Raw genomic sequence first — 60,948 nt, 5'->3', positions numbered from 1 at the left:
TTGGGCTGGACAATAGAATGAACTGGGCCGCTTCTTTGATAGATATAAATTTAAATGGTAGCTATTTAAGATGATAAGTTGATTAGTCAAATAAATTAAGATGACAAGTGGAGGTTTTCTAGACAAACCTTTTCCGAATAAAAAAGTAAATTTGAAATTAATTCGTCAATTATAGTAAGAATAAGAGGAGGGATCGGATGACACCCTTTTTTGGTGACATCGGATGACACCGTTTTTTGGTGACATCGGATGACACCGTGCATTTTTAAAGTCCAAATAGTCGATCCAAACCGTTCAACTTGATGGATATGTTAAAATGTGCTTGCAGATCAAATTTTATATTTTTCTGAATTTTTTTACTATTTATTAAGATGGGTACAAAAATTCAACGGTCTGAATATAGCGATTTTGTTAAATACTTAATAAATAGTAAAAAAATTCAGAAAAATGTAAAATTTGATATGCATCAAGTTGAGCGGTTTGGATCGACTGTTTGAACTTTGAAAACTTTAAAAATGCACAATGTCATTCGATATCACCAAAAAAGAGTGTCATCCGATCCCTCCTCTAAGAATAATTCATTATAAGCAAAAATATAGAAGATGATTTTTGTCATGTAACATGAGCCGGATGAGAAAAAGTAATTAATTGCATTAGTCCTTTGTCCCTTGTCTCAACCAGAAGACATTAAATTCTATTTGATGTGTGTCTGTAATTAATGAAATGAAATTTCCCTTTCTGATGATAGGTTAATAATGTTGCATTACTTTCTGCACTCCACTTGCAATAACTAACTGTACATTCTTCTCCTCGTCTTCCGGATACCAGCCCTGACAAAATTGTCACATGCTCCTGGAGTTCCATCTCAGAAGAAAGGACCCCGTTTCATTGAACTGCTGGTCCCACAATTTCTCAATTTTGGTTCCGGTTTACTTGGAAGTTGGAACAGGATCGGTCTAGTAGTTATGACTTGTGAACCAGAAAAGGATACAGGGTGTCAAGAGCAATTAATTAAAAAAAAAATATTGTATCCTGTATCTGTTTGCGGTTTGCCTACTTCCGCTCCACAACCTTTTAAATTACTCCGGTAACCAACCTTTAAATTAACCCCCCTCGGACACGAAAAATTACAATCGTATCCTGCGGGTCACAGCCGAGGGCCGAGGCAGCTGCCGAATTTATGTTTGTGGCTTTTAAACAAAATTAAAAAAATTTAAAAATACAAAAAATAATCTGCATTTCTGAAGGAAATAAATCTGCTGTTATTCTGATCCCAATCGTTGATTTTTATTGAGATTCATGTGTGAAAAAATTCAGACGAGTGTTCCATTACTAAACAATTCGGTGCCACAGTGTTTTCTTTTTCTTATTTTTATTTTCACAAACTTAAACATAATATACTACTTGAGCATAAAAAAAAATTACGCGAAAAAGTTTTTTTTTTTACTCGAAAAATTAGATGCCATTTAAGGGAGGCGAAGAATCTAAAGGCACATGGACATGGTGCCTTAGATATTATAATAAATATAAGGGAGGGGCATAGTGGACATTAATTTCATCCCTCTCTCCTCGTTTTAGTTTTCTCCCCTGACACATCTCGATTATCCCTCTTCGATCTAAACCCAAATAAAGAAAGAAAGAGAAAATAACGAGATTCGACAAATGGAGTTGCAAATGGAGGCCATGGCCGCATCGATTGGAGTGTCCGTACCGGTGCTCCGCTTCCTTCTCTGTTTCGTCGCCACGATTCCGGTGAGCTTTCTCTGGCGCTTCGTGCCCAGTGCACTGGGGAGGCACCTTTACGCTGTGCTCACAGGAGCGGTGCTCTCCTACCTTTCCTTTGGATTCTCGTCAAATCTCCATTTTATTATCCCCATGACCATTGGATACCTTTTCATGCTTTTCTTTCGCAAACACTGTGGCATACTAACTTTCTTCGCCGGATTTGGTTATCTCATTAGCTGGTAATTTCACTTAAATTAAAAATTTTGTTCGTGCCTTTTATTTGGTGTGAAACCGCTCGCCAAAAAATTTAACCAATTCTGGTAATAGCTGGAAAGATATCAGTTGGGGAAATAAAATAAATGCTTCTAAATCCATCATTTTATTTTCTATCATTTTCCAAATTAGAGTTAGTTGTTTTCTGGCTAAGAAGATTGGCATAAATATCATGCTCTATGGAGAAGATGCAAATTATCATGCAAGCTTCTGCCTTTTCAGATAATTTCTACCTGTGTAAGTAGTAAAGATACTTCACATGGACTTTATTGTTGGGTATACTGGGGAGAAACTGGACCAGGCTTTGTAATTGAAATATTTACTATTGGTTACTGCACATGCAGATACACTTGTTCTCTTGCCTTGCCAAAAACCTTAAAAAGACTGAAGGAGTTTCATTTATGAACACTCTGTTTTTACCTGTGTCTGACAAATTTCTACTTCTTGTTAGTCATGTATACTACATGAGTGGAGATGCATGGAAAGAAGGCGGCATTGATGGAACTGGTAAAAATTCTACCTCTTTTTTCTTTTCTTTTCGTTTTTATTTTTATTTTTTTTGAGCTGTAGCTTTTGCGTCCTAAATTTCATTGAATCAACTAATTTACCTCGTTTTCTTATCTTAGGCACTTAATTTCATTTTAATCATGCATGTTGACTTATGCATGTCCAATCCAAGATGGTGAACATTTTATAACAATCAAAATGAAAGGACTGTACTTTTATATAGTGAACCTAAACAATACAGTACCAAAATTGGCTCACTTTAGTTTATATGCTTTACTCTGCTTTTTCTAGAGTTAAATGATTTTATTAAGTTTCAAACCAAACCTCAATTAAATGGGGTTAAGAAATTATTCTTACAAATGTGGGCTCATTGTTGTTTTGATTTTGCCCCGAGCAGGAGCCCTTATGGTTCTGACACTAAAGGTCATTTCATGCGCCATAAACTACGGTGATGGATTAATCAAAGATGAAGAAGGCTTGAGTGAAGCTCAGAAGAAGTACCGGTTGATCAAATGCCCCTCTATTATTGAATATTGTGGGTATTGCCTGTGCTGTGGAACCCACTTTGCTGGGCCCGTCTATGAGATGAAGGATTATCTGGACTGGACTGAAAGAAAAGGGGTATGTGTTTGTCTACTGCTGTTATTGTAGTTTGCTTCTTTTAAACTGAAAGGATAAATAGGTAAAAAAGTAGGCTAGATAACATAGCAACCCCACAATTGTAAACATGTATGGTATATTAAAAAAAAGGTATCTTCTTTTTTGAGAGAAGTCCTGTGGGGAAAGAAAAAAATGTACACAATCTAAAATCATGAAAATAGTGACAAATTGGAACTAAAAAGGCACAATTGGTTAAACAACAGTATACCAGGGGCACTTTGGCGAGGCAAATCCATCTTTGTTTTTTATCCACTCTTTTTAAGTTTCTCTGTAAAAATAAATAAAAGTGAAAACAAGTAATTGCTTTTTTTTGTGTCTGCAATGGCGGCAGATATGGGCTTGTACAAAGGACAAACCGGCACCTTCGCCTCTCTTGCCAACTTTACGTGCAATAGTCCAAGCTGGTGTATGCATGGGGCTGTATCTCTACCTGGTGCCTCACTTCCCACTTTCACGTTTCAGTGATCCCGAGTACCAAAACTGGAGTTTCTGGCACAAGTTGTTCTACCAGTACATGTCTGGCTTTACGGCCCGCTGGAAGTACTATTTCATCTGGTCCATTTCTGAAGCATCGGTCATTATATCTGGTTTTGGGTTCACAGGCTGGTCTGACTCTTCACCCCCAAAACCCAAGTGGGAGCGTGCCAAGAATGTGGATGTATTAGGTGTTGAGCTTGCCCAGAGTTCTGTACAGCTGCCACTTGTTTGGAATATCCAAGTCAGTACTTGGCTGCGCCATTGTAAGTTCTTCTTTATGTAGTACAGATCATTATTTTTCTCAATTTACTTTTATTGGATAATGTGATGGGAAATTTGTGCTACTGCAGATGTGTATGAAAGACTGGTTAAGAAGGGTAAGAAAGGAGGCTTCCTTCAGTTACTGGCTACTCAAACAGTCAGTGCTATCTGGCATGTAAGTTTTGCTAACATGTCATAAATGCTATACCTAACTTTCCAATAAGGGAGGGTATATAATTAAGTGCTATGCTCACTTACTTTTTTTACTGAACTGCAGGGATTATACCCAGGATACATTATATTCTTTGTCCAATCAGCATTGATGATTGCTGGCTCAAAAGGTACTTGGTACTTGGCCTTTTTGTACTCATAAGTGAGTATACTTGCAAATTGTAGCATCAGACTGAGTTAAGTATATTTGTCTATGTTGTTGCTTTTGATAGTCATATACAGGTGGCAGCAGGCAGTTGCTTCCAAGAATGCTGTACTTGCAAATCTGTTGGCCCTTGTCAATTTCTTGTACACAATTCTTGTGCTCAATTACTCTTGCATTGGTTTTATGGTTAGTTCACGTTCCTTCTCTTGAGTAAATTATCCTACCCAATTATGCTATCAGCACACATACGTGCCTTCTCTTGAGTAAATTATCCTACCCAATTATGCTATCAGCACACTGACATACACTTGGATAATTAATTTGCATTCAAGTTCTTGATACCTTGAAACAAACTTGTTTACTATGCAAGGTACTGAGCTTGGAAGAGACCCTGGCCTCGTACCGAAGCGTCCACTTTGTTGGTACCATAGTACCCATTGTATTCCTTCTCCTGGGCAACATCATCAAACCTGCTCGACCTGTTAAGCCTAAGGCACGGAAAGCTGAGTAAATTTCAACAGTTGTCTCAGGTGAACATTCATCAATAATTGATTTAGATTAGGTGGAAGGAACCTCTTTTGTAATGAATTGATAATTTTTGATGCTAGAGGACCACTTCATCATAGTCTTTTTACTAGAAGGTAAGCCTTTGTATTACTTCGACTCTATGAAGTATTTGATTTTGTTTTTAGCATTTTTAAATAATTGAGTCGAATAATTTTTTAAGTAATTTTTTATTTGTGAAAAGAATGGTAGTTTTTCTATCTGTAATTTTTGTGTGTTTGTTGATACTTTTAAAGAATTATGATCGTATTTATGATTCAAATATCACTAAAATCAGCAAATAACATCCAATATATGTCATCTACAAATATGTGTTCTGTTGATGTTTATAATTAATTATGATTGACATTTATGATTCAAATATCACCAAAAATAAGCAAATAACATCAAATATAGGTCATGCTTGTAAATTTATTTGTTCAAAAATCGAAAAGACATATTAGAGATGATGCATATGATTCTTCTAAAAATACTTTGACAACGTATTGTGTGCGTTTATTGAATAATTTTAAATAATTATGGTGACATTTTATGTTTCAAATCATCAAAATTGGAAAACAACATCCAATATGTATTTCTTTACATGGTCATAAATTTATTGGTTCAAAAAATGTAGATACGTCAGAAATTACTAATATAATTCTTGTAAAATGCCATTTAAATTGTATTGTGTGTTAGTGATGTTTTAAATTAATTATGGTCACATTTATGGTTTAAATATCATAAAAATTGACAAATATGTATTTGTCCCAAAATTGAAGAGATATATTATAAATTACGAATATAGTTCTAAAAACATTTACAACATATATACATTCTTTTTATTGTTTTTAGTGAATTAACATTACATTTATTATTCAAATATCACTAAATTGACAAAAAACATTCAATACATGTCTTCCACATATTCATATATTCATTTATTAAAAATCAAAGCGATACAATAGAATTACACATAATTTTTTTTTTTTTTTTTGGTTCTTACATGGCCCGTAGGCCTGTTACAAATCCTCAATACAGAATACCGGTTCCTCAGTACCGGTCCTATCCCACTGATATAACCTACCCTGATTTGCTAGCCTATGCGCTATCTGGATCCTATCCAAAGTTCCATCACTGTTTGTCAAGATAATCCTATGCTGTTTATTCATAAGAAGAGACCAAGCTTGCCAAATTTCAGAAAAAGACCTCCAGTCATGAATTTGAGGCTGTTTTGATGACAAAGCATGCACCGTTTCCTGAGAGTCAGAATGGATAGTGCCTTCCCCATTCGCACGAGCCATGACAACTTTGATTCCTTCGAGGACCGCCTGCGCCTCTGACTGTGCCACCGTTGAGGCCTTTGTGCATTTAGATAACCAGAAAATAATGCGTCCCTCTTGCATCAGACACACACCAATACCCGCCTTCCCTTTTTCATCCCAGGAACCATTCACATAACATTGAAACCTTAGAATTGGGATAGGATTGGGTGATATACCTGTAGGCTGCTGGAATCTCCCAGAGCTACTGTTGTAATGATGGGTTGGCAAGGTGGAGATCGTTATTCTATTCTGGCAAGACCCCATGGTTGCTTTGTAGAAGTTTTTCCAAGCCCCCAATGTTTGGCGCTTCCCATTGAAGATAGCCTCATTTCTTGACCTCTAGATTGACCAGGCCGTGCTTACAAAGGAGCAAATGTCTTGGTCAGAGAGGACCAGAGACATGGTTTTTATGATATCGCCAAAGGTACCCATTAGCCTGTCAGATCTAATACCCAAATCGGAGGCTATCCAAGCTGCTCTAGCGAAATGACAGTGAAACAATGCATGAGTAACTGTTTCTGGGTGAGAATTGCACAGTGGACACAAAGGGGATAAGTGTCTAATTCTTATTGAAATGACAGCTCTGACCGGTAAAACCGCATGGATTGCTCTCCAAATGAATAGCCTTAATTTGGGTATTAAGGGTACTGTCCCCCAGAGCCACTTCTAGAACTGCTTTTCAGTTGAGTTCCCCAGATTACCCTTGACTAGTTGGTAAGCCTTTTGAACCGTGAACTTTCCTGATTTCGCAAAACAAAAAAAGAGAATGTCAGGGGCACCTTCCGATGATGGTTCAAAAGATTCGTTAGTTGCCAGATTCAGGGCTAGAGAGAAACCCATAAATCTTTGAAGTGCTTCAAAGTCCCAGGTATTTGAAGATCGGTCGATCAGAGATGACACCTTTTCATTTCTCTGCCTAGCCGATGATGCTATGAACTTTTGCTATTCATTTTCATTTCTCTGCCTAGCTGATGATGCTATGAACTTTTGCTATTCAGGGAACCAAGGCTGAGAAAAGAGAAAGATCGACTCACCACTCCCTACCTTTCAGCATACCTGGTTAATGAGCACAAGTCTGAGCTCTACCATCTGTCTCCACAACTTAGAGCATGCTGATCTTCTTTGAGTTGACCAGAACGCCCCTCTCGGGTAATATTTAGCCTCCATCACCATTACCCATTGTGCCCGACATCCAGCTGCTAGCTTCCAGACATTTTTCAACACCAAAGCCTTGTTCATCTCCTCCAAACTCCGCAGTCCCAAACCCCCCATCCCTTTTGGGGTGGTAATCGTACTCCAAGCAATATAAGCTAAACTCTGCTTATCATGTTTGCCTCCCCAGAAAAAATTACTTGCGATGGCCGTGAGCTTTTTTATTACCTTAGTTGGGATGATTATAGTACCCATCGCATAGATAGGCATGCTGTTGATTACCGATTGGATCATTACTAACCTACCCGCGTGCGACAGGCAGTTTGACTTCCAAAGGTTTAACTTCTTTTCCACCCTGTCAACTAGATAATCAAAAGCATTAAAGCCTTCCACTACTATTGGAGCCCCCAGGTACCTCTCTTCTGGTCCCGCTTCTTTTACCCCCAGAGCCACCATAAACCCTTGTTTGTTTTCAGCTGTGGAGTTTGCACAGAACCAAACTTTCGATTTGCCATTGTTGATGGACAAGCCCGATGCAGCAAGGAACAGGTTAATGTTGGTGATGTATGCTGAAACTTCACGCGGATTCATCTCTCCCATTAAAAGCAAGTCATCTGCAAAAAGAGAACAAGTTAGCGGGGTTGCGGATCTCGCGACCCGTAACCCATTAATAATTCCTCCTTTTCTATTTGCTTCCAATAGCCGTGCCAGGGGATCCATCGCCAAAATAAACAAATAAGGCGACATGGAACAGCCTTGTCTGAGACCCCTCGATGGTAAGAAAAACCCATCACCTCTTCCGTTGAACTGAATTGTGTACCTTGCTGATTGGACACATGCCTTTATCCATAGACAGAATCTGTTTGGGTAGCCGTATTCCGGGAGCAGAGCGAACAAATACTCCCAACATACGGTATCGAAGGCTTTGGCTAAGTCGGCTTTGAGTACAAACTGCTGGGATAGTTGGGTTGGTTTTTGGAAGCTTTGGATTATCTCCCTCAGCAAAATGACATTATCTGAGATCTCTCTTCCCAGGACAAAAGCCGTTTGAGCATTTGCTATGATTCCCGACATCAGCGGCTGCATTCTCTTTGATAGAAGTTTGGATATAACTTTATAGATGAGGTTGCACACACTAATAGGTCGGAAGTCACTGACTTTTAGTGGAGAGTCAGTTTTAGGGATCAAAACCAAGTTAGAGTGTGCATTATGAGGCTTCATAATTCCTGTCAAGAAGAACTGTTTGACCTCATTACAGATAATAGGGCCGAACACTTGCCACTGTTGTTGAACTAGTGCTGCAGTTATTCCATCCGGGCCCGGCGCCTTTGTGGGGCCCAGTGCATTAACCGCCTATTCTATCTCTTGTTGCGAAGGAATCATCTCCAATTCACTAGCCTTGTCAGATGGTATTAAGGCCCTCTCCTCTCTTGTTTCATGAAGAAGCTTGGATAGATTGTTTCTATTCCAGTTGGCATCCTCTTTATAAATGGTTTTGAAGTGCCTTACAAACTCCCCCCTAATCTCTTTTTCGGTAACTAGCCATACCCCAGCCTCATTTTGAATAGCCTCAATTCTATTTCTGCGTCGCCTAATCATAACTGTTGTATGGAAGAAGCGAGTGTTCGTGTCTCCCATCAAATCCCAGTTGAGACGAGAGCGCTGCAACCAAAAGGCTTCTTGTGCCACAACATAGGTTTGATGCAGCTGCTACAAAACTCTTAATCGAGTCCTTACAATGTTATTTGTCATTTTGATATATTTGAATCATAAATATCAAGCTTCTAAATAGCTAGCTATAGCGGTTTTAGACCCAGAAATCTAAGCTACGGGCTAAAACTGCGCTAATCAAGCTACGACCGCTATAGCGGTAATAGCGGTCCGCTATAGCGCGTAGCGCGTAGCGGCAATAGCGGCAATAGCGGTCCGCTATGCTACATGGGTTATGATTTTGTAATTTTTTTTTTCTGAAAACATGATTTTGCAATTTTAATGGGCCTTAATATCTAGATTGGTTTTTTTTTTTACTTTATTAAGCTATATCAATACAATGGAACATGTGCGGGCTATACCACTATATCAATTAAATTTTGTATCATGCATTAATATATGGTAGTGGTATATTTTGAATATAAAATATATCGATAGTTTTTGAATTAGGGATATTTTGAATGACAATTTGAACTTTGTATTGGTTTAATATGAATAATATTAGAACTTCTTAATTAATTTGATATTTTTTTCTTGATGAGACATTTTTACTAGGCAAAGCCTTCTATGGACATAAGGACCTATTTGTAAAATGAACATATTTTTATTTTTAAAGTTCAAACAGTCGATCCGAACCATTCATCTTGTTCTCCATATTAATATGTACTTGGAGACCAAATTTTACATTTTTCTGATTTTTTTTACTATTTATTAAGATGGGTACAAAATTCAATGGTCTGAATTTGATATTTTTTATACCCATCTTAATAAATAGTAAATAAATTCAGAAAAATGTAAAATTTGGTCTCCAAAGATATATTAATATGGAGAACAAGATGAACGGTTCGGATCGGCTGTTTGAACTTTGAAAATAAAAATATATTCATTTTACAAATAGGCCCTTATGTCCATAGAAGCATCACTCTTTTTACTATTAGTAGAAATATAAAATATAATTTTTGAAATAAAAAAACGCTATTTATAATAGCTTTCGCTATAGCTCCGCTATTCGCTAAAGCTTTTTTTTTTGTCTCCCCGCTACACCGCTATAAACGCTATTTAGAAGCTTGATAAATATAATCATAATTCTAAAAATATCAACAAACACTCTATAGAAATGCATTATAGAAGAATTATGTCCTTCAGAATCCAAATTGGGAACTGGAGGACATAATTCTTCTATAATGCATTTCTATATAGTGTTTGTTGATATTTTTAGAATTATGATTATATTTATGATTCAAATATATCAAAATGACAAATAACATTCAATATATGTCCTTTACATTCAATATATGTCCTTTACATTCATTTTGATATATTTGATTCTCCATGTAATTTGACTAGTCCTCGTGTGTATTTATGGTACGGATACATTTGGGAGATTTGATTGGAGAAATAATTATTTACGTAAAAATTGGTCACTCGTAGGTATAAATATTTCATTATATATGTAATAATACTTAAGAAGAAAATTAGTACTGAAATTTTTATGGTCCCCATATAATTATGGTAGTTGTGATAATTATGATGCGGGTACCGTGCCACGGATACTGTTATCAAATTCCTAAATTTTAGCCTATACAAATATGTTTGATGACCCATGCAAGTGAGGAAAAGTACATCTCATCAACCAATCCAGTTATGACACCGTAATTATTACAAATTAAGCTATCTAAATTTCATGGGCTGTCTAAATTTTAACTCGTGTAAAAAAGGTTTGCACGCCCCTCCCATGCAATGATCAACTCAACAGTCAATTGGAGTCATCTAAATTGCATGTGAATAGTAAGTTCATATTTTCAACTCTTTCTGTATACATATATAAAAAAAATGCTCTCGATCAAGCTCTCCTCTTCATTTTACACCAAAGTCCATTTTCAGTGTGAATTGTCGCACCTGTGACCAATTTCACATCATCTGCTGAGCCTCTCAATTCTACATCAAACTTCTTCAACAACATTGCAAGTGCAATTGTCGACTCCAAAAGTGCAAATTGGTCCCCCACACATTTGCGAGGCCCACCTCCGAAAGGCAAGAATGCAAAATCGGCAATTATCTGCAACAATGAATAATCAAATCAGCTTTCATAAATATATATAATGGTAAATGCAAATTACATGGCATCATGGCATGGGGTGTGATTCTGATGGTCATTTTTGCAACTTCTCAACCGGTATATTCAACATATATACACTTTTGTTCCTCTTGAGTGTTGAAATCCTTCAAATGTTACTTACCATCTGGAATGCTATAAGCTATCATCCTAACCGTACCATAGCCAACAGCAGCACACTTACTGATGGGATTGTGGTGGTTAATAGACAGAAGCACTGGGCACACAGCTAGCCAAACAAACATGACTATCTAGTTGTAGAACCTTCAACAGCCTTACCAGGGAAATTGGATATTTATCAGGCAAAATTACTAGCTTAGTAGGGTTATGGGTGAAATATTGACTTGTGTTCCTTGAGCCGTTGTGTTTCTTTTTTTTCTTTTACAGTATTTATTTCCTCCTATTTTCTTGCTCTACGTATTTTTTGCAACTCTTCACAAAATTTGGTCTATTTAATTTCATAGCAGGCTGTTTAGCTAGTGCTTTAAAAGGGGAAAAAAAAGGATGGAAGAAAAGGTGACTATGTTAGCACTACTAGAAATCAATTTCTAAAACCTCAAATATCATAGCAGTTCACCAGGTTTAATAATTCTAGGACTACAATTGTCGAAACACCTCTTGGATCCAGAACCATCCAATCTTTAAATTACACTATTTGGTAAGCATAGCGTCGATACCTCTATGATGGATAATACTTTAGAAAAAATGAGGCTTGCTCAATGTGTTAACCTTAGTTATGGATGAGCAGTTGCATATGACAGGAACATTCTATATTCACGACAATTATAACCTCAGTGGTTTGCATACAAATACCATTTTGAGAACCTCAATATAAGATCTCAATTGGAGGAAGTTTAAATATTTGAGTAATGAATTTCAAGGAAATTCACTTGACGTAATCATGGTGACGACAGTGACGACACAGTGAGGCTTATCCATCAAGCATTTAATTAAGGAGTAAGAAGCAGTTGCCTTTCTTAATTGTTTATATATATACATTGTGTTCGATTGTTATTATATGGTTGATAAAGTTTCAACTGATTCAAAATAAACTTTCATGAAGTTCAACATGCAATGCCAGAAAATGTTGTTTGCTGATTTTCAGTCTCACATACACTTTTAAGGAGTTCATGATGTGATGAGCAAAGAAACATAAAAATGACGATTTCAATCGCAAATGCAAAAAATGTTGGTCTTATGTGCAGACACACTTATAACGGGTGCAGTTCTTAAAATAATGCTGTTAAATATACCTCATTTGGGTACATTGCTCCTGGGCTTCTAGCTGGATCAAAACCTGCCCAACCGTCTATCCCTTCATTCGTCTTTGGTACCAAAAATCTCTCTGGCTCAAACTCATTGGGTTTATCCCAAAAGTAAGGTGACCTGTGCAAGTTATATACCTAGAAAGATAAAAGGAAAAACAGTTCCAGATAAAATCAACACAACAGAAGAGGAGCAAGAATATCATCTGTGCAACTTCCTATGTCATTCATAAGATTATGGAGAAACAATCTTGGCTGCTCATTTGTAGCTATATAATTCAAGTAAAGGATACTTTGGGTCTTTTAAAATAAAGTAGTCACCCGTTACATCTTTCATGTTATAGTGTTTATGCATCAATTTTTGGACATCTTGGGGATACGGGAACACATGAGAATTTTTTCAAAGAAAAGAAAGAGAAAAAATTAATAACTAACAGAAATGAAAATGTCTGTGCCAGTTGGAATCTCATATCCTTCTTCATCCCCTTTGTATCCTCCTATGAAATCAACAGATTTGTTTCTGTTTAGAAACTTCCAATTAATAAACTCCTCCATGTTCGATAGCAAACAAGATAATCAAATTTTCATCAATGCCCAACAGTACCACAACAAATCAGTTCAGCACTGAAGCAGATTTAAATTCCTGTTTGTTTTTTAGCAGGAAAAGACAACTCAAAAGGCAAAGTTCTAGATAATTTGGAATGGTTGAAAATAAAATACCCGGTAATTTATCACGCTTCAATGCCCGCCTAATTAGTAGAGGTGGTTGTGGATACAGCCGGAGAGCTTCAACAATTATCAATCGTATGTACCTAGAAAAGACATATTTTTGGACTTATGTAATACTCAGATACTCTAAACAAGCTCCTTCCTTTTGTACCATTCATTTCCAGCTCAGGCAGACTAGGCACTAAGCATGCTTTAAGGTGGATATCAAAACCCCCCACTGCTTACCATACTAATGCATCAATGAGCCCTGTATTTTCCAAAATGATGGATTCATATTTGTCCATTTCTTTTGGGGGTAAATTGGCTGATATAAATGTTTTCACTGGGAACAGGCAGATCTGAGTTATATAATTTAACCAGGGCAGGAAACATCACTAAGTCTTCCTGACTTCGCAGCCACTGCGAAGCTTTACAAAAAGAAGTCTTCCCACATACACAACATAAAAGCATGGGGAGAGGATTATAAAGCCATTGTCATAAAGCATGTGAAAGTTAAATTATATGCACACCATAAAAGCGAGGAGATGAATTAACCTACTCAAGTTCCCTGATGCTTTCCATGGTAAACCTTTTCCCGCCGAGCACTGAATCAACCTCAGCTTGTGCTTTTCTCATCTTGGAAGGATTCTGCATGATACAACAAATAAAAAAATAAAAAATAATAAAATTACAGGGCCCGTAGTTCCACAGAAATTTCCCACAAAAATGTTACCTGGGCAAGAAGAAAAATTGACCACGTAAGAACAGCAGCAGTAGTTTCATGCCCAGCTATAAGCATCGTCATGAGATCATCCCGCAGCTGCTCATCACATAGTTCAGATTTCAGAAAAATAAAGGTTTTCTTCCTACTAAAAAAAGAGAAATTGGAATGAAGGTTCTTCAATTCACCTGACGATCATCCACATCAACACCTCTCATGTCTACAAGGAACCTCAACAAGCTCGCATCCTATGAACTTAGTCAAAAACCAACAATATTAAGCAAATCAGTTCTAAACTAATAAATATTTGATAAGAACTAATAAGACAACAGACCTCACCAGAAAGTGCTACAATCATATGCAAAAATGTTCTAAACAAAAGAAGGCTACTTTTTCAGTGATTGTCAGGTGGAAAAAAATGAAAAAGTAAATTCACCATCATAAGTTATTTATCACATTGGATTCCAGATGCAAAAGTTTTATTTTTTTTTATTTTTCCCGATAAAAGTGGGGCATCCCCGATTTCTATTAGAAACCATTAAAACAGATGCAAAATTCTAAATAGAAGAAAATGCGAAGAAACTAAAGTACCTCTAAAGAAGAATAGTCTCTCTGTTGAAGCTTTTCCACATCAGCTTCCTACAAAAGGCATTTACTGGGCTTAATGAAACACACCCACCCACACACACACACACAGGAGAAAAATAAAAATAAAAAGATAATGCTTTAAACAAACGGTCACATTGGAAATTTAAAATTAAAAACCTGTCATCCAATTAATCTATTATAATTTCATCAGAGAATTTCAGCTCAGAAAATTTGTGCCTGTAGGCGGTAACAAGCTTGAGACCACAAGGTATGGTACTGCTCTTGAAAAACATGTGAAAGGTTCGAATTTTCCTAGCTGATTACAAGCTTGAACTCATAATATTTCTTCTCAGATCCTTGCTTACAAAAGGTACTGAAATTCATAACAGGTCTCATGAAGTACTGGTCATTTGCTAGGGATGTTCTAGACTTCTAGTAGGAATATAAATTATCTTATTTGCATTTTAGTTTTCAATGGACCTTGATGGGACCACTGTATTACAGGAAACAAAGCCAATGCAGCCTCCAAAGGTAGCACTTCTATTGATGGGTCTCTAAAAGGAAAATCCTAAATTTCCTTAATTCAAGCAACCACTCGAGAAATATATAACCTAATTCAGAAGGTTACATGTGTGGCTGTGTTTCAGACCACAGAAGATTCAGAGTGGTTACTTATTACTTTCGTCTAGCATTGCTGAAATGATACTGGAGATTTTGAGAAACCATAAGTACCTTGGGCGCTTAAAGTAACTTACCACCCCTCTTCTCAGAAACTTTCTACAAATCATTTCAAATCCTTTTACAATAAATATTACCATGTGTACTGTACCTGTCTTGTCTCCTTTGCATTTTTTATGAGTTCATCAAGGCAGTCGTTTATCACCTTCAAATCAGCCTGAAACTTGCGTTGCCTTGGTACGATCCACCTTGCCAAAGGGAGATTCCAATAGGGTATATAAAAGGTCGATCTGTGTTCTGCTTCAAAAAGTGTTCCATACACTGCCTGATGATCAGAATAGAAAAAAAATGGTGAATAACAAGTACACCAAAAATTGGGCTCCATATTGTAAGCAACTTGTAAAATCCAGCTATAAGCTGCAGGGCTAATGACCAGTATGGCATAAGCAGGCAGCTGAATGCATATCATGCTATTCATAACCGGGCATTACTGAGATCCATAAAATATCATATTGGATTTAAAAGCATACCAGTAAGAGCCAATGCTGGTAAGATAACATAGATCAGTTATTTACCAGTATGACCTCAACTTCAACATTTTATAGGGCACTTTTATGTTCTTGGGTTGAGATTTCTTTATACATGGAAAAAGCATACAGGGCATATGTACAAATAAACTCTTTTAAATTTGGATCCATCTATGGAAAGTACCATACAACAAATGCCTGTATGATGTCTTTCTCTAATATTTTATCTGGAATTTCCATACTCATTACTCATCCAGACAAATAACTGGAAAAATGAATTAATATTTAAAATTAAGCCCGAACCTTGATGACAGGAGATTCCTTTGTTACTGAGCCAAAATCATAATTAAACACACCTAAACCAATTATGTCGAGTGCCAAGTTTGAAAACTCAGCTTCTAAATCCAGTTCGATTTCTTTTTCTCTCTCTGTAACAGTTTCAAATTTTGAAATCGTTCTCTCGGTGCATTTGGTGAACACGTTCACCATGGCTTCGAGAAATAAAGAATGGAACGCAGGTGTAATAACTGCAAACAGTAGAGTATATCACTGATCAGGTTATAACCAGTAAAATGACCTTTCTGACTTTCTTATTTCCATTTTCCTTTTTCCTTGCTCTTTGGTAGCATCAAATAAATTTATCCTAAACAATTTTGAAAGTCAACCTGGATTGACTTGGAGCCAACATTCTAAACACCTTATTTTATTTTTTTACCAAAGTGAAAGGCCTAAAGACTCAATTGCCCCACCATTGTTCATATAAAAATGTATTACATTGTCCAAACTCTAATGTGTATCCAAATCCAACCATAATTGTCAACTAAGCTACATTACTGTGTCAGGTACCTTGGAGCCACTGGCATGGGTTCTATCCTAACCAGATCTTATTTTACATAAATAAAAACAAGGCAACCAGAACCATTCCAAAACCTAAGTACAGCTCAGAAATGCAGTAGCATCGGCCCCTACTACAAAAATTCAGAAGTTTGGCTAGTACAAGTTGATCCCTTGTTATTTCCTCTAAATCTGCTTAATAATTAGTTGCTGATGCTTAAGCACCAAAATGTGGCCCAAGAAAAGTCAAAATCAGTAACATGGTACGAGAACCATTTCGGCTACCCAAACTGGTTGGTAGTGAAAGAAATTGCAACTATTGGTGTTATAGGATGCAAAAATATGGTATATGGAAGTGTTAAACCTCTTCTTCTTTGTTTCCAGGTGTCAAGGTCAGCTGGGATGAGACCTTTGCCCATTATAGGTTTGAGGATCTCGGCAAGAACTCCCTGTTATACAAGAGAGTACGAGACATAATCGCACAAAAGATGGCAAATTCAGTTATTAGCCTATTTAATCTATCACAGACCTCCAAATGATGTCCCCAGGTAACCACCATGGGAACAAGTATTTGGGTAAAAGCATTTCTTTCCAGATCACACATAGCTCGCCATTTATACATAAGACTCCAGGTTTCTCAGTGGTGGCAAAATAGAAGCATTCAGACTTAGGTATTATATACTGAATTAAATTCAGTGCTTGACCAAGGAAAAAAGGAGGGTTTTACACGGAATAAATATTTTGGCTCAACAGGACCTTTTTATAAATTTCTCCCAAATAATACATAAAAGAAAGAGTGATTCTGATTTGCAAAATGAAAATTTAATCATTAAACAAACCTTGTCATAGGAAAATGCATTCTCGCGCAGTATATACCTTGCCACAATTGGGTCTGACACCACAACAAATGATTTAGGCCCGAAAGCAAGCTTATAAACAGAGCCATGCTACAAATTTATTTACACAAAGTACTTTGAGAAACGTGGATAATTAAAATTTTTGTAATAAGAATCAATAATATACTGTAATTGTAAATGGCACTCATCATCTCTGGGGTTACTTGAAATCATCATTTCTGGGTGCTAGTTGCAACAGCAGCCAAATTGAAAGGTAAGTCAAAGCCAGAGAAAGACCACTAAAATATTATGAGGCCTTGATTTAATGGTCTTAGCTCAACTTTAGCTTACGTCCTAATTATATGATGAAAATTGTATTAATGTCATCTAAAAAAATAGAGAATTTGAACATTGCACGAGAATTCTACTTTACTGGCAAAGGTCACCTATTAAGAAGCAGGTTAACTGCAGAAAGCATGCTCAGTTAAGCAAAGTCAATTGCCCAAAGGCCTGAATGGATGGATCTTAGTTCAAGTGGGGCACTCCTTAAGAGAAACACAGGACATTTAGGATAAGCTGCATCCTTCTGAACATTTAATAGAACACACATTTGTAATCACCCTAGCCTAATGATTTAGTTGTATTAGTAAATACTACAAGAAAAGTAATATCCAGTCCGCAAACCTTAGATATATTAGATGTTATTTTCACATGTACAAAATACTACTGGATATTATTTTCACCAGAAGAAAAATTATCAAAGTTCAAAGTACAATAAGTCGCTTAAATGGCAAGTCAAATCAATCAGGTAAAATAGGATGAGACACTACAAGCACTCACAAGCCAGGGGAGAAATAAAGAGATCAGTATTTCAACTAACCGAAATCAAAGAGAGGAGAATAAAAGCTTGTCGAACAGCCTAATTAAGCCTCACAAGGCCAATTGGGTTAGGTATGACTTAAATAGAATTAAATGCGGCACAATTGCATGATAGAGTTATAATTATGCTTAACTGCACCGTGGAGGGTAATTGAGGCTTAACTGGAGGTAGTTTCGGGTTATTCATAGACAATTTTTCCAAGATTACACTCAGCATTTCATGGTACTTGCAATGAAATCACAACATTTCTTTTCAAATACACTGAAATATTGGAGGTACAGCTGATAACATGAAAAAAAAGAGAGATTAGTTTTATGTAAAAATGTATATGCCATTTAGTACAGATCGTTGGAGGTTTATGGAAGGTTTGACTTCCAAAATTTGGTTATAGCTTTCTACGAACCCAGAAAGTTGCACACACTACTCTAAATGCATGAAATGCAAGATGGTATTTTCAAATTTAATAACTTGGGCTGTGCTTAAAACAAATACAATTTGCAGGACCGTGAAATACAAATAGATGAGACAAACCTCAATAAACCAATCATAGAGAGAGAAGAAGAGAGGCCGGTCAAACAGGTCAGTCACAGCTCCTTCAGCAATGGGCATATTTCCAATACTACCCCCACTCAATAAATTCGTGAGAAGATTACTTGCTTTGTCTATTATGTTCCTCTTTTCTTTTTGTTTGTCCACACTCGTAGATTGACACCTATGGCATGATCAATGGGTTATAATGTTCAGTCCAGTAACAAAAAATGTATAAATTTGACCATCTTTTTACTCTTTTGTGTACTTTTGTTTGAGCATTCCATTGCTTAGTTGTACAGTGAGTAAATTAAATCTAGATTTGATGTATGTAGAATTTATTTACGGGTCCATACCGGCAGTAACAGTTAGTGATAAATAATATGGTAGCTTACCTATTAATTGGGTAAAATTATCTAACAGCTAAGCTAAGGTGGGTGAAGTGAACCAGAACCAATTTATTGGGTAAAATGAAAACAAAATTAGTAATTGGGGTTCCTGAAGCGGTAAAAGGAAGAAAATGGAAGCAGGGAATTGAAGAAAAGCGCACCTAATGCAGGTAAGGTTACTACGAACTGGAGAGGAGATGGGTCCAGCTTGTCCGAAATGGAGAGCTGGGCCTGGGCGGCCTCGCCCACCCAAGGCCGTTGGAAGCTGAAGTACTGTCGCTGAAGAATTCATGGAAACTTGAATTCAAGTGGAAGTGGAAACAAATCTAGTCTATTCTATTTCTGTTGTATAGTCATCTGCGCCTTCTGAATAAACAAATGTTATGTATTATCTATTGAGTGAGTCTATGGTACTATGCATATTACGATTTGGCACTGTGTTACGGCTCTATATTCGAGTTTTCAAATCTTAACGGCCGATCCGAACCGCTCATCTTGTTCTTCATATTAATATGTGTTTGGAGACCAAATTTTACATTTTTTAAAATTTTTTTTACTATTTTTAAAATTTATTGAAAATCACTGTTTTTGGATGGTCCAGAATTTTCAGATCAAGTAATTTTCTAAATATCTAAAAAAATAGTAAAAAAATTAAAAAAAATGTAAAATTTGGTCTTCAAACACATATTAATATGGAGAACAAGATGAACGGTTCGGATCGACCGTTAGAATTTGAAAAGTCAAATATAAAGTCATAACACAGTGCCAAATTGTAATATGCATAGTACCATAGACTCACTCTTATCTATTTATCTTGCACAACGTCCACCTTTATCATAAAAGTTCTTCTAGAGGCCGACCGACCGAGGGGCCCTGAGACCATATGCACATCCTCTGAGATATCTCATATTTTGCGTGACTTTGAAAAATCTCAACCGTTCAAATACGTTCTGCACGAATCTGAAAGCTCAAATAATACTGGCCCCGCGCTGTCCCCGAATGGCACCGGACACGTTGGTCACGCAAAATATGAGATATCTCAGATATGCAATGGCCCCCTGGTCCTCGAACTACTAAGTTATTTTTGAGTTTTAGATGCGGACCGTTTCATCTATTAAGTAAATATATCAAAGAAATTAAATGTATTAAAATTTATTTTACTGCTTTATTTTTATAATAAATTAATTTATAAATTTTACATTTTAACCTATAATGAGTTAAAGATTGATTTCAACGATTTTTAATTTGATAGATTTTGAAGTTAAATTCATAAAAAACTTGATAAGTTTAAGAACACTGGTTCTACTCCTAATAGTTGGGCTATGATGCTTTATGAAGAGTCTTCTCAGAAGCGAAATCAAACCTTCAAACTATGAGAATCAAACGAATGAAAATCAATCATATAAAAATTTTATACTACAAATAAACATTCAATTTTACAATGACACATAGCATTTTATTCTAAACTATACACAAAATAATGTATATACACAAAATAATTGAAAATAAATAGGGGTCAATACCTTCAAGTTGCATTGGACGGGTTGCGGGCAGATAAAAACAGACATGGAAACTCGGGTCGGGGTACAGTGTAACTAAGAGAGCCATTCCATTTGACCCCATATGTTATTAATATCTTCGCCACTAGTCATATGTTTTCAGATTTCAAATAGTTGGTTAAAATCGTTTCAACGTGATATTCATATGAAAAGGTACTTGGAGATCAAATTTTACTATTCATCTGTTTTAGAATTATTTTACTATTTTTTTAAATAGGTTGTAAAAATCCATATTTTTGAATGGTCCATAAACTTCTAGATTCATACCTTTTTTTACCTATCAAAAATAAAATGATAGTAAAGTTTCTAAAAAAAATGTAAAATTTGTTTTCTAAACACATTTTTATATAGATTGAACGGTTCAAATCAACTATTTTAAAAAGTAAATTAAAGAGGGCCTGGCCTTCATGATTTTTACTTGCGATTTTTGATGCGTTAGATTACTTTAAAAAGCGTACAGTTCGCTATCTAAGATAAGCTAAGTTTGCACTGAAATTTTACTCCAGTCTACAGAGGTCCATTTTCCTTATAAATATTTACTCATAAAACTTTAAATACCCACAGGTGATGTATAAATACTTGATTGTGTAAATGTTATTATTAATCATTGCACGATCAAATAATTATTGGAAAAAAACAATGTGTTTGGAATATAATAAGCACTGAAGCTATAAATATCAAACATTATAGATATTAACAATTGTTAGTTTTTGTATAAATATCCCTATACAAATAATTATAACACTATTATTGTGTATGTACATTGTAACAAAAATATATTATAAAAAATTAAAAAAATTATATAAAATAACATATTTTTATAAAAAATTATATTAAGAACAAATAACATTTCTTAAATAATATCTACACATAAATAACTTTTATTAAATAACATATTAAATGACATTTACACATAACATATTAAATGACATTTACACACAAATAATATTCCTTAAATGATATCTAAAAAATCGAAAGAAATATGATACAATTTTCATGTAAAGAGTAGGTGTGGTGGGTGTGTTCATCACTGGTATATTGGGTCGATACTTATCAAACCTAGATCTAGATCATTAGAAAACAGCCAAACAGGTCTTATGATACTAAAGCGAACAAAATATCACATACTCACGTATTAGAGGTTGGACAAGCTAGAGGTCATTGGGTATACCGACTTTGATTTTGGAGGATATCAATATAGCATGAAATCTACATCCGGTTACATCTTTATGTTAGCTGGAGGAGTTATTTCATAAAAAAGTGCTAAACAGTTACTTATAACATCTTCCACAATGGCTGCATAATTCATTGAATGTCATGAGGCATCAAATCATGGTGTATGCATGACTACGCAATTTTGTCAATAGGTTGCGTATAATGGAATCTATTGAGGGACTACTAAATTTTTTTATGACAACAATTCAGCCGTGTTATACGCAAATAACAACCGAAGTTCGTTAAAGTTTAAGTACATTGACATGAAGTTTTTGATTGTAAAGAAAGAGTACAAAATGTTCAGTTATCCATAGAACATATAAGGACACACTCCATGTTAGCGGATCCACTTACTAAATGATTACCATCTAACAAGTTTGAAGAGCATGTTGCTCATACAAGTATAATTTATGTTAGAAAAATTCAGTTTTAGTGAGAATCTGTTATTTGTATGATGTTCTATTTACTTATTGTAATTATGGATATATAATTTGTGACATTGAACAAGTTTTATGTTATATACATCGTTATGCAAAAGGGCTATTGTTTCCATTCTGTCTCTATTTTAATTTGATCTTAATTTTGAATGTGTTTTTCAAATGACTTATTTGGTTATGCATTTCATAACAAGTTTATAAAATTCAGTTTCAAGATTTTAAGTGGGAGACCTAGTTAGAAATTGGCATGAGAAAATTACAATTGCGTGTAATTTCTATGCTACATATCTACATCATTAATCATGTTATTTAGTTATATTAATACTGTGATTATTGATGGTTTAGTTACGACTGAAAGAAATGTGACAAAAGCTATTTTAGTTCTTTGCTAATGTAATTAATGGACATAATTGGTTTGGTAAAACATAAGGATAATAGCATGTTGGTAATACATAATTAAAATAGTATGTGTTACGTTACGAAACTTTCACAATTAATTTTTAATGATTTAAAGGCAAGAATCGAAAATCGTGCTAACAAAATGGAAGTTTAAACCTTAATTAAGGTTCCCCTAAATAAGTAAGCTAAGTGTGAATCGAAACTGAGTCGAAATTTCAAAGTTCTGAACCTTTATAGGTCCAGTGCATCCGCACTGGTGGTGAGTGCGGGTGACTGACCCGCACTGGATTCTATTTTTCTTGAGTTGTTTTCTGAATTTCTTCTCAGTGCGTCCGCACTGAGAAATTTTGTATTGACTGAATTTTCCAGAATGAGACTAACTACTGAGTGCGTACGCACTGGAGTATTCTTCTGTGTTGATTGAATTTCTTTCCAAAATCCGTCTAAGGACTGAGTGCGGGTGACCGACCTGCAGTGAAATTGAGTGTGTCCGCATTACGCTCAAACATTTCCTTGTTCAGTGCCATTTTCATGAAAATTTGACTAAGTACTGAGTGCGTCCGCACTGGGGTATTCTTTTATGTGTTTTCCAAGCTGTCGAAATTCTGCTAAGTGTTGAGTGCGGGTGATTGACCCGCACTGAAAATGAGTGCGTCCGCACTTGTGTATATTTCTGTGTATTTTCAACTGCTGAAAATATGTTCTAAGTGCTGAGTGCGGGTGGCCGACCCGCACTGAATTGAGTGCGTCCGCACTCAGGGTATCTTTTCATAAAAGCCCAAAATTTCTTTCTTTCTCTCTTCCCCTCCGCCCCTTTCCCCATTATTTTGTGATTTTCGCCAAGAGAGAAGAAAAAGAGCGTGAGAGCTTCCTTTCCCTCTCAAGCCCCCGATTGTTGCGAGAAATCAAAGCTGGAACCGAGTAAGCGCCCGTGGATCTCTCCTAGCTCTCCTATTCGGTATTTCTTTCTCTTTCTGTTTCTTTCTAAAATCTTAGATTTCTCAATTTCTCGATTTCTCAGGTTTTCGTTTTAAACCCGAGATTTGAGTTCGAATTGCTTGTAAACTAGCTCCTTGAGCTTCTTTGACCATTTGTTTACCGATTCTTTCCCGATTTCCTTCCGATTTGTGGATTCTGATTTCTAGGGTTTCGTGCCAAAACTGAAATCGGGCACAATCGTGAATTGATTTGTTTAACCCAACCAATTAGACTTGTAATCGGTAGGGTTGCCCCTTGATCTTGAATTTCTAGAATGTTTAACGGTTAATTTGAGGTTTTGACCAAATTAGGGTTTAACCAATCGGTAAATTAAATTGTTCCGAGCACCAAAGTAGTGAAACGGTGAATGGATTGCTACCTAATTGGAATTGTATATGGTCAAGAGGACCTAGAGGTAAATGTATGAGATTGTTGGTAAGAAAAGAGAAATCAAAAGAATTGATACCAAAAGCATAGGAATTGATTAAAGAAGGTATAAGCCCTAGAAGTAACTCGAGTAAACCTCTCGAAACCTAGTATACGTGTAATATAGGTGTAGGCTCGGTCGAGAAAGACGTTGCAAGGCAATTCGAGACGTCCGATCCTTAATTAAGCGGTACGCTCGTCGTATTCAGGTGCGGGATTCTTGGACTTGTTTGATACTTTATTTTCAGGAATTAAACTGTGTATTCGTTTGTCATGTTGAATATCATTGATTGCATCATTGAATTGTGTAAAGCATTTGCATAGCCTAATCAAATTAAACTCGAATTGATGTGACTTGAGTGATTTGAATGCTGGTATGGTTGTAGGTTGTGTCGATCTATTATGATCTGATTTGATTGAAAGTCACCACGATTTGATATGTACGTGAATGGATTTACAAAGTTAAGCACTTGGATCCAATGAATTTGCAAAGTCGGGCTGTATGCTGGCTTTGATTCCCAGGATCCTAATGGCCTTAGGTGAACGACCCTCAATGTTTCCCAGTACCGGTTGGGACGAGGGAGGGTGATTATGTTATGATGTGTGAATTGGAATCGTGGGTGACTAGTGTGTAACGTCTATGGCTCGATGGCATTCTCCTACGTGTTAATGCATTTGGAAGGTCAATTGAATATTACAAATATTGGAAACGATTCTAAAGAGGATTTTCTTTATGTGACTTGAACCAGACCTTAATAAACGGTTAAGCCAAGCAATTGCAGATGGGTGTCAGATAAAGGGTCCAGCTCGGTGGGCCATGTGTAGGTGTCAGTAACCCTACAAATGTGGGTTTGATAAAGGGTCCAGCTCGAAAGAACATCTGTAGTTGCTACAAGCCCTAATGAATCGAGTTAAGCCAAAATATATGTTGTGTTTGAAATTCATCTTGGAAATTCCGTTAACTGTGGTTCAAATTGGATTAATTGTTGTCGAGCATTGGCATTCTGTTATTTATGAATATATATCTGTTTGAACTGTTTTGGTTTGGGTTTCATTTTTTAATATGGAGTTTGATTGCAAGTCCAATAGTCTAAACTGTGGCAAATTCGCACTGAGAATTTATTCTCACCACCACCCTTTGGGCTATTGTACAGGTACTGGTGCGACTGATTCCGGAGAGGCACGCGAGTAGTAGGCCTTAGTAGTTTACCATCTTATGACCCTAGATATATTTTGTTGTATAGTTTTAGGATAGGCCTCATGGTTGGTATTCGGATGAGATACTTTTGTTGTATTATATTCTGACCAGACTGTGTACTCTGATCATATATTAGAAACTTGCTTTATATTACTTGTTGTTTTGTTTGAATTGTTAATTGCCTTGTAAGCATACACGGCGTTGTATGCTTACGGCGGGGGACTGTTGCGACCCGTGGCCGCGGGGTGTGACAGTATGACATATTGCTCAAGTGAGAGTTTGTTGAATCATATATTCAACGTTGAGCATATATGTAATATAATTATTGATAAATTACTATCATATATGATTGCCACAATTAATGATCTAATATGAAATTAAGATATTAGGCAATCTATGTATTCAATAAGGTGTGGTCCATAAATGTGTAGAACAATTTAGGCAAATATCAAATTATTGATGGACTAATTATGATATTTGCAAATTCAAAAAATTGCCTATTCAGAGAATCTGTGCAGCCCACGCATAATCTAGTAGTGCACCCCCTTATATAAGAATAGGTCCCCAAAGCACAAAATAATGAACAACTCAGATTTTTGAACAACAATTATTTTAGACAGAATCTGAGAGTCTTCTCCTTTCTTCCATTATCAAAGAACTAAGAAGAGAAATCCATTAGAAAAATTGGAGATGATTTCTTAAGGGCACATCTTGTTGTCTTAGAAGACTTAATCCACGATTATACGACGTAGCGGCGAGAAGGGCTTCTTGTTATTGAAGACTTGTCTCGTGCTCACGGAGACGGCTCTTCACACTTGAGGATTCCATGACCAACGTTATAGAATCAGGTATTGTATTCTGCACTTATAATTATATATATTTTATGAGTTGGCTTGGGCATAGAACGGTACATAGATTAAGGTGGGAAACTGTTTCTCCTTTCCCGAGATATAAGTATTTCATCTCTAGATGAGATGTAATTGTTTGATTTCTAAATAAAACATAATTATTTGACCTTTATGATTTTTCAACTGGTATGTATCTAAATAAATTTAGACTTCTATACGTAAAAAACATAAAAAAAGATGTATAGAATTAGAATATTTGATCGGAAGACTGATATTCAATCTGAAATTTTATCTTTTAATCAAAACCGTTAACAGATTATAACATCTACGTGCATATTATGAAGATAGCTAAGGAGATGAAATTCCGATAATACTATTAGGGAGTCCCTAACAAGCATTATAAGTTAGTCGTTGTTAAAAAAAAAAAAGAATCCTTTCCCTTCAAATTAGAGCCCCTAACAAGCCTAACAAGTCACCAATATTCTATCTTTAAACCTAAGTACATCCTCCTAACGAGATGAACCAATTTGGTATCTTTATGATATATATACAATTAATAATCCATTTACCCAATCCAATTCCATAATTAAGAAGCCACTGGACATTCGGTATAGAAATGATTTCTAAATTCCGGCCAAGCACAAAAGTTATATCACTTTATTATCCTTTTTCTAGCAAATTATTTTTCTTTGTACTAATTGAAGAAAGACCTTAATTTTCAAGATAAATTTAATTTAACACTGCATGTAATATTGAACTCGTTACTTTTAAGTTTTAACACACCAAATCCTAGCCATTTATATTAAAAATGACCATTAAATTGTCTTCGAAATTATACCTCCTTTTAGCATTCCTGGATTCCAGTGTTTATATATACTTGGTATAAACGTGTCAAAACAACAAATTTGATATAAATTGGAATCGGCATATTGATTATATATATGATGATTGAAATTAATGGCTCAGATTGAACTAGATTGGAACTATAATCTACTTTCAATTAACTATAAAAAAAATTCCAGCACCTCATGTTAGCATCCCAAAAATATTTATACTAATAAGTTATTTGAATAAATTGCTTATATCCTTTTCATTCTCTAATGATCGTAATAAAATTCAACTAATTGAAATGCTTCGACTCATTTATTTTCTAATTCCTTCACAGAATTAAACCGAGGAATTATAGTAATTAATACTTGAAAAAGCAGGTGTGTGACGTATGTCCGATGGATGCATGCTCTAAACCGTCTAATTTACTTCATAATTCCTATGCACTTAATTCATGTGAATATTAAAACGGCGTGCACAAATCATAAAGGGAATCAGAGGTTTGATACCGATTCTTATGACATTGTAGATTTCTTTTATAAGAAATCGATGGTCCATCACTTTTATCAAAATAAAAATAAAAATAAAAATAAAAATAAAGCGAATGTTTCATCCCGCTTCCGTTATACTTGTAGTGCGTGAATGAATCTGTTACGAATTTGGGTAAATAATATCAGTGAGTTTTCGTGCACGATAGATATAAATTTGGGCCGGGGCGATCGAAGAACTGGTCGGATGGAAAACGGCACGTCTCCCTTCGATTCTAACAGGAACCGATCGATAATCCAACCCACCTGTTGTATTCCTGAAATTGTGCGATTTGGCAGATTCTGGTACCAACGTTCCTGCAGTAATTAGTTAGTTTATGTAACAATTTATTAAAGCCACTATCTAGCTAGGCCAGATATGGAAAGGAAGGTTGGTAACCATCGTCTGTCTCCTGCTCCTACTCCTTCCCAAGTTTAATTAACTTAATTTCTCATGAATTAATTAAGCATGCAGATGCATTCAACAAAAATAGTTAATTAGTTCCTCTCCATTTATGGTTAATCTTGTTATATAGTCTTCGAACAGGAGAAGAATTAAGATAAAAACTGTGTCTGTGTGCCCAACAAACTTCTAATTAACAACTGATTAAAACAAACGGCAATTAACTATATATATGTCACCAAGTAACTGCCTACAAGCTCCTCTTTATTATAACACTCCACTGTATTTGTAGCACAATCCAATTCAAGTAAATAAAGGCACAATAAATTAAATTTGGTATGGCTAATTTGGTTACTTGCATAGCTCTACTGCTCACTCTGTTTGTATTCTCTAAAGCTAAAGAAGCCCCAACATATGATGTCCCAGCCGTGTTTGTCTTTGGCGACTCGACTGTTGATACTGGTAACAACAATAAGCTGGTAACAGTGGTCAAGGCCAACTTCCCACCATATGGTGAAGCGTTCTTTAACAAGAAAGCAACTGGCCGTTTCTCTGATGGAAAACTTGTCCCTGACTACGTCGTATCAGCACTAAATCTCTCTGACTCACTCCCGCCCTATGCCGGGCACAAAGTCACAGCCAATGATTTTGGTGTGTGCTTTGCATCGGCCGGGACTGGTTTGGATGATGAGACAGCTACCAGGTTCAATGTACATACACTTGCTCAACAAGTCGAGGAGTTAAGGTTATATGTCGGCAACATGACTGCTTTGAAAGGAGAGGCAGAAACACACGAATTCCTCAAGAAATCTCTGTTTATTACCAGCGTAGGATCAAATGACATAATGATTAGCTACAATCTTTTCTTGGACAGGCGGACTAGATATACACTACCACAATACCATGCATTCCTCCTTGACCGACATAAGGCCTTCCTTCAGGTATTATGAATCCTATTACAGTTAGCTTAACATAACAAAATTATTATGTTTAGTCATAAATTCACAATGGGCTTATATCAAATCTTGTATTAATTCCACAGCAATTGTATGAATTGGGAGCAAGGAATTTTCTCGTGACAGGTCTACCACCAATAGGATGTTTACCGATACAATTGACCCTTGAGTCTTTGAAGAAAAGCATAATTCCGGGCATGCCAGCTGCTCGATTCCCCAACAAGTGCATTCAAGATCAAAACAATGCGGCAGCAAGCTATAACAAAAAGCTTCAGCAGATGATCCAAGAGCTTCTGATGAAGTTCAATTCTAAGGAAAGAACTAGAGTTGTTTATCTCGATAACTATAACCGTCTCCTTGACATGTCTAACAATCCTAAAAAATACGGTAAATCGAAATGACCATTGTGTATCCTTCAAATTATTTCATTTTATTTCTGACTGTGGATCTTTGTGACCAATGTATTGTGCTGATTGGGAAATGTAATGGTATAGTAGTAAAGACATTGATACTTGCCAGAGATAAATTTTTCAAATTACTCATTTGTGTTTCTTTCTCCTTTCAGGATTTACTGAAACAAAAAGGGGCTGTTGCGGTTCAGGGTTGGTAGAAATGGGGCCACTATGCAACTCCCTAGACTTGATGTGCTCAAATCCTTCCCAGTACATGTTCTTTGATTCTGTTCATGGTACGCAGGCCACATACAAAGTCGTTGCGGAAGATGTCATGAAAGTTGTGCATGCTATGTTGGCAAACTAGTCATGCCATTAGCTCTGTAGTCTGTACTCTGTAGTATAGCTCTGTAAATTTTACAACTTTATTGCACCACAAAAATATTTTGATTCTTTTGTACAAACTGGAAATATACACTAACTAAAAGTGTAAATTTATTCTTTTATTTACAAGGAAATGCAAATGGGGCCATAAAATCGGCTTTTACTGTAGCTTCCGTTTATCTTAAAAAAAAATCATTATTTTTTAATGTGCAAGAGAACAGATTACATTTGTAAGAAATTAAACAGAAGAACTAGTATCTGTAAGTTTGTAATGTTAGTTCAAAAAAATGTTTGGTTTAGATTTCTGTGACGGGAAGGAGGATTGTTAGCATCATGGGAACTTGTATAGAGAAGAAATTTAGGTGAACAAAAAAATGAGCATTCCCGACCCTGAGTTCGGGTCAGAAATGCGAGGTCGCCGATCAGTTTATTTTGCTTATTGTCAGGAACTCTTGTGTAGTCTTCCATCGGATCAATATCTATTTCTAAAATCCAAACAATATTTTTAAAATCCAAACAATCCAATATGATGTCCATATAAATATGATCAAATTTTATATTTTTTATAATTTTTTTACTATTTGTTTTAGATAGGTGGAAAACAATTCATCTAAACATACAATAAATAAATTCTAAAAGATGTAACATTTAGGTACATTTTCATATGAAAATTATGTTGAATAGTTCAGATTGATTATTTAAATTTTGAATACGAAAATATTAATTTGTAGTACGGATCAATTTTAGGAGTGCAAATGAATCAGATAATATCCGACCATATCCAGATTAGTATCCGAAAATTTGATACGGATATCAGATATCTGAATATCCGTGCGGATACGGATACATATATGATTTTGATTTTTAATCATCCGTATCCAAATAGTAAATATATACTATGAGGAGAGATCAAGTTACACCAATTTTTGAGTTACAACAAGTTATCACAACCATTTTCTATATTTTCAAAGTCCAAATTGTTGATCCAAACTGTTAGATGTGATATCTACAATAAAATGTGCTTGGAGACCAAATTTTACATTTTTTTGAATTTTTCTACTATTTATTAAGATGGGTACAAAAACTAGTCAAATTCAGACTATTGAATTTTGTACCCATCTTAATAAATAGTAAAAAAAAATTCAAAAAATGTAAAAGTCTCCAAGCACATTTTATTGTAGAGATCACATCTAACGGTTTGGATCGACGATTTGGACTTTGAAAATATAAAAAATAGTTGTGGTAACTTGATCCCTCCTCATATACTATATAGTTTAATATATATTATGAAAATATTTATGTATATATCTACAAATATTTAATATCCGATCCGTATCCATACGTATCCGAAAAATAAACTATCCGATTTGTATCCGATCATTTTGCACCCCTACAATCTACATTACGGGTAGTCCCATAGTCTCACTCTTCTTCCTCAGCTTAATAGGCTCTCTTGTGCTCTCGTCTCAAGTAAAGGATTCCTTTGTTAATTTTTTTTTTGAAAAAGTGAGTATAATTCCACCAATTTCATTAGAAATCAAGCATGTTGCTCCCAACTCCAAATAACTGGAGGAAGGAAATTTTTAATTAAATAAATTTCATTAGGATTCCTTTGTTAATGATGATCCCTGAACTTGATCTATTTTATTTCTCAAAGTCGTCTAATTTGAGCCCATGTCAGCCCAAATCTATTCAAGTCCTGCAAGGCCCGACCAGATGTGGAGAGAAACCAATACCAAATCATAACCTATCTTTTACAATTGATTACTCGCAGAGCATTTTTATCCGAAATTTTTATTCATATCCTCAAGAAAAGAAAAATACAAATCTGCTTTCATTTTTTTTAGAACTACCCTTGTCATTGGCTTTCCAACCATTGTATTCCTAGAGTTCAAATGATGAATTCAAACTATTTAAACCGATCTACTTTATGAGTGGTGCACTTACATATAAAATTTGTAATTTTTCGAACTTATTTAATATTAAGTCAAGCGGTTAAATGTGATAGTTTTTAATGTTAATTTTAATATATTTATTTTTTTATCATTTTTTACCACTTGACTTGGTATTGAAAAACATCGAAAAATTATAAATTTTACATGCATGCACATCACTTACGATATAAATCATGTTGAACTGTTTCGATTTGTCATTTAAAATCTATATGATAAATTTTGAAGTTAGTGACAGATACTATCAATGTCACACGGACACGGTACCTGGACTTAGTAGTTTATGATAAAAATCATTTATCCAATATTCTATATAGTTTTTTAATTAGTAATTCATGACACAATTAATTTATATAACAGTTTATTTCGTTTTATTTAATTAATAATTTATTTTCTTTGAAATAATGGGTTCAAAAATTATAATTCTTATATTTTATGATATTATGTGCATGATGTATTTAATATTTTTTTCATTTCTTATATTTTTAGATTAAATTACATAAGTTATCATTTATTCAATAATTATTCATTATACATTTTATTACATGTTATCTTATGGTACAGATAAAGGTAAAATATAAGTAAAATTAATTTTATACGAGTATGTGTATAAATATTGATACCCCTAAGATCATAGTCAGAGAATATGAGATAGAACTGTGAGCTGTCTATGTTTTCAGAGCTCATTCATCTTGCTGAAGCAAAGCGAGGCTCACTCTAGTGCGATTGAATTACGTTCTTCCTGCGACTCCTAAAGCCACAGGAGCAACACACAAAAAAGGAAGAAAAAAAATATGTGTTCAATAGCGATTGCGAAAAATAAAGTAGGGCCCTAATTACAAGAAGCTTCGTGCATTTTATTTCAGACTGGATTGGTCCGAATCTTAAAACAGTGATTTGTGGTTCTAAAAATATTAGTAAACAAATTTTTTTTTAAAATGCTAAATTTAGTCTGCAAGTATATTTTATATGAAATCTTGTTAAGAGACTATGATCGGCCATTTGAACTTTGTAAAGAGAGATATAAAATATGATGCATGATGAAGCATGAAAGATATGAGGAATTTGAACCTGCCACTTCTGAAAATTCGGGTGATAATTTTAAATTATCTTTATAGTTTGCTTTAAAAAATAATAAAGTACATTATTTACTAAAATTTTGACAAAAATTAAAATAAATGACAATTGACCTGCAATGAGTAAATCTACCATGTGCTGACTTTTTTTTTTTCTTACCCACCTATAAAACTTTCTCCCACTTCCGGCAACTAAATTATTTATTGTCTATTAATTGCTTTGTTGGTTAGTTTTGTTCCTTGAAATTCGATGAAACAAAAATATTATCTGAGGAATAAGGGCGGGTAACAAACTGTTTCTCTATGATGTATTTATTTAATTAAATCATTAAATCAGCAATATTGAGGACGGCATTACATAACAAATCACTTTCAAAATAAACGGATAAAGACCAATCAAAGATCAAACAAAGAACAAGTTATGATTAGCACGTATTTTTTTTTTTTTTTTTATGAACCTATACATGTTCTCCATAATTTGTAATAGGCCCTAGAATTTTTTTTAAAAACCATAAATAAAAAATAATATTTTATCAAACCAACTTGATTGCTTTGGTTTTTACAAAAATCATAAGAACCGAAATGTCATTTTGGTCCGGAATTTTTTTTTGGGGACCGAAATGCCACTTTGGTCCTAGACATTTTCACAAATTTCAATAAAAAATTATGGTTAAACTTGTGAAAACACTTCGGACCGAAATAACATTTCAGTCCTGAAGAAAAAAAAAATTTCAGTACCGAAATGTCATTTTGATTCTTATGTGTTTTGTAAAAAAAAAAGCAATCAAGTTGGCTTGATAAAATATTATTTCTTATTTATGGTTTTTAAAAAAAAATTCTAGGTCCTACGTATACAAAAGATTGTCTTAAAAAAGGATATATGACTGCTTCTTTTCGACAACATGCCCTGTTTATATGATAAAGGACAACAAATTAAAAAGGGAGAATTTCATATATACCACTCAAAAACTGTGAAATTACGTATTTACCGTCCAAATTTCTAAAATTATGTATTTACCATCTAAAAATCTAATAACTCACATATTTACCCAATTAATCAAAAAATGAGATTAATTAAATTTAAGATTATATAAAATATAATTAATAAGTTATTTAGTCTCTTGTCCTTCTTTGTCCCCTTCCTCTTTTGCACACAGATTTTTCTCCCGCCTTTTTTGACGTAACTTCCCATTTTTACTTAAACTCTCTCCTCATCTCGTCTCTCCCACTTAAACTCGGAGAGAAGGGGTAGTATACTTGATATAAGGATTCCAACACCAACTTGATTGTCTAAAATCAAGGTAATCACTTCAACTTTTTCAGTTGAATTTGATGCTGATATCGTAACTGTTATCAAAGTAATAATTGAGTTTGAGAATTTGTGTTTTGTTACTGACTCAATTTGGAATATCTATTTTTAATATTTTATTTGGGTATAAAGGAGAACGGTTCTAAGGAAAGAAAGAGAGTGTGCTAAGTTAATTATTGATTAATTATAACTTTAAGAAAATTAAACATAATTAATCTGAGTTTTGGGTATATTTGATATATACTAAAATTATATTGGGTAAATATGTGAGTTATTAGGTTTTTAAATGGTAAATATGTAATTACAAAAATTTGAATGGTAAATACGTAATTTCATAGTTTTTGAGTGGTATCTCCCAATTAAAAAATATTATAAACCTATACATGTTGTCCATGATTTGTAATAGGCTGTACGCGTATACTAAAGAATGCCTTGAAAAATTATGAAAGATCGTTTAATCGAATGTCAATTAAATAAAAGGGGCTTTTGATCTGGTCCATTTTTGCTCTTTCAATTTAATGTCATTTGATATGTCGTTTAATTATGTGCAAATTTTAGTACTTATGAAATGATGATAACATTAGAGACAGTACAACGTACTGATCCTGCAATTAACTATTTCGTAAGATATTAGGTATATATTTTTTTTGAGAAATATTAAGTTACAAGTAAAAAGAATTGGACTCCATGTTATCGGAGAAAATTGGGGTTTTGATAACAATTAAAGAAACAGTTTAGAGAAAGAGCGAACGTTAAGTAAGCATAAAGACGAAAGATGTTTAACTTTAACACCTGATGAGGGATATAAGCAGTTTAAAATATGCTCATAGTTGAGTTCTTACTCAAAATTCTAAATAAATAATGTTACCCGATTAATGAAATAGAAACCTGACTCATAATTTTCCTAAAAATATATATGTACCCATAGTTGTCTAAGATATATGGTGAAAGGTACCTAATATATTTATAATGTTTTGATCTGAATTATTGGATTTGACTATTTATGCAATTTGTCTCTTCCTCAAAGTAAAGGGTGAAGTTTATTTTTCAATGATCTCGAATAAACTACATATATATAATTAAGCATGCTTGGATAGTTGGACAGTTGCACAAAAAATAATTGAGAAATGTAGGCAAATTTTTTATTCATAGTAATTATAAAATTCAGATTTATAAATATAGAAAGAATATCTTGTTTTCAATCAATATAGTAAGATCGTAGGCAATGAGAATGATCCAACTATTTATGGATCAGAGGCATTGATCAAGATCCATAAATGATCTATATTTACGAATCTTGATCAATGCTTCCGATCCATAAATAGTTGAATAAATGTGGTACCAGTATTACAAATTTCAACCGTTTTAAAAAATAAAATAAAAAAATGAATCTTGACCAATGCCTTCGATTAAATAAGTGGATCGTTCTCACTGATTATGATCTTACTATATTAGTTGAAAACGAGATACTCTTTCTGTTTTTGTACATCTTAATTTTATAATTATTATGAATAAAAAATTCCCGAAATGTAGTTACCTAGGGAGTAGATATTTGGAACATGTGGCCTCCTTATTGTCTGGGATTCAATTGAAAATAAATATACAGACATCTCAGAAATGAAAAAATAGAGTCACACTATTACATAAAAGTTGACTATATACGGTTAAAAAACTAATCAACACAAATCTAGGCAGTAATTTTAATTATGAAGGAGTCTGAACTAAAATAAAGGTAAAAGTATGAGTGAATCTATGGTACTATGCATATTACGATTTGGCACCGTGCTACGGCTCTATATTAGAGTTTTCAAATTCTAACGGTCGATCCGAACCGTTCATCTTGTTCTCCATATTAATATGTGTTTGGAGACCAAGTTTTACATTTTTTGAAATTTTTTTACTATTTTTTGAAATTTATTGAAAATCAGTGTTTTTGGATGGTCCAGAATTTTCAGATCAAGTGATTTTCTAAATATCTAAAAAAATAGTAAAAAAAATTAAAAAATGTAAAATTTGGTCTCCAAACACATATTAATATGGAGAACAAGATGAACGGTTTGGATCGACCGTTAGGATTCGAAAACTCGAATATAGAGCCGTAGCACGGTGCCAAATCGTAATATGCATAGTACCATAGACTCACTCTAAAAGTATTATAAAAGCAAGAAAAATTGCTTTGTATCCGAAACCCTAGCCAAATATATATGCATTTGAGGCTTGTCAAAATCCCGAAATTTTTTTTTCTTACCACTCTAATAAATCAAAATTAAATCATTACCACCCGTTTATTCCGAATTCAGATTTCACTACGATCTCATACTGAGTGTGTAGATGGATCCCCAATTGGAACTCAGAGCCAATACGTGGACGAATCAGTGCGCGTACTGAGTTTGGGAACCGATCCGTTCGTGTACCCAGTATACGCACCGATCCGTCCGTGTACTGGGTCTGAGTTTTGAACCCTAGACGCATATAGCCCATTGCGCACTGATTTTTTTACCATTCCAGATCCGTCCCAAGGTAGAGGCGCGCACCTACAGTGGTAAAAAGGTAATTTTGTTTTAGTTAAAATTTGTTATTTAATTATTTTATTAAGTACTTTAGTTGGGTATAAGTTACCAAAAATTGTAGTATATTGTAATATTTGTGTATTTAGACCAATTTAAAATATAGAATTGTATTTAGACCAATTTAGAAATGTACCAATTTAGAATTATCCAATTTAGACAAATCATTGTATTTAGACCAATTTAGAATTGTCAAATATATTATAGATTGTACGAATTTTTGATGATTTGTCCAAAAATGGTGATATATTATATTTAAAATAGTTTTATTATTATTATTACAAAATTAAGTAAAAATGCACTCAATTATCATTGTAATGTTAGAAAGTAATCAAAATTGTACCAAAAGTATATTAAATAGTTTGACTAGTGTCCAAAAATAGTAATATATTATTACATTGTTGTATTTAGATCAAAATTGAGTAGAAATGCATCAAATCATAAATGTGTTTTTCTGAATTACCGTAGATTGTATGATTTTTTACCAATTTGTCAAAGAATGGTGATATATTATTGAATTACTATAGATATTTTATTATTATTAGATTGTACTGTTTGAAATTATCGATAGAGTGAAAAATTGACAAATTGATAAAATTTATGTTAGTATGGCGTGAACCAGCGGTAGCAATGAAAATCGATGTACGCAAGATGATTTACAGTTGGATTATTCACTGACATGTACCATATTTCCTAATATAACAAAAGAGAGTATTAGCCCTCTTTGTTGGTATAAATTCGAGGAGCACAAGATCATAAACTCATATGTAAGTTTATATTTTGAGAAATGCAAATAATTTTCATTTTTATTTAAATAAAATAGGTAAGATATATATTTGCTTGTTTTAAAAATGAATGCAGACTCATACCATGACGACGACGTGGAACAATCAGATGAGTATCCTCTACGACAAGCGATATGATCCAGCGTTAAAGAGGTTGGGTCTGTGGCATGTCTCACAGCTGACCCCCATTATCGCAAATGTCTCCCTTCTATCTGCGTTGGTCGAGAGGTGGCGGCCGGAGACATACACATTCCACCTGCCTGTTGGAGAGATTATGATATCCCTCCAGGATGTGAGTTGTCTTTGGGGACTGCCTATTACTGAATGGGCTGTGACGGGTGTGGAGTATGGGGACTTCACATAGGCAGTTGTTGACTTGTTGGGGGCTGATGAAGCAAAGGACTCTCAAGAGGTTGAAGGTTTCATCCAAGAATGACATTATTATCCCTTATTTGCGGGCGACATTCAAGTAAGTTTTATTTTTAATAGTAATTATTTGATTGTATTTTTCATACTCTGTACTAAATTAGTTCGTATTTATAGAGGAGTATTGCTAGTAGATGCAGATCCCAATACGATTGATTGGTGGACACGAGCTTACATCATGGAGATGTTTTCTTGCTGGTTGTTCCTAGATTCCTCTAGTTCCACTGTCCCTGCTTGTATGCTAGAGTGGCTGAGGGACTTGCAAAACTTGCCACAGATGAATTGGGGTGCGGCGGTCTTGGCATGTTTATATCGAGATTTATGCAATGCATACTGTTATACTAAGTGCACCTCTAATTGCTCAAAAACTGAAATTAAATTGCAATTGAAAGTAAATAGATAAGTTTAGAGAAATTTGACACACGGGATGTTAACGGAGTTCGGCAAAACAAAGGCCTACGTCTCCGGGGCTTCGCAACCTTGAGTGGTGCGCCTTTCTATTACCCAATACGAAAGGATTACAACTTGTGAACCGTTGAGCCCTTACACACCAAGCGAGAAGTCAAACGATCAACTCAAAGAGATGAGAACAAGGTCTCTTAGTTCAAGCTACTCAAGAGAAACACTCAATAGATCACTCTAACCTAATTTAAGTTGAGATTAGTGAAGTGGGTTTGAGGTTGTTTGAGGGATTTTGAAGTTTTAAGCTCTCACAACAATGGAGTAAGCTAAGCTCTCAGAAAATCGCTTTTTAGAATATTAGGGTGGGCTAAGATAATTTGGGAAGAAAGCCCAATCCCCTATTTATAGAGTCAGCTCAAAAATGAGCTAATTGAGCTAAAACGTTACAACGTTTTTCCTTTGCGATTTTAGGTTTTCAAACTGTCTGACAGCTCAGCTTAAATGCTCCAAATACATTACAACGTTTATAAAACATTACATAACGTTTGGCTCTGTAAAATCTTGATCAAAAACAGGATTTTTGAAGATCAAATTTAATTAAAACGTTATAACGTTTTATGAAAACGTTATAACGTTTTAGGATTATTTGTACAACTGGATTTCGTAGTCCCTTAACATCCTTAAAACGTTGTAACGTTTTATGTTGTTTCTGAGTTTGATCAAGCTGTTACTTAGTGTTTTTGACAGGGGTAAAACGTTACATAACGTTTGGCTCTGTAAAAATAGTCTCAAACATGCTTTACTAACTATTAAATATTACAATTTGTATTCTTGACAAATGTCTTCATGATTTCTTCTGTCCAAGCATTCTACATTGCAATTCCAATTCTTCTTGAACCTACATAATCTTAAAATAGAAGAAATCGTAAAATTCAATAATTGTATGTTTTTGCAAATTAGTCAAATAGACGAAAATGATTATTGTACGAACAACACATGCCAGGTATAAATTATTTTCTCTTATTGTATTATAAATTATTTTCTCTTATTGTATTAAAAATAACTGCAACTTGTATCAAAATAGGTAAAAAAATTGAGTATATACGATCCGATTGGTCTCCTCCAGCATTAGCCGTGGACAAGATTTTCATTTGGTCGTCCGCGACCATGAGAAGTTTGTTGGGCTCCAAAATGGGGTGAACCGTATGGGGAGACCTGTCCTGCGTATGCTCAGAGATTCTGCATTAAAAAGACTTATGTTGAGACCCCGCACGACAAGCCTACGGGAGTTCAGTTTTTCATAACTTAGTTAGAGTAGATGACTCCAGATCAACATGTCGAGTGGAGCCCGTACAATGACAGTGTCAAGGTTTTTGAAGAAGATGTCGTTCCTCACTCCTTCCTGGATGATCATCCTTTGATCTGCAGACGCGTGCGACAATATTGGTTTGCTCAGGTGAGGGTTATTTTTTTTAATTTTCTCATTTACAATTTTATAATCATATTGTAGTTTAAAATATACATTTAGACTATGAAAATATTTGCAGGTACCGCTTGTCTACTACCAGGTTGTTGAGCATCATTATCCTGGATGGGTAATGAGATAGTTTGGTATGGCTCAGTATTTTCCAGTCCCGGATCCTATTACAAAGGACACCTGGTATGATCTTCATAAGAATCTGAACATTGCGGTGTTGAAGGATTGGCAGACCGAGCACGCCGAGCATGTATAGCGACTAGAGGCTATGAGTCCAAATGACATGGTCCTGATATTTATCAGAGTTATACTTTCGAGGAGTACGACCAGCAGTACCGCTAGTGGTATCAAGAAAATTGTGCATTTATGGTGTACATGTTCGGTCAGATCACAGAGATTGAGAAGCCGCTTCATGTATGACGCGACACAATATCTACTCAGTATGGCTTCATCCCTAGCGCTGGTCTAGCTGCACAGTTTGTAAGTTTTTTTATTATTTTATTATTTCAATATAGGTACAGTATTCATCTTTTGACTCGCAATTTGAAATATTGATCAAATGATTTATTCGCAGGTACTCATGAACATCAAGCAAGTTCTGAGAAGTACAAAATATGAGATCACAAGAGGCTAGAAGAAGCTGGAGAAGATTATGTTGTGCTCATCTGCACCCCGGGTGGTCGTCGCTGGGTACAAGGACCTTCTAGACAAGATCCTGATGCTAGCGGATCTTCCAAGATACGAGGATTTGGCGGATATGAATGATGAAGATTTTGCAGAGCTGATGAGCACAACAGAGCTGGATTTTTCAGAGATCTTGTCTATAGCGACACATGAGGCAACATTTCAGCAATTTGGAGATGAAGTGGTACGTGTATTTTTCTAATAACCTACTTATTGAGAAACCAAATTATTAATTTATTAACCTACACTCAGGATTACTCCTCTCCTCAGTTTTACACACAGGATGAGCCATTACCAGAGGACAGTGTAGTAGTGTACCAGACGGAGACATATCGATCTTCATCTTTTGTAGAGAATGCTGCAGCTGCTATTTTCGGTCCTTGAGTTGATCATGGCCCATATGAGGAGGTTTTGTTTGGGGAGATACTAGAGGAGACCCCACCACAGCCATCGCGGTAGTATACGTCGCCTTTCAATCAACTGGAGCAGGAGATTGAGGAAGAAGAGGACTTGGGGTGCGGTAAGAGACATAAAATCACGAGGGCACCGTATACACCACCAACCAAGTAGTTGACTGTTATTTATGTTATTCAAACTTTTATGTAGTTATTTTGTTATTCGGACTGTTTGGGATGTTGTTCGGACTGTTATTTAGTTATTATTTTATTCATACTTTTATTTATGTTATTCGGACTATTACTTATTTATTATGTTATTCTGACTTTTATTTGGTTATGTTTGTCTTAAGTCGAAACATAAGTTCTACTACACTAAAAAAAATCAACATAAGTTCTACTACAATAAAAATTAACATACAAATTGTTGGCTAAAATCACTACCTCTTAAACGATAAAACTACAATGAGAAAATATATATGTTAAAACAATTGTTAATTCATCAAAATTATTGATTTAGCCTTGTCTACAAAAATAGTGTTAGTTCCTGACCAAAACAGAGCTGTTCCTGGCTATTCCTAGCAATGCAGAAAAGTGCATTGTTCAGCCAAAGCCAAAACAGGCCGAAATAGGGCCGAAACATGATTTTCTTGGCCAAAAGAGAGCTATTTTTTGCCAATTTTTTTAAAAAAAAAATTACCTTATTGGGAATTTCCTATCGCATCTCTTCTTCTTCTCGAGAGTTGCTCTGTTGGTTTGGTGACCCCTTCATCGTCCTTTCAATATATCTATCCACATTTAGATCTGGTTGTGTCGTCTCCTACCCAACTTCACCAACCGATACTCTGGAACTAAGACCGCTCCTTCGTGCACCAGCCAATCACATTGATTGTCATACATATGAAATTCATCACTCCATGTGTCAATGAGTGTTTGAATGTTGTAATAGTAATTGAAGAAGACAATTGGATCCAAGTTTCTATAATGTTCACACATTTGTAAGTAATGACGTTCCTAATATCAAGTTTGAAATTAAATATAACATAATTTTACCTTAGATGACACACCGTCATCACATGAATACATGGTATTCTAACCATCTGAGGCTTCTGGCATAAACATTCTACCTCATGGTCGCTCTTCAGACAATTCGTGTCTTTCTCCTGGCTAATTTACAAAAGAAACAACAAAAATTAAACAACATCAATTTAATAACAATTTAATAATGAAATTAAAAATACATTAACAAACATACCTCAAACGTTGCAAAAAAGAGCTATCGGCCTCTTCAAACCCTGATGTGTCATGAAATTGGTCGAACGAGTGTCTTTCCCCACAACCCTATATAAGCCACTTCTTCCTACCAAGCATAGGAATACCAGTATCCTAATTACTGTGATATGATACCCCACCATCCTCACTAACATCCCAATTAGCCTTTGCCTCCCTTTCTCCAGGATCCTCGTTCGTATTGTTAGCATAATAAAGTTGTTCCGGGGTTTCAGATCAGTCCCTTTCAGATTGGGCTAGGCTAGAGGACGAGGATGGAATTCGGGATTGACCCCAATCAGATTGGACCCTACTAGGACCCGCTATAGATGGGGCACGACTAGGACCCGCTACAGATGGGGCTCGGCTAGTACCTGTTCCAGAATGCTTGAGGCCCAAACCCTAAGTCAACTGCAACAATTGTCTGGTGTTCTGTCTGGAGTTCTGTTTAGGGTTTTGTCTGGGATTGGCTACCACATATAACTCTAGGAACTTGAAAGGAGTGGTCATATTTATTGTCATTTGGATATATAACCCCCAATTGCTATCGTCTTGTATTGGAAGTTGTTGGAACCAGGTTTGGTTACCTTGGCCAATATTGATCCTTGCAGTAATTACCAGCTCATAATTATGGTGGTCAATATCGAGTGGTTGGTACACTTCCCTATTTATAAAACTAAAATCCAAACCTGAGCCGATATTGAACATTTTCGGCATTTGGGTACTGTAATAAGCGCCATTTGGTCCTTGTAATACTTCACTACCAAAATAACAAGCAATTCCAATCATAGTTGGTTGAAATAAGGGAAAACCTAATAATTAAAAAAATTACACTAAATTAAAAATATGCAAAAAATAATTTTTTTGAAAAAAAAGGGATGAAATTGTAAAAAAACTCACTTCTGTTGCTGCTGCCTTGCTGAATGAAGGGATGAAATCTGGGCATATATATCAATACACAATTCGTGCGCATACTGGGTACGCGCATCAATTCGTTCCCAGATCCAGTATGCGCACGGATCAGTTCCCAAACCTAGTACGGGTGCCGATCCGTCCGCGTACTGGGTCTAAGTTCCGATTGGGGATCCGTCCGCACACTCAATCTGAGTTCGTGGTGGAATCTAAATTCGGAATAAATGAGTGGTAATGATTTAATTCTGATTTATTAGGGTGGTAAGAAAAAAAAAATTGGGTCAAAATCTCCAAATGTTAAACCTTGCTTGTCCTCCTCAAACAAAAATCTAAACTTATGTCTCGGTGTCCGATACTAAACTAATCAAAATTTCAAGTATGATCCTAACATGAAAAGCTTGCATAATCTTATCAAATTTTAAAACCTCCCGTGATATTTTTGAAACATACTCTAGACATACTTCGATCAATCTTTATTCACCCCACAATTCAATTACTCCACTCTCATACTCTAAGATGTTTGAGTTTCTTGCATACTAATTAATTGAGATTACGAAATTTTTAATTCTCAACCAAAGGTATGCTCGATTCTTGTTAAGAAACCATGTGTAAATGACGGTACTTTTTACACGGATTTTAACAAGGAACCGTGTATAAATGTCGATACATTTTTATACGAATTTATTTAATTGACTGTGCGTGTGGTTGAGCTCATTTTCACGTGAACGCCTCCTCCCTACACACTATTTATTTGGGATTTTTCTTGCATACATGTATGATATGCCTGGTTAACATTTTTGTAGTAGTGTGAGTTTAAACAATTATAAAACAACAAGTGTTTGGTGACGGGGAACCTAACTTGTTTGTTCTGAATGAAAGAAAAGACTTAATTTTTCACGTATCTTTAAAACCTCATTTAATTTCTTCTATCTCCTAGTTTTTATTATAACAAATATGTTTCTCAATTTTTTTTAAACTACTTTTATTTGCCCATGTAGCTCTCTCCAGTATTAAGGTTGAAACATTGAAGTTTGTAATGCCCGTTTGACCCGGTCCGTCCTCTCCTCCCCCATCTGTATCACTACAATAATATTTTTTGTTAAGTCTTCTCTCTTATGCCTCGCTAGTAAAGACACCCTTTATTTATAAATCAATTCCGTTTGACTTTTCTTTCTCCATTATTGTACTTTTTGAGTATTTAAGTTGCAACTTGTATTTATAGATGGTACCATTTTCTAAAAAATTGTGCAACTTGTATTTATAAATTAGAAATCTGACTCATATTTTTTTTCTAAAAAAATGTGCTCATAATTGTCCAAGATATATGGTGAAAGGAGCCTAATATATTTAAATTATTTTGTGTAGTTTTTTATGGCCTCCCTCTTGCCCGACTTTTGTGGATTTTGATGGATCTTCATAAGAAAGGTACGTGTCTATGACATCTTCTATAGCGTGGGCAACACCTCTTATCTCCTTCACTCAATTTTTCTGCCTTTCATATGATATCTGCTTCCTGTCAGCTTCTTTGAGAAAAGCCTGAATCTGTTTGAGTTCACGGTTGACATTCTCAACTTGCTCATTGACACTGTATAAGTGTAAAACCTGTTATACTTAATGCACCTCTATTTGAACAAAAACTGAAAATAAATTGCAATTGAAAGTAAAAGAGATGAGTTTAGAGAAATTGACACGCGGGATGATAACGGAGTTCGGCAAAACAATGGCCTACGTCTCCGGGGCGTCGCAACCTCTTTCTAGGTGCGCCTTTTTATTACCCAATATGAAAGGATTACAATTGTGAACCGTGAGCCCTTACAAAACGGTTAGTCACGGCCAACGAAAGATGAGCGCCGGCGAGCCCTTACAAACAAGGGAAGTCACACGAGCAACTCGAGGTTTGAGCCGGCGAGCCCTTACAAAACGAGGGAAGTCACACAAGCTACTCAAGAACAAGAGAAACACTCAATAGATCACTCTAACCTAATCTAGATCAAGATTAGTGAAGTAGGTTTGAGGTTGCTTGAGGGATTTTGAAGTTTTAAGCTCTCACAACAATGGAGTAGGCTAAGCTCTCAGAAAATCGCTTTTGAAATGATTAGGGTCGGCTGAGATTGTTTGGGAAGAGATCCCATCACTCTATTTATAGTGTCAGCTCAAAAATGAGCTATTTGACATAAAACGTTACCAACGTTTTATCAAACGTTACAACATTTAATTCAAATGCGATTTTATGGTTTTAGTTTTCTGACAGCTCAGCAAAACGTTATAACGTTTTCAAAACGTTTGTGTAACGTTTTTGTGAAGCTTTCGGACTTTTGAAGTCTCACAAAACGTTACCAACGTTTAGAAAACGTTACAACGTTTAAATTTGAAATTTCAATCTTTGGTACAGCTGTACTTAAAATTCTGACATCTATAAAACGTTACAACGTTTCATGTTGGTACTGTACAGCTGTGCTTTAGTAGTTCTGTAGCTATTCAACGTTACAACGTTTGTAAAACGTTATAACGTTTGTATAACGTTATAACGTTGTAATTTGTTTCTTCTTTTGATCAGTTTGTTGTTTCTGACCAATATAAAACGTTATAACGTTTTGAAAACGTTACCAACGTTTTATCCCATTTTAATCAACCTCACACATACTTTACCAAGTTTCTGATTTTACAATTTGTATTCTTGATAAAAGTCTTCGTGATTTCTTCAGTCCAAGCATATTATACTGCAGTTCTTACTCTTCTTGGACCTACATATTCTCAAAATAGAAGAAATCGTAAAATTCAATAATTGTATGTTTTTGCAAATTAGTCAAATAGACGTAAAATATTATTGTACGAACAACAAAACCTCCTTAATTGCAACATCAGCCAAGTTATGTCTTCTGGGTGGTACTTGGAAGAACTGTTTTGAGAATATAGATAGCAAAGTATTAGATTTATTGTGCAGTATACCAATAAGAAGCTCGGAGGAACTTATATATAAATGAGGAAGGATCCAATTACATTCTTTTTTGGTGACACCGAATTACACTCTCCACTTTGTAAACATAGGGTGTAATCCGGTCTACTGATTGATGCATTCTACCAAATATCATGTATTTTGAATATAAAGTGAATAGAATACACCTAGAATCAAGTTAGTGCGGTTGTTTGGCTTTAAAATGCAGGAAATGATGAAAAATGAAGAAAAAGACTCTTAGCGTGGACGCACTCAGCACTTAGCCAAATTTTCAGCATCGCAGCGCCTCAGAAGAAAAAGTCCGAGCGTAATGCGTTCGCACTCATCTTCTAGTGCGGGTCATCCATCCGCACTCAATACTTAGCCGATTTCAGGAACTTCGGAACAACACAGAAATTTCACCAGTGCGGGTCATCCATCAGCACTCAAATTCAGTGCAGACGCACTAAGGTTATTTGCGCAGAAATTACAGGAAGTTAAATAAGGAAAGTTGGATCTAGTGTGGGTCAGCCATCTGCACTCACCATTAGTGCGGATGCACTGGACCCGCAGACAACCAAAATTACATGTTTTCAACACGGTTTCTATTTTTAGCGCACTAAGGACGTGTTTTGACAGCAAAATGTGGACAAGGCAATCATGGGAAACAATCCAAATATAGCACCCACTAACTCCACTTCCTAGCCTCTTAATTGGGCATAGCCCTTAGCTATAAAAATGGGGTTCATTCCCATTCAAGGACACAACTCTCATCTCTCTCTTTCCCCCTTGGTGCATGTCTATTTCCATAAAATACAGCGATAAATCTGCAGCAATTTCCGGAATTCCAGAAGCTTTTCTAGGAAGGAGAAGGAGAAGATCTTCCCAAGATTGAGGCAAGATTGAGGCTTTTAATTTGATAAAGGGTGTAATAATTTCTTTATTCTATTTCTTCTTATTTTTGCTAATTTTTGTAATAGATCTCTCTATAGGGGTCTAGGTCAATGCATGAACTTGTTTAATTCTACTTTATTTGGATATTTGTTTTTGTTATGATTGTTTTATGGGATTTGATTGTTAATTTCTGGGAATTATTATTTGTGTTAATCACATAATTAGTGCTTGAATTGTAGTTATCCCGTTTTGGATTCGAAAGAACCAAAATTGACTAGGATCAATAGGATAGTACCAAATTATGAATACAAATACCCTAGGTTTGGATTAGGATCTAACCAATTTGTAATCTAAGCCGGAACTATAGAAATTAAGGTTAGGGACTTGGTGAAGGACCTAACCGTGAAGTCAAACCCTAATTATGACATCTCAAATCGAATCTGATATTGGTATGATGGACTTAATCGTGAAGTACCAATATTTGAGGAGATGAGAGACTAACAAGAGCTTATGGTCTAGGTAGCTAGGGTGAAGGACCTAACCGTGAAGTCCGAATTACTTAGGCACGTTATTAATTCACGAAAGTGACCCTTAATGACATATTAGGTTAGAAACCTCATCAAATCATATATGAACTTAAATAAATACCGAATATATGAAATTAGCAAGGAATTGTAGACCAAATACCTCTAGATCTCCTTAACTTGGAAGCAAACCAATCTTTCTTTTCTTTATTTTATTTTCATTTGTTGTTTAAAACTCCTTTCTTTCAGGTATTGAACCCAAACTTAGAACTATTAGAACAAACCCCCCCCCCCCCCCCATTTACATTATTTGCACTTTACTTTCTTTTATTTTATGAAATTAATTGTTAAAGTTTAAGCTAAGTATTTACCAAACTCTCTGTGGTTCGACACCCTAAGTACTACATTGATTGGTTGTGCGCTTGCAACAAACATTTCTTTGGGTATTAAGGATAATAAATTTAAAGGCAAAAGAGTATAAAATAATCACACTTCCGTATCTACAAAATACTCATCAGTTTTGTGTCGAGGATAATGATGATTGGCAATGTTTTCTTGTTCGAGTTCCTCTGGTTGAAGCATCTGACAGAAGAAATTTTGAGATGGTTGAGGTTCAATGTTGGAGGTTTGATACCATGGTACAAACAGTGATGCGGTATCTCATGTTTGGTAAAGGAGAATTGAGAAATTTTAGGTACTTTGTTGTGTCGACCACTTGTTCTGAAGGTTTTAGTAGAACGATAACTCCAACAACGGAATTGGGCTATAGCGATCGGGATTGGCTGTTTATACATTGGATGCTTGGTCAATATGAATGTTATTGTCTGAAGACTTTGGAGCTTTACTAGCTGGATGGTTGTCTCAGATGCTTGATGCTTTGTGCATGTATGGCTGTTTTGAATGTTTTGTAGTATATATTGGGATCTATTTTGGATGTTAATTAATTTAGTAATATTAATTATTATGCCACTAGGTGCATTCCTTAATTGAATCTGTTTTAATTTAACTTTCTTATGTACATAGTAGCCTACTTGTTTTTTAATTGTATGTATGAACTTAATTATGATAACAATGAGTATTTATTGATTATGAACTAATTGGTACTTTCATTAATCTTGGTAACAATGAGTATTTTTTAATCTTGCTACCTAATTTAATCTTGATTATGAGCTTATGATAACAATGAGTATTTATTGTTTTTAATTTAGCTAGCTAGTGATATTTTAATCTTGGTAGTTTAATTATGAACCTTTTATGCTAACAAATTATGACACAAAAATTTCAGAAGCATGTACGTTAATCCTTATTATTTAATTAGATATTATTAAGTTGGTATTATATATGTATGCTATTAAATAATTATCTCATTACATATAATTGGCGAGTATAGCTCCAAATTAACTTAATGACACAATACATCACAAGGAATATAGTTGAGAACATCGCCATTCGTTCAACAAGAAACGCAGTTGGTATTGATCAAACTAATGCTGACAGCTCATCTACATCATGGATGGTAAAGATCACCACATCTATACCATCGATTTAATAACCCAACCAATGTGAAAGAGTCAATCAAAACCAACGGTTGGGGTGAAAAATAACTGATGGAAAAGAGAGGGCCATCAGCGCCATCGGTTTTTTAAACGCCAACCGATGGTAAGAAGTTCAACGTAATTACAGCACTGCCACTCCTGAAAAACGCCATTTGTGCTGAAGCACATCCAATGATAAATGAGCGATAGCAAAAATGTTTTTTATAGTAGTGATTGAGAGTAAGTTAGCAACTTCCATCTTACAATTTAATTGATAATTTTTTTTTACAAAAACTTAATTCGATCATCTATATATCTAATTACAACCAGCTAAACCTCTATCTATTCAATTTGTCTTTCATATAGTAATGTCGCTCATCTATACACCATACAAATAATTCCAATCTTCATCATTTACCATGGATATCAAAACATTAAAATTCATCCAGTGTACTTAAATTTAGGATTAGTTTGAATTTTAAAACTTTCAACATTGGGATGGATACTATATAATATAATTATACACAAGATATTAATTGTATATAACTAACACTACTACAAAAATATTAATCATACACATGACATAATACGCGTTTTTTTAATTTGCAACAAATGTGTCCAAAGCATGAAAACGCGCATCGAAAAAATTTCTCCAACGTTCTGACACGTTTTTTTTTTTTAATAAAGAACCATGTATGAATGTGCTTCAACATTCATACACAACTCTTTATTAAAAACCGTGTATGATGGAATACAATTGTACACAGTTCTTTATTAAAAAATCAATGTACGAATGTAGCAACACGTTTTTAGACATGTGTATATGAATGCTCCAATAATTGTACAATGTTTTGTTGTATGATATGTGTGTAATGAAAGAAATATACAAAAAATTTCCTCGTCATCGATCAGTGCATTCCTGTTATCATTGGCGGATCTACATGTAAATTGGGGTAGGCAAGTGCCTACCCCAGGATTTAAATTTTTTATTTCGATCCAATACCAATTGTTTAGTGTGCTTACCCCTGGTTCAAGTTAGTCTGATTCTTGAATCGATTCCTTCTGAGTTTTGGTCGATTCTGTGTATTTTTTTTTTCGGATATGCGATACTCTATTTTGTAAATAAAATGAAAGAGAATAAGAGGACAAGAAAGATATAACAGTGAAACCATTATTACAATTCTAAGAAATGTGCTGGCCGAACTTTTTGTCTTTTATTATTCAACACTTATATTTCAGTTAAATTTTTATCTAAACTGTGACTTCAATTTGCTAATTGGCTAAGAACAATACCATTTTTAATTGTGCCAAAAGAATTTTTAATTAGCTTACTAAAAATATTTCAATGTTGTGTCTAGTACTGCACAAAAAGTTTGTAGTTCATGTTTCGATTTGAGTTCAATTCGAAAAAAGTTCGGAATTATTTCGATTCGAAATTAATTCGTTCTAAAACAAATCAAACTAGTTTGGTTCGAATCTTATTCAAATCAAACTCAAACTAGGTATAATTCGTTCGAAAGTGATTCGCAAACTATTTAGGTTTAAATCTCAAATAATGCAACTAATGGATCCAACCATCAATCATTAATAATGCAGAAACTGAACTTATATCAGAGCTTAAAATTGTTAATATAATGGTAACTTATAATAGAAAAATATTTCAACAACGTAAAAGAGAATCTTGAGCTGACCCATAATCTATTAGTGTAAATTCGTGAAAGGTACAAAAAAACTATGTGAATTGTGTTCCGCGCGAAGAAAACTAATGCATAAACTACTGGTATAAATAGGGTTGTTAAAAAAAAATTATTGTTCGTAATTTGATTGACTTCGATTCGAAAAAATTGTAGTTCGCAATTAATTCGATTCAAAATTAGTTTGTTCTGAAACCAATCAAACTAATTCGGTTCGAATCTTATTCAAACTCAAACTCAAACTAAGGTAAGTTTGATTTGGTTCGATTCATTTGCAGCCCTAACTGTGTCAATCGATTTTATAATTATAACATATTTTATAATAAAAATAGTTATAGGGATTGAGTTGTAATTATGTACTCGATAAGTTAATAGATTTGAACCCAGTTAGCTATTTCAATTCGATTAATGCCCTACTTTGACATAAATCCTGGAACTGCTTCTATCATAAAAGTGAGATTGTCCTAAGAACAACCAAATCATATTGTCGTGTATGAAACAAATTAATCAAGATGACATCATAGTGCTTATCAAATTAAAGTGGGTAGAAACCTATGTTACCCCGATATTCCTAAGAAGCTATCGTACCCGTGTCTGACACGTATCCGACACCGACACGCCCCGACACGCCAGCTGGCGTGTCCCTACCCTCCTGATACGGTCTCTGACATCTGGTTGACCTCAGGACACGGCTGGATACGCCCCCGTGCCTGTGGATCGCGCCCGTGGACACCCGCCAGTGCCTGTGGACCACGGCTCGAATCCCGCCTCCATAGAAAAAAAAAAAGAATTTGCGCAAATTCTTTTTTTCTTCTATGGAGGCGGGATTCGAACCTGAGCTCTCTCAAATGGGAGTCAAAATCATAAACCACTACACCAAACTAAACTATCACATGTGATAAGTTCTAGTAAATATAATATTTAACTTATACTTAGATGAAGTCTTTATTTTCTGTATAAATTTAATTTAAGTTATAATTATCTAAATATAATATATAAATTAATAAAATATAATATATATAATAACCGTGTCGTGTCCTCTATTTTTGAGAATTGCCGTGTCGCCGTACCCGTGTCGTATCCGACACGATACCCGTACCCATATCCATGCAACATAGGTAGAAACGTAACTCTATTTGGCCCCTATCTAGCTGGATTCAGCTCTCCCCAGGTACCGTAGAGAATTCAGTTCACTTTAAGGTGTGAGATTTAATCTCAGTTGGTTTAGGATTCGAGCTAGCTCAGGGAGTAGTATAATTGGGCTTTGAGATTCTTGCCAAGTTAAAAAGAACAATCCAGATCCACTAATGGTAAAAAATTCCCTTTTCAGGTAATGGAGAGGATGTGATTCGTATCTAGCTGTCGTTTGTTCACTTTAATATACGGATGTTTCCATTTCACCCACAGCCGTTGACATTAACACCGGCAATTAATCGGATTTGGAAATTGACATTAACACGACATTTTATGCAATTATATCAATTATATTAACATAATAATAGTTAAATTCTTAATTAGCTGGTGGACGATTTATCCTACTTAATTATTTGTTTCTCAGATAATAGATTTTTTAAATTAAAGTGTATTTTTGTTTCTTCAATATTATATAAAAATTGAGAAAAACTTCCTGGTTGAAGATAGAGATTTTTAAATTATTATAAATTAGATATTTAAATTGAGGAAGGATCAACTTACACTATTTTTTAGTGACACCGGATTACATCCTACATTTTCAAAGTTCATACAGTCGATCCAAACCGTTCAACATGATGGAAATGTCAAATTTTACATTTTTTTTTTGAATTTTTTTACTATTTATTAAGATGAGTACAAAATTTCAATGGTCTGAAAACAAAGATTTTGTAAAATACTTAATAAATAGTAAAAAAAAAATATAAAATTTGATTTGCAAACACATTTTAATATATCCATCTTGTTGAATGGTTTAGATCGACTATTTAGAATTTGAAAACTTTGAAAATAAAAAATGTAATTCGGTGTCACAAAAAATGGTGTAATTGGATCCCTCCTCATTTAAATTATACTTTTCAAAAACAAAACCTCACTTAATGATTTAATAATTTAACTATACACATAAATATAATATGTAAAATATATTTAGAATATATTGATTAAACTTTATTTTTTCCATTACAATTTTTTCTTCTACTTTTATGCCCAACATTTTGATTTCTTTAATATCAAAACTTGTCAAATATCATTTAATTATCAATAGAATAAATTCAAAACAAACAAGAAGCAAAACAATTTCATCATAAGAGAGAGCAACGAGAGGGACTTGGGCGTAAAAGTAAACTTTTCATTTTGAGAATGAGAATATTATGTCAATAACATGAGAACTAAAAAGTATCTTTAAATAAAAAATAAAAAATATATAAATGGATCAAGTTTCGATTTTAAAAAAATATTTTTATGAGTCAAAATCAATAACTAAAAAATATCCTAAAATCAGACAGAAATATAAATTTTAAATTGATCAAGTTTCGATCTATAAAGTCATTTTTTAGTCAAAATCAAGAAGGGACATGCGTAAAATGCGGCCTTTTTTTTAATACCAAAAAAAAGAGAAAATTATAAAAATAACCTCCGATTTTTTTTTTTTTTTATATATATATGCCCCGACCGCTGAGCTGTGGGGCGGGCGAAAATTCACGCAAGCCGCCTCATGCCCGGGCAGTCCAACTCTATACCAACCCGCCCCAGGGGTGGGCGGTCCACCCCTTTTTTTTTTTTTTTTTTTAAAAATGCCCCAGCGTGGGCGGTCCAACTTTTTTTTTTTTTTAAGATATTAGTATTTTGATTTAAATAATTTTGTGAAGAAAAAATTGTTTAGAGTGTATGCAAAAAATAAAACATTTGACATATTTATGAAGTGATGTCGTAATTTTTTATAACTTTGATTTTTTTTTTTGGTGAACTTTGATTTTATTTGTCAATTGGTTGTCAGAAGTCCAAATATAACACTAATTAAGGACTTGGCCTTTATTAAAAAATTTCCAAGCTCTGACAGCTTGTTGATCTTCTTCTCTTTGTTTATGGTATTAAAACAGTAGTTTATAGCTACTAAAATATGTTCAAACATCAAATTAGATCTCTATCAATGCATAAAGTATCCTAGACTAATCTCTAGTATGGTATCAAGTCCAAACTCAGCAGCCAAGCGCTAGGCAAAGGCCACTGGTATAGTGCAATGCACTAAAAATATCAAATTTGACCTTTGCTGGTAAATCAGCAAGTCTGGACTGATACAGGGACCAAACTGTAAAAGTGATTGCACCAGCATGTGGAGCATTCAAAAATACACAGAATTGATATAAATTTGAACTTATTTGGATTTTTCTACAGTCAGTTATAAATTTTGAAAGTTTAATTTTCGAAAAAACTTTAAACAACCATAACATTGGTTAGGAAACTCGGATTTACGTGTATGGGCACTTTTCGGAAAGGGGAGGACGAGACGGATCCATTTTGCCCAGGTGGTACACCGAGCATCATCGTATCGGAAGCATCAGAATTTCAAAAAAAAATGTCGTTTGGACCCTCAAAAAAATAGTTAGGCTGATCTGTACCTGCTTTTTTTTTAATTCAAACAGCTGATCTGTACCGCTCAACATGATCTCCATATTAAATGTGCTTAGAGACCAAATTTTATATTTTTTGATTTTTTTTTTTTACTATTTAGATGTTTACAAAATCATTGTTTTTGGATGATCCAAAAGCAGTGATTTTGTACATATCCAAAAAAATAGTAAATTTTTTCTAAAAAATATAAAATTTAATTTGTAAGCACATTGTATTATGGATATTATGTTGAGCCATTCAGATTGACTATTTGAACTTTAAAAAAGAAGATAAAGATGTGGGGGATGATTAGGGCACATAATCAATGGTGCATTTTAACCCTACTCTATGTCAAATATTACTAATTTACGTATAGCGCCAATTAAAATATTATCGAGTTTATCTTTATTGTTATATTTTTACATATTATATAAAAATCAATAATTTGTTATTATTTTCAGTAAATATTACTCTACAGGTGAAGACTGTGAATTAAAGTTGTCAACAGCTGTTAGCAATTTATTATCCGATCATTTGGCCGGTAACACGTACATTTTCATTAAATATATATCCGTTATTTTGATTATATATCCATGAGAATCTAATTGTTATAAAATTCGCTTTATGACATTGCTATCACATGATCCGGATAATTTTATTTTAATTAATTTCTAATTATTCGAATATTTTAAAAATGAAAATTTTATACTAACAAGGAGTACCCTCTTATAGGTAAGTTCACAATTTTAATAGTTCAAATTTATTCTCAGCCGAATCAAACTCAATCTGTCTATTTAGATGTAGGAATTCCCATTAAGATTCATGCCAGGTTAAACGTCCTTTACCTGTTACCTGGGAGCTAGGATCCGAATTCCAAACTCAAGGGACCTAGCTACAGAGTGCGTATCCTCTGAGATATCTCAACTTTTGTGTGACCGACGTTTCCGGTGCCTATTCAGGGGTGATGTAAGGGGTCAGTATTATGTGTGCTTTGTGATTCGTGCAGAACGTATTTAAACGGTTAGAATTTTCCATAAAGTCACGCAAAGTTTGAGATATCTCAGAGGATACGAATTCCCTAGCTACCTACCTAACTGTATCAAAAGCGAATTTTTTTTTTTCTTTTTGAATATATACATATTTTCAAAATAAAATATGTATATATTCAAACACAAAAAAAAACTTTGACGAAAATTGAACACCAGTTTCTCTGGCAACTAGGGGTGTTGGTACGATACGGGTCGCACTAGTGGAAAAACTGGATTTAGGATCGGTTGTCTACGCACATTAGGATCGGAATTTAACTGATTTTGATCCGGGCGATACTAATATGAAACTAATATGGATCGGTTAAACAACCGATCCTAAAAGTTTGAATTAGGATCGGTTATTTGTTAAAACGGATTCAGATTAGTACTATTAGAATCGGTTATTTTAAATAACCGAACTTAATGGGTGTTAATCTGGATCGGTTGTTTCAAATAATTAATCCTAATAGTACTAATTAAGATCGGTTATTTGAAATAACCAAACCTAATTTCTTTTTCTTTAAAATGTTGGTTCTACAAAAATAAGAAGAAAAAAAATTAGAATCGGTTATTTGAAACATCCGAACCTAACTTTTTTTTTTTTTTTTTTTTTTTGTGCAGAACCAACATTTAGATGTCTCTTGCAGGAATTGTACTTGTGCCATCATCATATATGCTAGGCCTACAGTTCAATTATTTATTATAATTAAAACTGAAAATAAATAAACTCACCATAAGACATCTAATCGAGAAGCAAAGCATATCCCGGTTACCCATCCAACCTGAATCCAATTAGCAGACAGTACATAGCTTATTTGATTCAATTTTCATGTAAGCTTATTTTGGATAAATAATTTATTAAATGATGTAAAAAAATGTGAACCAACCTCATTAAGTTTCTTACGACGGCCTTTTGATTCAATTAATTGGGAACCGTTTAAGCAAATTGAACAACCTGTCACAAAAAAAAATTCATGTGTCATGAAACTACACAGAAATATTTCTGATCAGAAGAAAATCTATCACATTAGAACATAATAGAATAGGAGTGAGTCTATGGTACAATGCATATTACGATTTGGCACCGTGTTACAGCTCTATATTCAAGTTTTCAAATCCTATCGGTCGATCCGAACCGTTCATCCTGTTCTCCATATTAATATGTGTTTGGAGAACCAAATTTTACATTTTTTTTAAATTTTTTTACTATTTTTTTAGATATTTAGAAAATCACTTGATCTGAAAATTCTGGACCATCCAAAAACAGTGATTTTCAATAAATTTAAAAAAATAGTAAAATTTTTTCAGAATATGTAAAATTTGGTCTCCAAACATATATTAATATGGAGAACAAGATGAACGGTTCGGATCGACCGTTAGGATTTGAAAACTCGAATATAAAGCCATAGCACGGTGCCAAATCGTAATATGCATAGTACCATATACTCACTCATAGAATAGAGTTGATTTGGAATTGAAGTTAATTGATCAGAAACGTTATCTGATGAGGATAATGCAGTCTACTATCACTAAAAATACCTCATAGATTTCTTGATTTACCGTAGAGGCGGCCGGCTAGGGTTAGCGGCAGCGGCAGGCACAGGTTGATAGGCGGGTTGAGCGACTGGTGGAGCGGTTGTGCGGAGGCGGAGCTGACGGAGCAAAGGTGGTGGTTCTTCCCTTCGCGCAGCGCAGATGCAGGCGGAGCTCTCCTCGCGCAGGGTTTTTTTTCCATTTTCTTTTCCTTTGCGCAGGAGCTAGCGGAGACGCTTTTTTTCTTTTTTTTCTCTGGGATTATTGAGTTTGAGAGGGAGAGACGGAGACAAAGGGAGAAACACGGAGGAGAGGGAGAGAAAGAGAAAGAGAGAGAGGCCGGGATGAAACTCAAATCTTTTAGCTAAGTACGAAGGCGCGAAACAAAATAAACCCTAATGGGTGTTAATCTGGATTAGTTGTTTTAAATAACCGAACCTAATAGTACTAATTAGGATCGGTTATTTGAAACAAGTGATCCCAATTCTTTTTTTTTTAAATGTTGGTTCTGCAAAAAAAAAAGGAATTAGATTCGGTTGTTTCAAATAACTGATCATAATTCCTTTTTTTCTAATAAACTATTAGGATGAGTTATTTTAAAGAACCGATCCTAATTTGACACCATTAGGATCGGTTCTTTATAATAACCAATTCTAATTTAGGCACTATTAGGATCGGTTCTTTAAAATAACCGATCCTAATAGTTTATTAAAAAAAAGGAATTAGGTTCGATTATTTGAAACAACCGATCCTAATTCTTTTTTTTTAAATAAACTATTAAGATCGGTTATTTTAAAGAACCGATCATAATAGTGCCTAAATTAGGATCGGTTCATTCTAATAACCGATCCTAATAGTAATAGGATCGGTTATTGTAGAGAACCGATCCTAATGGTGCCAAATTAGGATCGGTTCTTTAAAATAACCCATCCTAACACTATTAGGATTGGTGTTTTATAATAACCGATCCAGATAGGCCGATTCTAATTTCAGTTTTTCCACTAGTGTCGGGTGGAGATATTTTCATACCCGTACCCGTTATGATAACGAAAAAAATCTTTACCCTTACCCGTATTTCCAAATACGGTACGGGTCGGGTAAATGGATAAAAAAGTGACATTAACATTTCGATTTGTATTTTCGATAAAATATTTTTTAAAATAAAAAGAATAATGATAAATACAACTAATTTGTATTATGAAAATTTATAAAATACAAAAGTTTTATTGTATCATTTATCATTTTCGTACAAATATATATCTATATATATAATTTTATTTTTTTAATTATCTTATACGAAAACGGGTAAGATAACGAAAAAAAATCATTATCCTTACTCGTACCCGATTAGCTAACGAAAAAAAAAATCTTATCCTTATTCGTGTTTTCCTTTTTATCCTTATCCGTGTTTTCGGATAAAAGGATGCCATTCATATCCCTACTGGCAACAGCGACGCTAGCAATTAATAAAGTGACATATATTGACAAAGAGGAGGGTTCAAATGCCTCCATGTTTTTGTGCCTCCATTATGCCTCAATCTCTCTCCATCATTTTCAAAGTTCAAACAGTCGATCCGAACCGCTCAATCTAACCTCCATACTAAAATATGTTTGGAGAACAAATTTTATATTTTTAGGAATTTTTTACTGTTTTTTTAGATAGGTACAAAATCAGTAAATCTGAACCATCTAGAAACAGTATTTTTGTACCTATCTAAAAAAATGGTAAAAAAATTCCTAAAAATATAAAATTTGGTCTCCAAACATATTTTAGTATGGAGGTTAGATTGAGCGGTTCGGATCGACTGTTTGAACTTTGAAAATGATGGAGAGAGATGGAGGCACAAAAACATGGAGGCATTTGAACCCTCCTCATTGACAAAATTAACTTTCAGCTCGAGTCACTCTCACGATTTCGTGACTAGTGGGAAGTGCGAAGTTTTTCATAAAAAAAGACAAAATTAACTTTCGTGCACACTAATACAACTTACTGTTTTACATTAATGAGTCACTTGTCAACTATTAATATTTTGTCGTTTCTTTTGACTTTGCTCAACATTTGGATGGCATTTGTTTGTTTCTTCTTCTATTGCCTATTTGTAAATTAATTTTGATTTGATTATTTTTAAAACGAGCCGATCCAGAGGAACTCAAATATACAAGCCCATATAGTTTATACATATAACTTAGCATACGAGTATTGAAGTACTAAAGATAGAGACCTCTCTCTATATAGACCACTAATCACTGCTATCTTATCTTAGGATCTAATTACTGAACCAATTATTATCACCTCTTGCATTTCTCATATAACAATGGAGCTCACCAGTGTTCTAAACGAAAGCCTAACTTATATCAGTAGTTTCGCTCTCAGGTGCGCTGTCGACCTTGACATCTCTGGCCGCATACAAGCATATGGCCGTCCCATGCCATTAAACGAACTCGCGCGTTCCATTCCGATCTCACCCGAGAAGGACGTGATGCTTGGCCGCCTCATGGCACTTCTTGTTCAGAAAGAAGTCTTCGCACAAGATGAAGCCGGTTACGTGCTAACGACCTTCTCGAAGCTCATTTTAACAGAGCGCTCCAACATGGGTGCCTTTGTGCGTTTCATTACAGAGCCAGTACTAACACAACTTATTTGTGCTATGAGTGAATGGTTCAAGGACGGTGGTGCTGGAAGCACCGTCTCCATGATGGCAAATGATGGGAAGAAGTTCTGGGACCTTCTAAGGGAAAATTCTGAGTTTGGTACCTAAAAAATAACAATGAACAACCTATCACCCTCCTCTATTCTTTCTTTGAATAATTAACGAAGACTTTATTATTTATAATACAATCATATACACTTGTGATGTTTATTCATCAAGGATTACATACATGGAAGACAATCGAACACAAGTTTGTCCATGGATTTTCACTGTAATATATATATTCACAAAAGAACTTTATACTTTCCAAACCACAGGTAACTTGTTCAACGAGGGATTGGCTAGCCACAGTAAGCAGGTGATAGGAGACTTAGTTAAATGCTATCCACATATATTTGATGGTTTACATAGTCTGGTGGATGTAGGCGGTGGCACTGGAACTGCAGCGAAAATAATAGCAGATGCCTTTCCGTCGTTGAAATGCACCGTGCTTGACCTTCCACATGTTGTTGCCAAGGCTTTGGAAGACGACTCATTCAATGTTGTCGCAGGAGATATGTTTGAAAAGATACCTCCAGCTGATGCAATTTTTCTCAAGGTATATAACTTCTCTGTCTCGAAACTTCCCTAGCTTGATCAGTTTTTTTTTCCTAAGCTAACATATTTATTTCCTATAATTCGTGTAAAAAAATTAATTTGTACAGAAAAATATATATAATCACTGTTTAATTATTTGCATCATGTATCTCAGAATGTTCTCCACGATTGGTGTGACGAGGATTGTGTTCGAATACTGAAGCGATGCAAAGAAGCAATTGAACCAAGAAAAGATGGTAGCAAGGTTATCGTCGTGGATATTATTCAAGACTTCGAAAATAATAACCCAAAAGCAACTGAGACAGGTTTTTTATTTGATATTCTTATGATGTGCTGTCATGGAGCGAAGGAACGTAACAAGCAGGAATGGCATGATCTTATTTTAGGTGCAGGTTATTCTGGTTACAAAGTATATCCAACTCGGTTAGGTGTTGACTGTGTTCTGGAGCTCTATCCATAAATGTTAACGTAAATGTTTGGCTGTTGTAATAAATTTAATTATCCAATTGAATGAATTAATCGCTAATTTATTGATGTGTTTCTAATTGTTATAGTACATGTACACAGCAGCTATTTATACAAACAGATGGCTGATGTTTCTAATTGAACGAAGTGGATCAAGATGTCTTTAATTATAAAAAAAAAAAAAAAATGTCTTTAATTATGTGAGAACTAGTCTTTGATACAGTGATAAAGAAAAACACACTCAAAAGAACAACAAGTCTACTAGTTCAGATGAAGAATTTTTCTCCTACGCCCTTTCTGTAGGTAAGAATTGTTGACTATAGTTAGTTGTATCGAAAGAAGGAGAAGAAATATACATATAGTTAAATGACGAGAGCTAGAGAACTCCATTTGATTATTCTGTGTAATTAAACTTTTTAAATCTTTTATCAATCTATATGTTTTCGGAAACAACCATAAAAAAGAAGAAGATTAATTGAAATTTGTTGTAATTAGCAGCTAATTACTCACTTAGGCAGGCAGTTCTTATATTTTTTTGATTCGAGTATATATAGTTTGAGCATGTATTGAGGATTTTGTTGTCGAATTTGAAGATTCGATCAGCTGGCTTATGCATTTTTAATTCTA

The 60,948-nt window shown here is 34.5% G+C and overlaps 4 protein-coding genes across 4 annotated transcripts; 3 read left to right on the top strand and 1 right to left on the bottom strand.

Moving 5' to 3' along the window:
• Positions 1-1,553: 1,553 nt before the first annotated feature.
• Positions 1,554-5,026, top strand: LOC144561568 (lysophospholipid acyltransferase 1-like). Its single transcript, XM_078310551.1, has 8 exons — positions 1,554-1,964; positions 2,450-2,505; positions 2,903-3,126; positions 3,497-3,905; positions 3,993-4,078; positions 4,181-4,244; positions 4,347-4,465; positions 4,650-5,026. Exons 1-8 carry the CDS (start codon positions 1,663-1,665, stop codon positions 4,788-4,790), a joined length of 1,401 nt encoding a protein of 466 aa, XP_078166677.1. The 5' UTR covers positions 1,554-1,662; the 3' UTR covers positions 4,791-5,026.
• A 5,593-nt stretch (positions 5,027-10,619) lies between these two features.
• CYP97B3 (cytochrome P450, family 97, subfamily B, polypeptide 3) lies at positions 10,620-19,477 on the bottom strand. The gene is made up of 14 exons (XM_078310588.1): positions 19,241-19,477; positions 18,694-18,874; positions 17,286-17,393; positions 16,811-16,895; positions 15,916-16,139; positions 15,237-15,410; positions 14,411-14,458; positions 14,008-14,067; positions 13,832-13,918; positions 13,658-13,746; positions 13,111-13,202; positions 12,826-12,887; positions 12,379-12,528; positions 10,620-11,068 (listed from the first exon to the last, which is right to left on the bottom strand). The coding sequence occupies exons 1-14, from the start codon at positions 19,369-19,371 to the stop codon at positions 10,853-10,855; spliced, it is 1,707 nt and encodes a 568-aa protein (XP_078166714.1). The 5' UTR covers positions 19,372-19,477; the 3' UTR covers positions 10,620-10,852.
• Positions 19,478-28,043: 8,566 nt separating this feature from the next.
• On the top strand, positions 28,044-29,721 carry LOC144562254 (GDSL esterase/lipase At2g40250-like). Its single transcript, XM_078311443.1, has 3 exons — positions 28,044-28,838; positions 28,940-29,240; positions 29,419-29,721. Exons 1-3 carry the CDS (start codon positions 28,236-28,238, stop codon positions 29,610-29,612), a joined length of 1,098 nt encoding a protein of 365 aa, XP_078167569.1. The 5' UTR covers positions 28,044-28,235; the 3' UTR covers positions 29,613-29,721.
• A 29,150-nt stretch (positions 29,722-58,871) lies between these two features.
• Positions 58,872-60,362, top strand: LOC144561752 (trans-resveratrol di-O-methyltransferase-like). The gene is made up of 3 exons (XM_078310843.1): positions 58,872-59,359; positions 59,577-59,857; positions 60,011-60,362. The coding sequence occupies exons 1-3, from the start codon at positions 58,924-58,926 to the stop codon at positions 60,314-60,316; spliced, it is 1,023 nt and encodes a 340-aa protein (XP_078166969.1). The 5' UTR covers positions 58,872-58,923; the 3' UTR covers positions 60,317-60,362.
• Positions 60,363-60,948: the final 586 nt, after the last annotated feature.

Source organism: Carex rostrata, chromosome 11 (genome assembly GCF_964058835.1).
Source record: "Carex rostrata chromosome 11, lpCarRost1.2, whole genome shotgun sequence".
NCBI classification, from domain to species: Eukaryota; Viridiplantae; Streptophyta; class Magnoliopsida; order Poales; family Cyperaceae; genus Carex; species Carex rostrata.
This window is presented reverse-complemented; position numbering and strand designations above follow the sequence as displayed.

Bases quoted from the DNA above. Each gene is read 5' to 3' on its own strand.
- LOC144561568 (XM_078310551.1), top strand. From the start codon at position 1,663: ATGGAGTTGCAAATGGAGGCCATGGCCGCATCGATTGGAGTGTCCGTA. The intron at 3,906-3,992 runs GTAAGTTCTTCT...GTGCTACTGCAG, and splicing joins CAGTACTTGGCTGCGCCATT to ATGTGTATGAAAGACTGGTT. The intron at 4,466-4,649 runs GTTAGTTCACGT...TTACTATGCAAG, and splicing joins ACTCTTGCATTGGTTTTATG to GTACTGAGCTTGGAAGAGAC.
- CYP97B3 (XM_078310588.1), bottom strand. From the start codon at position 19,371: ATGAATTCTTCAGCGACAGTACTTCAGCTTCCAACGGCCTTGGGTGGG. The intron at 16,896-17,285 runs GTTTGTTTAATG...CTTGTATAACAG, and splicing joins ATGCATTTTCCTATGACAAG to GGAGTTCTTGCCGAGATCCT. The intron at 13,919-14,007 runs GTGAATTGAAGA...TGTGATGAGCAG, and splicing joins TTGATGTGGATGATCGTCAG to CTGCGGGATGATCTCATGAC.
- LOC144562254 (XM_078311443.1), top strand. From the start codon at position 28,236: ATGGCTAATTTGGTTACTTGCATAGCTCTACTGCTCACTCTGTTTGTA. The intron at 28,839-28,939 runs GTATTATGAATC...TTAATTCCACAG, and splicing joins GACATAAGGCCTTCCTTCAG to CAATTGTATGAATTGGGAGC. The intron at 29,241-29,418 runs GTAAATCGAAAT...TTCTCCTTTCAG, and splicing joins TAACAATCCTAAAAAATACG to GATTTACTGAAACAAAAAGG.
- LOC144561752 (XM_078310843.1), top strand. From the start codon at position 58,924: ATGGAGCTCACCAGTGTTCTAAACGAAAGCCTAACTTATATCAGTAGT. The intron at 59,360-59,576 runs GTACCTAAAAAA...TCCAAACCACAG, and splicing joins AAGGGAAAATTCTGAGTTTG to GTAACTTGTTCAACGAGGGA. The intron at 59,858-60,010 runs GTATATAACTTC...CATGTATCTCAG, and splicing joins CTGATGCAATTTTTCTCAAG to AATGTTCTCCACGATTGGTG.